At 38.1% G+C, this 72,089-nt stretch overlaps 2 non-coding genes across 2 annotated transcripts; both read right to left on the minus strand.

Moving 5' to 3' along the window:
• Positions 1-33,908: 33,908 nt before the first annotated feature.
• On the minus strand, positions 33,909-34,014 carry LOC120577228 (small nucleolar RNA R71). Its single transcript, XR_005643303.1, has one exon. It is a non-coding gene; the product is annotated as a small nucleolar RNA R71 (small nucleolar RNA).
• Positions 34,015-39,749: 5,735 nt separating this feature from the next.
• On the minus strand, positions 39,750-39,856 carry LOC120577208 (small nucleolar RNA R71). Its single transcript, XR_005643283.1, has one exon. It is a non-coding gene; the product is annotated as a small nucleolar RNA R71 (small nucleolar RNA).
• Positions 39,857-72,089: the final 32,233 nt, after the last annotated feature.

Genomic DNA, 72,089 nt, shown 5'->3' on the forward strand with positions numbered 1-72,089 from the left:
CATCAAATCAAACATGTTCCAAAGTGGCAGGTCTCACCAGTAATCAGTCTATACATACATACATTCCCCTTTAGCCTCATACAAATTCTTTTTCCCCTAAGCTTTACCCTTATCAAGTTACTCCTCACTTATACCAAGCTCTACATTGTCTTTACTTTCACCGGAGGCTTTGCTTTTAGCAAATGCTAATGGTCCGTCTTGCCTTTATCTTTTACCGTGTGTTTGCTATCCCACAATGTTAGCAAACCCTGTCGGTCCGTCTTGTCTTTACTTTCACCGGAGGCTTTGCTTTTAGCAAATGCTAATGGTCCGTCTTGCCTTTATCTTTTACCGTGTGTTTGCTATCCCACAATGTTAGCAAACCCTGTCGGTCCGTCATTGTCTTTACTTTCACCGGAGGCTTTGCTTTTAGCAAATGCTAATGGTCCGTCTTGCCTTTATCTTTTACCGTGTGTTTGCTATCCCACAATGTTAGCAAACCCTGTCGGTCCGTCTTGTCTTTACTTTCACCGGAGGCTTTGCTTTTAGCAAATGCTAATGGTCCGTCTTGCCTTTATCTTTTACCGTGTGTTTGCTATCCCACAATGTTAGCAAACCCTGTCGGTCCGTCTTGTCTTTACTTTCACCGGAGGCTTTGCTTTTAGCAAATGCTAATGGTCCGTCTTGCCTTTATCTTTTACCGTGTGTTTGCTATCCCACAATGTTAGCAAACCCTGTCGGTCCGTCTTGTCTTTACTTTCACCGGAGGCTTTGCTTTTAGCAAATGCTAATGGTCCGTCTTGCCTTTATCTTTTACCGTGTGTTTGCTATCCCACAATGTTAGCAAACCCTGTCGGTCCGTCTTGTCTTTACTTTCACCGGAGGCTTTGCTTTTAGCAAATGCTAATGGTCCGTCTTGCCTTTATCTTTTACAGTGTGTTTGCTATCCCACAATGTTAGCAAACCCTATCGGTCCATCATGTCTTTACTTTCGCCACTCGTCGGCTAAATCATGCCCTTACTTTCGCCACTCGTCGGCCAATCATGTCTTTACTTTCGCCACTCGTCGGCTAATCATGTCTTTACTTTCGCCACTTGTCGGCTAAATCATGTCTTTACTTTCGCCACTTGTCGGCCAATCATGTCTTTACTTTCGCCACTCGTCGGCTAATCATGTCTTTACTTTCGCCACTCGTCGGCGAATCATGTAACGCCCACTTTCGTTTAATCGTTTATTTAATCGAGTTTAGGCGATTATATGATAATTATATAGTATATGCATGATTTTGGTATGTTTTGATGATTTGATCGATGACGTGTTAAGTTATGAGTATTGAAGGATTTGATTATGATATGAGATTTATTTTATTGTTAAATAAAATAAAGATTTGAAAATAATATAAAATATTTAGTTGAGGGCTGTTTTGATATTTTAGATAGTTTTGGGGGAGGAAGTGAGATAAGATAAGTTATTAGAAAGAGGTATAAATAGGAGAAGACCTAATATTTTAGAAACTCATTGTACGTGAAAACTTTTGGAAAAGGGAGAAAAAGCTTAGAAGGGAGAAGAGCATAGAGAGAGCTGCGATTTCTTCATAACCAGGTAAGGGTGAGACTAGTAATTCAATAGCATTGATTGTTGTAATTCTGATGATTAATTGACAAAGTTAGGATTGATTTAGAAAAGTTTTGGAATTAGGTTAAAACCCTAAAAAATTGATGATCAAACGGTAAAACTTGTTTAGATTGATGTAGAAACCGTCCTTTAACCTTAGAATATGTTTAGGATGAATTCTGGAATCAAAATTAGGCTTTGAACCATGTTGTGTGTTGGATTTTTGAGAAAACCCCTAGTCTGCCCGTGCTTCTGTTCATCGCTCGCCACGGCGAGTGATGATCCTCGCCTCGCGAGTGATGAACTTCATCGCTCGCCACGCGAGCCCCTTTCCTTCGCCTCGCGAGTTGTTTGGTTCAACTCGCCATGGCGAGAAACCTTCCTCGCCTCGCGAGCTTAGGCAGAGTGCATGTCATATTTCGTGTTTCGACCTTTTTAGTTGAATCTTGTATGCCTTTGAGTACCTGAACTTACCTAGTATTGATTAGGAATGAATGTAGGATCAGAGGGAACCCAGAACAAGCTTAGTTTGTGAGTTGAGTGGTGCTCGCCATGGCGAGTAAGTACTCTCGCCTCGCGAGTACAACCAGGATGAACTTGATTATGTGTTTGTGCGATCTGTGTCGCACTTTTTGGTCCAGAGTGAACCCCTAATTGGTAATGAAACCTTATGATAACGTTTAATGCAGTCTGTAAAGCTATTGAGTTAAGTTGATATTATTTGAGCATGATTAAGGTATTATGCAATATGTAAGATATAATTGAAATGATTATGATTCTAGTAAATTGTTGTTGATATATTGATATCTCCTTGCTGTTATGCGACTTGACTATGCTGCTGCTGTTATTTAACTGAGTATGCAATGTGTATATATGAATATAATGAAAATGATGACGTTTTGCATCAAGTTATTGAATGCACATGATTACGATGATTATGATGTTCTGTTCATATGTGTCCATGCATAGCATATCATTGAGCTTAGTCCTCACCACGAAAATTAGGAGCTTTGTCCTCCGCACGTTTTATAGGAGCTTTGTCCTCCGCACGATTAAAGTATATTAATACTTATGATGACGATTGGTACCACATGCATATAAGGAGTCTAGGAGCATTGTCACATTGTCATGATTAAGATGCCTTGTTGATAATGAATGAATATGTGATTATGTGATAAGTGTTATTTGATTATGTTTCGTTGTTCATAATGAATTGGATATATGATTACGTGATAACTGTTTAGCATTTATGCAAAGTTAATAATGGAATGTTTATGATGTTAATTATGATTCGCAATTACATTGATTAATGTTATTTTATTATGAAATCTCACCCCTTCTGCTTGAAAATGTTGCCCTTCGTATGGGTAACTTGCAGGTGATCGTGCTTAGTGTGCAGTTGCTTCGTGAGTTGGCCTTGCCTTCACTGTGTCGTCTAGGTCGCTCTGATACGTAACGGGATGGGGTTATATGCCATAACATGCTTCATTCTTTTACGTGAACTGCTTATGTTTTGATAAACTCTTTTGAGATACTTATTGGGCCTGCGTGCCAAAATCGTTTTACGAATTATGATTATGATTTTCTGCTGCTGTGTTAAAGATAATTTGTGAAGGTTAAATCATTATTTAACTGTTTTGGATTACGTTTCTATGTGATATCCCGTTTATGGTTTTTACTCTGATAATTGTTTAAGAAATTTGCATATTGGGAAAACGGGGTGTTACAATTGGTATCAGAGCAGGTCGATCCGTCCGGTCAATTAGAGAGTCGTGTCGAGTCTTAGTAATATTTATATTACTATCTTATGTTGCTGTTGCTACTTTTGTAGAATATCCGAAATGGCTGGAAGGAATGATGCTGCGTTAGCTGCTGCTCTTCAAGCTGTTGCCCAAGCTGTGGGACAACAACCTAACGTGAATGCTGGTGCGAATGCTGAAGCTAGGATGTTGGAGACGTTCATGAAGAAGAACCCTCCGACTTTCAAAGGACGTTATGACCCTGATGGAGCCCAGACGTGGCTTAAGGAGATTGAGAGGATTTTCCGAGTTATGCAGTGCACTGAAGATCAGAAGGTGCGGTTTGGTACTCATCAGCTGGCCGATGAAGCTGATGACTGGTGGGTTGCTATTCTGCCTACCCTCGAGCAGGAAGGAGCTGTGGTGACTTGGGCTGTTTTCAGGAGAGAGTTCCTGAGAAGATACTTTCCGGAAGATGTTCGCGGGAAGAAAGAGATCGAATTCCTTGAGCTGAAGCAAGGAAATATGTCCGTGACAGAGTATGCTGCCAAGTTCGTGGAGCTGTCTAAGTTCTATCCGCACTATACTGCAGAGAATGCTGAGTTCTCGAGATGCATCAAGTTCGAGAACGGTTTGAGGCCCGACATCAAGAGGGCGATTGGATACCAGCAGCTGAGAGTTTTTCAGGATTTGGTTAACAGCTGCAGGATCTATGAGGAGGATACCAAGGCTCACTACAAGGTAGTGAATGAAAGGAAGGGCAAGGGACAGCAGAGTCGTCCTAAGCCGTACAGTGCCCCCGCTGACAAAGGGAAACAGAAGATGGTCGATGTTAGGCGGCCTAAGAAGAAGAATGCTGCAGAGATTGTGTGTTTCAATTGTGGTGAGAAAGGCCACAAGAGCAACGTCTGCCCTGAGGAAATCAAGAAGTGTGTCCGGTGTGGTAAGAAGGGTCATGTTGTAGCTGATTGCAACCGTACAGACATTGTTTGCTTTAATTGCAATGGAGAGGGTCACATTAGTTCACAGTGTACTCAGCCTAAGAGGGCGCCGACTACTGGTAGGGTCTTTGCTTTGACTGGGACTCAGACAGAGAATGAGGATCGTTTGATCAGAGGTACTTGCTATATTAATAATACTCCTTTAGTTGCTATTATTGATACTGGTGCTACGCATTGTTTTATTGCTTTCGATTGTGTTTCTGCTTTGGGTCTTGTTTTGTCTGATATGAATGGAGAGATGGTTGTCGAAACTCCAGCTAAGGGTTCGGTGACTACTTCTCTCGTATGTTTGAAATGTCCTTTGTCTATGTTTGGTCGTGATTTTGAAATGGATTTAGTTTGTCTACCTTTGAGTGGTATGGATGTGATTTTGGGTATGAACTGGTTAGAGTACAACCACGTTCTTATTAATTGTTTTAGCAAGTCAGTACATTTCTCTTCCGTCGAAGAGGAAAGTGGTGCAGAGTTTTTATCTACTAAGCAGCTGAAGCAACTGGAACGCGACGGTATCTTGATGTTTTCGTTGATGGCTACTTTATCTATTGAGAATCAAGCAGTGATTGACAGGTTACCGGTGGTGTGTGAATTTCCTGAAGTTTTTCCGGATGAGATTCCTGATGTGCCTCCAGAGAGAGAAGTTGAATTTTCTATTGATCTTGTTCCTGGAACGAAGCCGGTCTCGATGGCACCTTATCGTATGTCTGCTTCTGAGTTATCTGAGTTGAAGAAACAGTTAGAAGACTTGCTTGAGAAGAAGTTTGTTAGACTAAGTGTTTCACCTTGGGGAGCGCCGGTTTTGCTAGTAAAGAAGAAAGATGGTAGTATGCGGTTGTGTATTGATTATCGACAGTTGAACAAGGTAACTATCAAGAATAGGTATCCACTTCCGAGAATTGATGATTTGATGGATCAGCTAGTGGGTGCACGAATTTTCAGCAAGATTGATTTGAGGTCAAGTTATCACCAGATTAAAGTAAAAGACGAAGATATGCAGAAGACGGCTTTCAGAACGCGTTATGGTCACTATGAATATAAAGTTATGCCTTTCGGTGTGACCAATGCACCTGGAGTGTTTATGGAGTATATGAATCGCATCTTCCATGCATTTTTGGATCGGTTTGTGGTTGTGTTTATCGACGATATTTTGATCTACTCCAAGACTGAAGAAGAACATGCCGAGCATCTGAAGATTGTTTTGCAAGTGTTGAAAGAGAAGAAGCTTTATGCTAAATTGTCTAAGTGTGAATTCTGGTTGAAAGAAGTGAGTTTTCTAGGCCATGTTATTTCTGGTGATGGTATTGCAGTGGATCCGTCTAAAGTTGAAGCGGTATCACAGTGGGAGACTCCTAAGTCAGTTACTGAGATTAGAAGTTTCTTGGGTTTAGCTGGTTACTATAGAAGGTTTATTGAAGGGTTTTCTAAGTTAGCTCTTCCGCTAACGCAATTGACTTGTAAAGGTAAAACTTTTGTGTGGGACGTTCATTGTGAGAAAAGTTTCGGTGAATTGAAGAAGCGTTTGACGACTGCTCCAGTGTTAATTTTGCCGAAGTCAGATGAACCTTTTGTGGTATATTGTGATGCGTCCAAGTTGGGTTTAGGAGGTGTACTTATGCAAGAAGGTAAAGTGGTAGCTTATGCTTCAAGACAGTTGAGAGTTCATGAGAAGAATTATCCTACGCATGATCTCGAGTTGGCGGCCGTAGTCTTTGTATTGAAGATATGGAGACATTACTTGTATGGTTCGAGGTTTGAGGTGTTTAGTGATCACAAGAGTTTGAAGTATTTGTTCGATCAGAAGGAATTGAATATGAGACAGCGAAGATGGCTCGAATTGTTGAAGGATTATGACTTTGGTTTGAATTATCATCCAGGTAAAGCTAATGTTGTTGCAGATGCCTTGAGTAGGAAGACATTGCATATGTCCGCCATGATGGTCAGAGAGTTCGAATTGCTTGAACAGTTTAGAGATATGAGTTTGGTTTGCGAATGGTCACCTCAGAGTGTGAAACTGGGTATGCTGAAGATTGATAGTGAATTTCTGAAAGGTATCAAGGAAGCACAGAAAGTTGATGTAAAGTTTGTGGACTTGTTGATTGCTAGAGATCAGACTGAAGACAGTGATTTTAAAATCGATGATCAAGGTGTGTTGAGATTCCGAGGAAGAATTTGTATCCCAGACAATGAAGAGATTAAGAAGATGATTCTTGAAGAGAGTCATAGAAGTAGCTTGAGTATTCATCCGGGAGCTACGAAGATGTATCATGATCTAAAGAAGATTTTCTGGTGGTCTGGTTTGAAACGAGATGTGGCACAGTTTGTGTATTCCTGTTTAGTTTGTCAGAAGTCGAAAGTCGAGCATCAGAAACCCGCTGGGATGATGGTACCTTTAGACGTGCCAGAATGGAAATGGGATAGTATATCCATGGATTTTGTGACGAGTTTGCCAAATACTCCTAGAGGGAACGACGCAATTTGGGTTATTGTTGATAGGCTGACGAAGTCAGCTCATTTTCTACCTATTAATATTAGTTTCCCTGTTGCCTAGTTGGCAGAGGTTTACATCAAGGAGATTGTGAAGTTGCATGGTGTTCCTTCGAGCATTGTATCAGATAGAGATCCAAGATTTACTTCTAGATTTTGGAAAAGTTTGCAAGAGGCCTTGGGTTCGAAGTTGAGATTGAGTTCGGCATATCATCCACAGACAGATGGTCAGTCGGAGAGAACAATTCAGTCGCTAGAGGATTTGTTGAGAATTTGTGTTCTTGAGCAAGGAGGAACTTGGGATAGTCATCTTCCGTTGATCGAGTTCACTTATAATAATAGTTATCATTCTAGTATTGGAATGGCACCGTTCGAGGCTTTGTATGGTCGGAGATGCAGAACTCCGTTGTGTTGGTTTGAATCAGGAGAAAGAGTGGTCTTAGGACCAGAGATTGTTCAGCAAACTACTGAGAAAGTTCAGATGATCCAAGAGAAAATGAAGGCGTCGCAGAGTCGACAAAAGAGTTATCATGATAAGCGTAGAAAAGATCTTGAATTCCAAGAAGGAGACCACGTGTTTTTGAGAGTCACTCCTATGACTGGTGTAGGACGTGCTTTGAAGTCAAAGAAGTTGACCCCGAAGTTCATTGGTCCGTATCAGATATTGGAAAGAGTTGGAACGGTGGCTTACCGAGTGGGTTTACCGCCGCATCTTTCGAATTTGCACAACGTTTTCCATGTGTCGCAACTTCGAAAGTATGTTCCGGATCCATCTCATGTAATCCAAAGCGACGATGTGCAAATTAGAGACAACCTTACGGTAGAGACTTTACCGTTGAGGATTGATGATCGTAAAGTGAAGACGTTGAGAGGCAAGGAGATACCTCTCGTGAGAGTCGTTTGGTCGGGAGCGACTGGTGGAAACTTGACGTGGGAGCTTGAGAGTAAGATGCTGGAGTCTTATCCAGAGTTGTTTGCTTGAGGTAAATTTTCGAGGACGAAAATCCTTTAAGTGGGGGAGAGTTGTAACGCCCACTTTCGTTTAATCGTTTATTTAATCGAGTTTAGGCGATTATATGATAATTATATAGTATATGCATGATTTTGGTATGTTTTGATGATTTGATCGATGACGTGTTAAGTTATGAGTATTGAAGGATTTGATTATGATATGAGATTTATTTTATTGTTAAATAAAATAAAGATTTGAAAATAATATAAAATATTTAGTTGAGGGCTGTTTTGATATTTTAGATAGTTTTGGGGGAGGAAGTGAGATAAGATAAGTTATTAGAAAGAGGTATAAATAGGAGAAGACCTAATATTTTAGAAACTCATTGTACGTGAAAACTTTTGGAAAAGGGAGAAAAAGCTTAGAAGGGAGAAGAGCATAGAGAGAGCTGCGATTTCTTCATAACCAGGTAAGGGTGAGACTAGTAATTCAATAGCATTGATTGTTGTAATTCTGATGATTAATTGACAAAGTTAGGATTGATTTAGAAAAGTTTTGGAATTAGGTTAAAACCCTAAAAAATTGATGATCAAACGGTAAAACTTGTTTAGATTGATGTAGAAACCGTCCTTTAACCTTAGAATATGTTTAGGATGAATTCTGGAATCAAAATTAGGCTTTGAACCATGTTGTGTGTTGGATTTTTGAGAAAAACCCTAGTCTGCCCGTGCTTCTGTTCATCGCTCGCCACGGCGAGTGATGATCCTCGCCTCGCGAGTGATGAACTTCATCGCTCGCCACGCGAGCCCCTTTCCTTCGCCTCGCGAGTTGTTTGGTTCAACTCGCCATGGCGAGAAACCTTCCTCGCCTCGCGAGCTTAGGCAGAGTGCATGTCATATTTCGTGTTTCGACCTTTTTAGTTGAATCTTGTATGCCTTTGAGTACCTGAACTTACCTAGTATTGATTAGGAATGAATGTAGGATCAGAGGGAACCCAGAACAAGCTTAGTTTGTGAGTTGAGTGGTGCTCGCCATGGCGAGTAAGTACTCTCGCCTCGCGAGTACAACCAGGATGAACTTGATTATGTGTTTGTGCGATCTGTGTCGCACTTTTTGGTCCAGAGTGAACCCCTAATTGGTAATGAAACCTTATGATAACGTTTAATGCAGTCTGTAAAGCTATTGAGTTAAGTTGATATTATTTGAGCATGATTAAGGTATTATGCAATATGTAAGATATAATTGAAATGATTATGATTCTAGTAAATTGTTGTTGATATATTGATATCTCCTTGCTGTTATGCGACTTGACTATGCTGCTGCTGTTATTTAACTGAGTATGCAATGTGTATATATGAATATAATGAAAATGATGACGTTTTGCATCAAGTTATTGAATGCACATGATTACGATGATTATGATGTTCTGTTCATATGTGTCCATGCATAGCATATCATTGAGCTTAGTCCTCACCACGAAAATTAGGAGCTTTGTCCTCCGCACGTTTTATAGGAGCTTTGTCCTCCGCACGATTAAAGTATATTAATACTTATGATGACGATTGGTACCACATGCATATAAGGAGTCTAGGAGCATTGTCACATTGTCATGATTAAGATGCCTTGTTGATAATGAATGAATATGTGATTATGTGATAAGTGTTATTTGATTATGTTTCGTTGTTCATAATGAATTGGATATATGATTACGTGATAACTGTTTAGCATTTATGCAAAGTTAATAATGGAATGTTTATGATGTTAATTATGATTCGCAATTACATTGATTAATGTTATTTTATTATGAAATCTCACCCCTTCTGCTTGAAAATGTTGCCCTTCGTATGGGTAACTTGCAGGTGATCGTGCTTAGTGTGCAGTTGCTTCGTGAGTTGGCCTTGCCTTCACTGTGTCGTCTAGGTCGCTCTGATACGTAACGGGATGGGGTTATATGCCATAACATGCTTCATTCTTTTACGTGAACTGCTTATGTTTTGATAAACTCTTTTGAGATACTTATTGGGCCTGCGTGCCAAAATCGTTTTACGAATTATGATTATGATTTTCTGCTGCTGTGTTAAAGATAATTTGTGAAGGTTAAATCATTATTTAACTGTTTTGGATTACGTTTCTATGTGATATCCCGTTTATGGTTTTTACTCTGATAATTGTTTAAGAAATTTGCATATTGGGAAAACGGGGTGTTACAATTGGTATCAGAGCAGGTCGATCCGTCCGGTCAATTAGAGAGTCGTGTCGAGTCTTAGTAATATTTATATTACTATCTTATGTTGCTGTTGCTACTTTTGTAGAATATCCGAAATGGCTGGAAGGAATGATGCTGCGTTAGCTGCTGCTCTTCAAGCTGTTGCCCAAGCTGTGGGACAACAACCTAACGTGAATGCTGGTGCGAATGCTGAAGCTAGGATGTTGGAGACGTTCATGAAGAAGAACCCTCCGACTTTCAAAGGACGTTATGACCCTGATGGAGCCCAGACGTGGCTTAAGGAGATTGAGAGGATTTTCCGAGTTATGCAGTGCACTGAAGATCAGAAGGTGCGGTTTGGTACTCATCAGCTGGCCGATGAAGCTGATGACTGGTGGGTTGCTATTCTGCCTACCCTCGAGCAGGAAGGAGCTGTGGTGACTTGGGCTGTTTTCAGGAGAGAGTTCCTGAGAAGATACTTTCCGGAAGATGTTCGCGGGAAGAAAGAGATCGAATTCCTTGAGCTGAAGCAAGGAAATATGTCCGTGACAGAGTATGCTGCCAAGTTCGTGGAGCTGTCTAAGTTCTATCCGCACTATACTGCAGAGAATGCTGAGTTCTCGAGATGCATCAAGTTCGAGAACGGTTTGAGGCCCGACATCAAGAGGGCGATTGGATACCAGCAGCTGAGAGTTTTTCAGGATTTGGTTAACAGCTGCAGGATCTATGAGGAGGATACCAAGGCTCACTACAAGGTAGTGAATGAAAGGAAGGGCAAGGGACAGCAGAGTCGTCCTAAGCCGTACAGTGCCCCCGCTGACAAAGGGAAACAGAAGATGGTCGATGTTAGGCGGCCTAAGAAGAAGAATGCTGCAGAGATTGTGTGTTTCAATTGTGGTGAGAAAGGCCACAAGAGCAACGTCTGCCCTGAGGAAATCAAGAAGTGTGTCCGGTGTGGTAAGAAGGGTCATGTTGTAGCTGATTGCAACCGTACAGACATTGTTTGCTTTAATTGCAATGGAGAGGGTCACATTAGTTCACAGTGTACTCAGCCTAAGAGGGCGCCGACTACTGGTAGGGTCTTTGCTTTGACTGGGACTCAGACAGAGAATGAGGATCGTTTGATCAGAGGTACTTGCTATATTAATAATACTCCTTTAGTTGCTATTATTGATACTGGTGCTACGCATTGTTTTATTGCTTTCGATTGTGTTTCTGCTTTGGGTCTTGTTTTGTCTGATATGAATGGAGAGATGGTTGTCGAAACTCCAGCTAAGGGTTCGGTGACTACTTCTCTCGTATGTTTGAAATGTCCTTTGTCTATGTTTGGTCGTGATTTTGAAATGGATTTAGTTTGTCTACCTTTGAGTGGTATGGATGTGATTTTGGGTATGAACTGGTTAGAGTACAACCACGTTCTTATTAATTGTTTTAGCAAGTCAGTACATTTCTCTTCCGTCGAAGAGGAAAGTGGTGCAGAGTTTTTATCTACTAAGCAGCTGAAGCAACTGGAACGCGACGGTATCTTGATGTTTTCGTTGATGGCTACTTTATCTATTGAGAATCAAGCAGTGATTGACAGGTTACCGGTGGTGTGTGAATTTCCTGAAGTTTTTCCGGATGAGATTCCTGATGTGCCTCCAGAGAGAGAAGTTGAATTTTCTATTGATCTTGTTCCTGGAACGAAGCCGGTCTCGATGGCACCTTATCGTATGTCTGCTTCTGAGTTATCTGAGTTGAAGAAACAGTTAGAAGACTTGCTTGAGAAGAAGTTTGTTAGACCAAGTGTTTCACCTTGGGGAGCGCCGGTTTTGCTAGTAAAGAAGAAAGATGGTAGTATGCGGTTGTGTATTGATTATCGACAGTTGAACAAGGTAACTATCAAGAATAGGTATCCACTTCCGAGAATTGATGATTTGATGGATCAGCTAGTGGGTGCACGAATTTTCAGCAAGATTGATTTGAGGTCAGGTTATCACCAGATTAAAGTAAAAGACGAAGATATGCAGAAGACGGCTTTCAGAACGCGTTATGGTCACTATGAATATAAAGTTATGCCTTTCGGTGTGACCAATGCACCTGGAGTGTTTATGGAGTATATGAATCGCATCTTCCATGCATTTTTGGATCGGTTTGTGGTTGTGTTTATCGACGATATTTTGATCTACTCCAAGACTGAAGAAGAACATGCCGAGCATCTGAAGATTGTTTTGCAAGTGTTGAAAGAGAAGAAGCTTTATGCTAAATTGTCTAAGTGTGAATTCTGGTTGAAAGAAGTGAGTTTTCTAGGCCATGTTATTTCTGGTGATGGTATTGCAGTGGATCCGTCTAAAGTTGAAGCGGTATCACAGTGGGAGACTCCTAAGTCAGTTACTGAGATTAGAAGTTTCTTGGGTTTAGCTGGTTACTATAGAAGGTTTATTGAAGGGTTTTCTAAGTTAGCTCTTCCGCTAACGCAATTGACTTGTAAAGGTAAAACTTTTGTGTGGGACGTTCATTGTGAGAAAAGTTTCGGTGAATTGAAGAAGCGTTTGACGACTGCTCCAGTGTTAATTTTGCCGAATCAGATGAACCTTTTGTGGTATATTGTGATGCGTCCAAGTTGGGTTTAGGAGGTGTACTTATGCAAGAAGGTAAAGTGGTAGCTTATGCTTCAAGACAGTTGAGAGTTCATGAGAAGAATTATCCTACGCATGATCTCGAGTTGGCGGCCGTAGTCTTTGTATTGAAGATATGGAGACATTACTTGTATGGTTCGAGGTTTGAGGTGTTTAGTGATCACAAGAGTTTGAAGTATTTGTTCGATCAGAAGGAATTGAATATGAGACAGCGAAGATGGCTCGAATTGTTGAAGGATTATGACTTTGGTTTGAATTATCATCCAGGTAAAGCTAATGTTGTTGCAGATGCCTTGAGTAGGAAGACATTGCATATGTCCGCCATGATGGTCAGAGAGTTCGAATTGCTTGAACAGTTTAGAGATATGAGTTTGGTTTGCGAATGGTCACCTCAGAGTGTGAAACTGGGTATGCTGAAGATTGATAGTGAATTTCTGAAAGGTATCAAGGAAGCACAGAAAGTTGATGTAAAGTTTGTGGACTTGTTGATTGCTAGAGATCAGACTGAAGACAGTGATTTTAAAATCGATGATCAAGGTGTGTTGAGATTCCGAGGAAGAATTTGTATCCCAGACAATGAAGAGATTAAGAAGATGATTCTTGAAGAGAGTCATAGAAGTAGCTTGAGTATTCATCCGGGAGCTACGAAGATGTATCATGATCTAAAGAAGATTTTCTGGTGGTCTGGTTTGAAACGAGATGTGGCACAGTTTGTGTATTCCTGTTTAGTTTGTCAGAAGTCGAAAGTCGAGCATCAGAAACCCGCTGGGATGATGGTACCTTTAGACGTGCCAGAATGGAAATGGGATAGTATATCCATGGATTTTGTGACGAGTTTGCCAAATACTCCTAGAGGGAACGACGCAATTTGGGTTATTGTTGATAGGCTGACGAAGTCAGCTCATTTTCTACCTATTAATATTAGTTTCCCTGTTGCCCAGTTGGCAGAGGTTTACATCAAGGAGATTGTGAAGTTGCATGGTGTTCCTTCGAGCATTGTATCAGATAGAGATCCAAGATTTACTTCTAGATTTTGGAAAAGTTTGCAAGAGGCCTTGGGTTCGAAGTTGAGATTGAGTTCGGCATATCATCCACAGACAGATGGTCAGTCGGAGAGAACAATTCAGTCGCTAGAGGATTTGTTGAGAATTTGTGTTCTTGAGCAAGGAGGAACTTGGGATAGTCATCTTCCGTTGATCGAGTTCACTTATAATAATAGTTATCATTCTAGTATTGGAATGGCACCGTTCGAGGCTTTGTATGGTCGGAGATGCAGAACTCCGTTGTGTTGGTTTGAATCAGGAGAAAGAGTGGTCTTAGGACCAGAGATTGTTCAGCAAACTACTGAGAAAGTTCAGATGATCCAAGAGAAAATGAAGGCGTCGCAGAGTCGACAAAAGAGTTATCATGATAAGCGTAGAAAAGATCTTGAATTCCAAGAAGGAGACCACGTGTTTTTGAGAGTCACTCCTATGACTGGTGTAGGACGTGCTTTGAAGTCAAAGAAGTTGACCCCGAAGTTCATTGGTCCGTATCAGATATTGGAAAGAGTTGGAACGGTGGCTTACCGAGTGGGTTTACCGCCGCATCTTTCGAATTTGCACAACGTTTTCCATGTGTCGCAACTTCGAAAGTATGTTCCGGATCCATCTCATGTAATCCAAAGCGACGATGTGCAAATTAGAGACAACCTTACGGTAGAGACTTTACCGTTGAGGATTGATGATCGTAAAGTGAAGACGTTGAGAGGCAAGGAGATACCTCTCGTGAGAGTCGTTTGGTCGGGAGCGACTGGTGGAAGCTTGACGTGGGAGCTTGAGAGTAAGATGCTGGAGTCTTATCCAGAGTTGTTTGCTTGAGGTAAATTTTCGAGGACGAAAATCCTTTAAGTGGGGGAGAGTTGTAACGCCCACTTTCGTTTAATCGTTTATTTAATCGAGTTTAGGCGATTATATGATAATTATATAGTATATGCATGATTTTGGTATGTTTTGATGATTTGATCGATGACGTGTTAAGTTATGAGTATTGAAGGATTTGATTATGATATGAGATTTATTTTATTGTTAAATAAAATAAAGATTTGAAAATAATATAAAATATTTAGTTGAGGGCTGTTTTGATATTTTAGATAGTTTTGGGGGAGGAAGTGAGATAAGATAAGTTATTAGAAAGAGGTATAAATAGGAGAAGACCTAATATTTTAGAAACTCATTGTACGTGAAAACTTTTGGAAAAGGGAGAAAAAGCTTAGAAGGGAGAAGAGCATAGAGAGAGCTGCGATTTCTTCATAACCAGGTAAGGGTGAGACTAGTAATTCAATAGCATTGATTGTTGTAATTCTGATGATTAATTGACAAAGTTAGGATTGATTTAGAAAAGTTTTGGAATTAGGTTAAAACCCTAAAAAATTGATGATCAAACGGTAAAACTTGTTTAGATTGATGTAGAAACCGTCCTTTAACCTTAGAATATGTTTAGGATGAATTCTGGAATCAAAATTAGGCTTTGAACCATGTTGTGTGTTGGATTTTTGAGAAAAACCCTAGTCTGCCCGTGCTTCTGTTCATCGCTCGCCACGGCGAGTGATGATCCTCGCCTCGCGAGTGATGAACTTCATCGCTCGCCACGCGAGCCCCTTTCCTTCGCCTCGCGAGTTGTTTGGTTCAACTCGCCATGGCGAGAAACCTTCCTCGCCTCGCGAGCTTAGGCAGAGTGCATGTCATATTTCGTGTTTCGACCTTTTTAGTTGAATCTTGTATGCCTTTGAGTACCTGAACTTACCTAGTATTGATTAGGAATGAATGTAGGATCAGAGGGAACCCAGAACAAGCTTAGTTTGTGAGTTGAGTGGTGCTCGCCATGGCGAGTAAGTACTCTCGCCTCGCGAGTACAACCAGGATGAACTTGATTATGTGTTTGTGCGATCTGTGTCGCACTTTTTGGTCCAGAGTGAACCCCTAATTGGTAATGAAACCTTATGATAACGTTTAATGCAGTCTGTAAAGCTATTGAGTTAAGTTGATATTATTTGAGCATGATTAAGGTATTATGCAATATGTAAGATATAATTGAAATGATTATGATTCTAGTAAATTGTTGTTGATATATTGATATCTCCTTGCTGTTATGCGACTTGACTATGCTGCTGCTGTTATTTAACTGAGTATGCAATGTGTATATATGAATATAATGAAAATGATGACGTTTTGCATCAAGTTATTGAATGCACATGATTACGATGATTATGATGTTCTGTTCATATGTGTCCATGCATAGCATATCATTGAGCTTAGTCCTCACCACGAAAATTAGGAGCTTTGTCCTCCGCACGTTTTATAGGAGCTTTGTCCTCCGCACGATTAAAGTATATTAATACTTATGATGACGATTGGTACCACATGCATATAAGGAGTCTAGGAGCATTGTCACATTGTCATGATTAAGATGCCTTGTTGATAATGAATGAATATGTGATTATGTGATAAGTGTTATTTGATTATGTTTCGTTGTTCATAATGAATTGGATATATGATTACGTGATAACTGTTTAGCATTTATGCAAAGTTAATAATGGAATGTTTATGATGTTAATTATGATTCGCAATTACATTGATTAATGTTATTTTATTATGAAATCTCACCCCTTCTGCTTGAAAATGTTGCCCTTCGTATGGGTAACTTGCAGGTGATCGTGCTTAGTGTGCAGTTGCTTCGTGAGTTGGCCTTGCCTTCACTGTGTCGTCTAGGTCGCTCTGATACGTAACGGGATGGGGTTATATGCCATAACATGCTTCATTCTTTTACGTGAACTGCTTATGTTTTGATAAACTCTTTTGAGATACTTATTGGGCCTGCGTGCCAAAATCGTTTTACGAATTATGATTATGATTTTCCGCTGCTATGTTAAAGATAATTTGTGAAGGTTAAATCATTATTTAACTGTTTTGGATTACGTTTCTATGTGATATCCCGTTTATGGTTTTTACTCTGATAATTGTTTAAGAAATTTGCATATTGGGAAAACGGGGTGTTACAAATCATGTCTTTACTTTCGCCACTCGTCGGCCAATCATGTCTTTACTTTCGCCACTAGTCGGCCAATCATGTCTTTACTTTCGCCACTCGTCGGCCAATCATGTCTTTACTTTCGCCACTTGTCGGCTAAATCATGTCTTTACTTTCGCCACTGGTCGGCCAATCATGTCTTTACTTTCGCCACTCGTCGGCCAATCATGTCTTTACTTTCGCCACTCGTCGGCCAATCATGTCTTTACTTCCGCCACTCGTCGGCTCAATCATGTCTTTACTTTCGCCACTCGTCGGCAAATCATGTCTTTACTTCCGCCACTCGTCGGCTAATCATGTCTTTACTGTTGCCACTCGTCGGCTAATCATATCCTTATCTTATCTTGAAGCAACGTTAATAAACATCATCGTTCATACTCTAGTTGTTTCAAGCTATCTCACGGCGACTTTAAGCATTATTTAACAGTTCTTTCCCCAGTGATACCTATCCAATTGAACCCCAGTCAGTCTTTATGCATTATCTTTACATTCATACTTGCATCATGTTCAGTCATATCATCACATTCATCAGCATCACATCCCTGGCATTTCAAACGGTCCAAAATTGGCGTTTTTTATATATTTAAGTCTCCTCGACCCTTTGGTTTAAAAGTTTCCCTTTTAAAACCTTCGTGACGAAGAAACTTAAATAGGGGCATCTGTCATACCCCAAATTTGGACCATTTGAAATTTGGCCCATTTCAAACTTAAAGAAGGTCACGTCTTCCTCTTTTCTTTTCTTTTTCTTTTCTTTTTCTTTTCCTTTAATTTATTTTATTTATTTATTTATTTATTTGTTAAAGTCTTTTTCTCCAAGTCTCAGCTGCAGGGGCATTTTGGTCATTAATATGTACCAGAGCCAACCCTAGTTTGTCACTATAAATACACTGTCCAATCATTGGGAAATGGGCCAGAAGTCACTGTTCACGTCAGAAAAATCAGCAGCAATTCACAAACCCTAATTTTCTACTTTTCCAACCCTTTTTCAGATCAAATCACCAAAACTCATAAAAAGATCATGAATATGATGAACACAAAAATTTTCAGAGTCATCTTCCACACATAAACACCATAATTTCGAATACCTTACTCAAGTGAGTTTCAAAAAAATCAAAAACATCACAGCTTTAACATCCATTTCCGTGGTTTCCATCACAACAACTTTCCTTTAACTCGAATTCCTCCAAACAGTAACAACAACAACAATTTTTGTCGAACCGGAGCAAAAGAAAGCAACATCGGACCGGATTCAAGCAAGGAAGCAAAACCAAACCAGACCGGAGCAAGCAATAACGAACCGGATTCAAGCAAGGAAAGAGAACTGTAACGGACTCAATTTGAGGTAAAAATCTAAGCTCAGATCTACTCTGTTTGGGACTTGTTTTCAAAAATCTAAGTTCAGATTCACACAAAGCAAGAAAAAGGATATTCAAAAACGTAAAAAAATTTGCAAACGGAGGAGTTTTGTTCCTCCGGCGCAGCGGCGCCGCCTGTTGGCCGGCGGCCACCACGCCGGAAATCGCATGGCTCACCGGAGAAGAAGGCTGCACTTGCAGACCTTCTCTCACTAGAAGTGTTTTAGAGAGAGGGAGGAAGGAGGAAATAAGAAAAAAACCGGTCCCAGCTCCTTTTATAAGCATGTGTGAACCGGTCTGGTTTATCTGAACCGGACCGGTCCATATGATTCCTCTTTCCCTTCTTTCTAAACCTTTAGATCCTTCCGTTTTTTAATCTAACGGTCATGCATGTGCAATCTATGGTGGTACTTGGTACATCTTCAGATCTAGACTGTTTGATTTTTAATCTAACGGTCAGGGATGATTCTGTTTAGATCACACGCGTGTTCCTTGCTTGCAGTATTCCATGTTCTGTTTGGTTTAACTGTTGGATCTTAGATCCTATGGCTGTGATGAATCCAGTGAATGAATCTGGACTATTGATTTAATCCAATGGTCCAGAATTAATCCTGCTGAGCCAATGTTTTATTATTTCTTATTTTTAATTGTCTTTATTTTTAAATACTGTTTATACATTTTTTTGACATTTTTTGTGTTTAGAAAAATTCCAAAAAATATTTTTCTCACTATTTTAATTTTCTCTAATTTTAAAAATCCATTCTATTTGTTTTCTTTTATTTTATTTTTTTGTTTATTTCTTATATGATGACCTTAATTATTATTTGTCTTAATTCTTGCTTATTATTTCTCATGTCTCATTCATCATAATATTTCTTGTGATTACTAACTATTTAATTTTTGTCTTGAATCATAGCATGCACTTTTAATTTTATCATTATTTTATTTTGTCATTGACTTAGTATGTATAAATAGGGAATTGATGTAATTTTATTTTTTACATTTTATTTTGGCATAAAGGCCTTAGGGTTGTATTTAGGAATTGATGTAATAATGTAGGTAACACAAGCACCGACACATGCACCGACACTACCACATTTTATTTACCGCTTTCCGTTAGTTTTTACGACGTTACGTTAGTTTTCACCGTTAGTTTAAAAAAATCATTTTCTCAAAAAGTCAAATATGCAAAACTTCAAAAATCATTTTCTTAATAACTTTTTTCCTTTATTTTCTTAATCAAATTCTCAATCAATTTTAATTCAATTTCAATCATTTTCAAAATTTAAAATCAATCAACCTCACTTGTTTTCTTTATCTCATGCCTTGAGGCCTCTTTCTCTTCTTAAAACCCATTTTCGAAAAAATCTTAAAATCAACCTAACCCACCAAAGAAATTCTTGAGTGGAACTACGTCGGTTTTGATCCCTTTCCCAAAAAGGGTACGTAGGCAGAGGACTCGTCCTTCCAAATCAAATAAAAATAACCAAAAACATACTTCTTCTCCCTCCATTCTTTCACTTAGATTTTAGGTAATAATTTTTCAAGTAAGCCAAATGAATTTAGCACAAGATAATTTAGGTAAGCGGTTCCTTCGGAGTACCGAAGTCGTTTAGGGTGCTTAACACCTTCCCTATTCGAAACCAACCCCCGAATCCAAAGTCTCGAAAAGGGTTTTTACTCATTTTTTCCCTTCCCAAGAATAAAAATCGAGAGTTCAAAGATCGACGATTCAAATCAATTAATGGTTTGACATCCGAAAATCGCGAGCACAACAACAACTTAGCAAAATTCACCAATTGAACACAATTTTCATAACTTATCATTTTTTACATATTTGAACATGTAATTTCACCAACAATCATACAATTATCATCAATTCATGCATACAAACATATCATCACAGTTGGAGCACAAATATAGCAACAATTATCCATAATCACAATTCATACAACAATTGAGAATTTGCAAAGTGAAGATGATTATGATAGAGACTAACCGCCTTACCTTAGAAGAAGATTAACCCAAACTCTTGCTTCAATTCAGCTCCTAAGCTTACCCCAATTGATTCCTCAAGCTATTCCCTTCAAAAGCCTTGTTCTTTTCTTCACCTCTTTCTCTCTCTACCTCTCTCTCTAGGAAAATTTTATGAAGTGAATGAAAGATATTTTTTTCTATGACAACCCTAATGTTATCTCCCTTAATGGGCTCAATCTTAGACCCTAATGGGCTTAACCCATTCTAACATAATTCTAAAAAGTTTCTATACACTCAACGGTAATTACTAACGACGGTAAAACATAATCAACGGTCACTAAACGGTAAAAACTAATCACTACACTAGTAACTTAGTAAAATAAGGGTTCTCACTAAATACTAAAATAATTCTCACCAAAATTACCATTTTACCCTTACCCGCCAAATGACCAAAATACCCTTCTAATACGGTAATCCATGTAAATGCACCCAATGACAATTAAATACACACAATCACAAATAATCACACACAACACATAATAAAAGTAACTAAAATAAATCTAGCTAAAAATCAGGCTGTTACAACTCTCCCCCCTAAAAGAATTTTCGCCCTCGAAAATTACCTGAAGGAAACACCTCCGGATACGAAACCCTCATCCTACTCTCCTGTTCCCAAGTGGCAGTCTCACCAGTTGGTCCAACCCAAATCACTTTGACCAAAACAATCTCTTTGCCACGCACACGCTTCAACTCACGATCCTCAATCCTAACCGGCCAAGTCTCAACTGTCAAATTATCTCTTATTTCCAATTCATCCACTTGAATCACATGAGACACATCATGCACATACTTCCTCAACTGAGACACAAGAAACACATTATGAAGATTCGACAAAGACGGTGGTAACGCAATCCGATACGCTACAACCCCAACCTTCTCAATGACATCAAACGGTCCAACAAAACGAGGAGTCAACTTCCTACACTTCAAAGCACGACCAACTTCGGTCACAGGATTCACCCTCAAAAACACATGATCACCAACTTGAAACTCAATATCCTTTCTCCACTTATCATGATAACTCTTCTGTCTACTCTGAGATGCCTTCATCTTTTCTTGAATCATCTTAACCTTTTCCGTTGTTTCTTGCGCAACTTCCAGTCCTAACAAAGCACTCTCTCCAGACTCAAACCAACATAACGGTGTCCTACACCTCCGACCATACAAAGCCTCAAACGGTTCCATTCCGATACTAGCATGAAAACTGTTGTTGTAAGTAAACTCAATCAATGGTAAACATTCATCCCAACTAACACCTTGCTCCAAAACAAAACCCTCAACAAATCCTCCAAACTCTGAATAGTCCTCTCTGCCTGCCCATCGTTCTGAGGATGCTAAACAGAACTCAATCTCAACTTAGTTCCCAAAGCAGCTTGCAAACTCTCCCAAAACTTAGAAGTAAACCTCGGATCCCGATCCGACACAATACTAGAAGCTATACCATGCAACTTCACTATCTGCTCAATGTAGATCTCAGCCAACTTCGCTACAGTCATACCGGTCTTAATAGGAACAAAATGTGTTGACTTCGTCAACCGATCAACAATCACCCAAATCGAATCAAGACTCTTACTAGTCTTAGGCAACGCTCCAACAAAATCCATAGAAATGCTATCCCACTTCCACTTTGGCACAAACAACGGTTGCATCAAACCCGACGGTCTCTGATGTTCAATCTTCGATTTCTGACAAACCAAACAAGCATAAACAAACTCAGTGATCTCCTTCTTCATTCCAGGCCACCAAAACAACCTTTTCAAATCTTGATACATCTTAGTTGCTCCTGGATGAATACTCAAACTACTTCTATGACCTTCGTCCAAAATTTGCCTCTTAAGCTCAAACACATCCGGCACACAAACTCGATCACGAAACATCAAAACACCATTCTCATCCAATCTAAAGTCTCCAACTTTACCTTGATTAACCAACGTCACTCGGTCCACGAGTTCCAAATCTTCCTTCTGACCATTCTTGATCTCTTCCAAAATATTGCTTGTCAACTTCAACATACCCAACCTCACACCATCCGGTGTCAACTCACTAACCAAACTCAAGTCTCGAAACTGCTCAATCAATTCCAACTCTTTAACCATCAAAGCAGACATATGCAAATCCTTTCTACTCAAAGCATCCACAACAACATTAGCCTTCCCGGGATGATAACTCAACTGAAAATCAAAATCCTTAAGATATTCCAACCATGTTCTCTGCCTCATATTCAACTCTTTCTGATCAAACAGATACTTCAAACTCTTGTGATCACTGAACACCTCAAACTTAGAACCATACAGATAGTGCCTCCAAATCTTCAACGCATACATAACTGCCGCCAATTCCAAATCATGAGTCGAATAATTCTTCTCATGCACTTTCAACTGCCTCGAAGCAGAAGCCACAACCTGAGGATTTTGCATAAGCACACCACCAAGACCCATCTTAGAAGCATCACAATACACCACAAACACTTCCTTCGGATTCGGCAAAATCAACACTGGAGCTGAAGTCAACCTCTTCTTCAACTCTTGGAAGCTCTTCTCACACTTGGCATCCCAAACATAAGCTAGTCCTTTCCAAGTCAACTGCGTCAATGGCAACGCCAACTTAGAGAATCCCTCAATGAACCTCCGATAATAACCGGCCAAACCAAGAAAGCTTCTACTCTCAAAAACAGACTTAGGAGACTCCCGCTGCAACACTGCATAAACCTTGGAAGGATCCATAGAATACCACCCTTAGAAATCACATGACCAAGGAAATTCACTTCCTTCAAACAAAATCACACTTAGACAACTTGGCACACAACTGGTTCTCTTTCAAGACTTGCAACACAATCCTCAGATGCTCAGCATGCTCTTCCTCAGACTTTGAATACACCAAAATATCATCTATGAACACCACCACAAAACGGTCCAGATAAGGATGAAATATTATATTCATGTATTCCATAAAGACACCTGGCGCATTAGATACTTCAAAAGGCATCACAGAATACTCATAGTGTCCATACCTCGTTTGGAACGCGGTTTTGGATATATCTTCCGCCTTTACTCTAATCTGATGATATCCTGATCTGAAATCAATCTTACTAAACACCTCTGCACCAACTAGCTGATCCATCAAATCATCAATTCTTGGAAGTGGATACCGATTCTTAATCGTCACCATGCTCAACTACCGATAATCCACACACAACCTCATGCTTCCATCTTTCTTCTTAACTAACAACACTGGTATGAGAAGGTATGAGAATTTCACCTATGAATTTACGAAAGATAGGTTGAATTTTGATAACCCTAACCATAGAGTTTCTTTCTGGCTTATGAATATTGATTATGAGATGTCTCTTCAACACTTCTATGATGAGATGGGCTTCGCAAATGCGGGGTTCATCCACGACTCTTGGAATCAAAATCTAAAGCTGGTTGACTATCAACCCGCCGCCTTTTGGGAACGAATTACCGGTCTTGACCAGTTTAACACACGTGCCAACAAAGCTAGCATCATTCACAACCCTGTACTTAGGTACCTTCAAAAGGTTATGGCTTGCACTATTTGGGAAAGGAGTGAATTAGGGAACACTAGGAGCGATGAACTCGTCATGTTATGGGCTATGCTGCACAACCACCCCGTTAACACTTGCTTTTACTTGCTTGACTACCTTTCCCATATAGGAAATAGGTCCGATGGTAAGGGAGAAATAGTAGTTGGTGGTATCATCACATACATAGCTGCGCAACTAGGAGTGAGTGAGGACCAAGGGATAAACAAGATTGAGGGAAACAATAGGCTAAACATAGACACCCTTATCTCTATGAACTTCATAAAACCTCGTCGCCCCTTTGGTTTTACACTCAAACTCAACGTGTCCATTTTGATCTTATTGCCTAACCTATCTCGGACTAACACCGAGGTGGAAGAAAATTTGTTGTATGTCAATGATGATCCACAGGTACATGTAGAACACAATAATGCAGAAAAGGAAGGTGCACAATTGCACCATGATGATGAGCACCATGACCATGATGACGAGAAACAAATGAAAATGCAAGATGGTCATGGATGCATACCGAGGTCGAGAGGATAAGCACCGAGCAACAAAGGCAAGATGTTGAATTGACGGGACTAACGAATGATGTCCTAAGGGGCAACCGCATATCCGAACAAAATAACCAAATGCTTCGGAACATGATGCACCACTTTCACCTCCAAGGTCCTCCCTATGGACCTCAATGAAAAAAACGTGAGCTTTCCTCTTCCTCTCTTCCCTTATTCCTCCTCCTTCTTCTCCTTCTTCCCCTTCTTCTTCTTCTTCTTCTTCTTCTTCTTCTTCTTCTTCTTCTCTTTTATTTTTCTTATCTTGAATCATTGAGGACAATGCTTCTCCTAAGTGTGGGGGGCGCCTAATAAAGTGTCTTTAGTCGTAGTGTTTCCAAACTCCCTTGAACTTTATTCTTTTTGCTTTGTTTTATTGTGAAAGGCATGATTAAGTAGCTTGTTTTTATTGAAAAATCATGACATAAATTTTAATTGTCTCCTCTTATTGGTCGTTTCTTGTACATGAAAGTAAACTCTTGTGTTTTAAGTTCTCCTGATATACCCACATCTTGTTTTTAAAGTGAATAAAACCTCCAATGAGATATGCATAAGTTTCTTCCCTTGAGTAAATGTATGAATAGGTATTTTAAGGAAATGGGTTCTAATTTTAGTGGTACGTTAACCTTTAAAAATTCTCAAAGTAAAAATAGTATAAGTTAGTATAAAGGAGTTTATAAAAAGCCAAGCTAAAATTTATTTCAAGGTTGCATTATTGAAGCTAGATTGGGGAAGGAGGTAGGCCCTCCGACTTCCTACGTGAAGGTAATGTTATCTTGAAGAAGAAACTTTAAAAGACATCATTGAATCTAGATTGGGGAAGAGGGTAGGCCCTCCGACTTCCTACGTGAAAATGATGTTTTAAGGGGCACCGTTGAATCTAGATTGGGGAAGGGGGTAGGCCCTCCAACCTCCAACGTGAAGGTGTTGTTCCTTAAATAAAGTACCCAAAATATGTAATTGGCAAAAGATCAAAAGGTCACTGATGAGTCATTTATATGCTATTTTAATATGCTTTTTAGTTTAGTTTTATTTAGATTTTATATTATTTTATATTAGTATTATTTCCTTTTTAGGATAGTTTACTTTAAATTGCAATTTATTATATTTCAGGGAAGAATATTGGATGGATTGAGTCTTGGAGCAAAAGAAAGGGATTTGGAGAAGATTGGACACGAAAATACGAAGATTGGGAAACAAAATATATCTCCCACAAGTCAGAAGCCTGGCACGGCCCGTGCTAGCCTTGGCACGGCCGTGCCACCCTCCAGAGACCTTTTGCTGCTTTTGCTTGAACTCCAAGCTATTCTATTTTGGCGCACAATCTACTGAGGAATATTCTTGGAATATACTTGCTTAGATTTTAAGTCAATTGTGTACTATAAATAGAGTAGCTAGCCATCACAAATATTCATCTTTACTTGGAATACAATAAGTGACAATTGCTTTTCTAAATAAAGTTCTTTTCCTTTCCTTTATTTTCCTGTCTTTTACTTTCATGCTTTCTCTCTTCTCCCCCATGTCTACGATGAACATGAGTGAGTAGACTTCTTCTTGTCTTGGGATTGTTGGATAAGTCTAAATGACATAATCCTAATCAAACCAAGCCCTAAGCCTTAATCTTATGTAACCCTAATTTCTTATCTGAATTCACCGTCTTAACATGGATTAACCATTATCAAACTGTGGAAACGAAAGTGGAGGGTTTGATAATTGTTCGTCCATTATTCCAAATATCAATTCATAAAACGAAAGTGGAGCTTTGATATTCTAACAAGTGAATTCGGACAAGGATTGCAAAGTCAGCGAAATAGGCTTTGCAATCTTTGAGACATATAGTTTCGATCTTCAAGGGAACTAATAACAATCAAGTCAGCGAAATAGGCTTGGTTGTTAGAGGAACCAAAATCCAATAGTAATCAAGTCAGCGAAATAGGCTTGGTTGCTAGAGGAACTTAAGAGGAACTGTCTTGAGAAATTAGGTCTAACATAACATTATAAGCTTATGGTTTTGGTTTGAGAAGGACTTGTTATTTAGATGAAACCAACGATCCAAGGCTCTTTTATTATATTTCTTTTAACCGTTTAAAAACCTCCAACTTACATTCTCTTCTCTCTTCTAATCATCTCTAAAGGTTAATTAAATTGAACTACTCCCTGTCGGAACGATACTCTTTTATACTACTTCGGTAAGACCGTGCACTTGCGGTTTTATCTCATCAAGTTTTTGGCGCCGCTGCCGGGGAGTAAACTAATTTGATTAACTCTTTCCTTGTGATTAGAACTCTCTTCTCTTCCTCCTTTCTTCTACTTCTTTCTTTTGTTTTACCACTAACTTCTTGGGTTCTCGGTTTCTTATGCGAAGAAGTAAAAGTCTCGGAGAATTCATTCCTGAGATCGAAAGATTTTTGCATAAGAAAAAGAGAGAGGCACAAATAATACTGCTATGGCTGAACGCACTCTCAAAGAGTATGCTACTCCTTCAACGGAAGAGCCACAAGCTATTATCGTGTACCCAACGGTTGCGGGTAATAACTTCGAGATCAAGCCTGCACTACTCAATTTAGTGCAGCAAAACCAGTTTTCTGGATCACCCACTGAGGATCCAAATCTCCATATTTCTTCCTGATGAGTCATTTATATGCTATTTTAATATGCTTTTTAGTTTAGTTTTATTTAGATTTTATATAATTTTATATTAGTATTATTTCCTTTTAGGATAGTTTACTTTAAATTGCAATTTATTATATTTCAGGGAAGAATATTGGATGGATTGAGTCTTGGAGCAAAAGAAAGGGATTTGGAGCAAATTGGACACGAAAATATGAAGATTGGGAAACAAAATATGTCCCCACAAGTCAGAAGCCTGGCACGGCCCGTGCTAGCCTTGGCACGGCCGTGCCACCCTCCAGAAGACCTTTTGCTGCTTTTGCTTGGGCTCTAAGCTATCCTATTTTGGCGCACAATCTACTGAGGAATATTCTTGGAATATACTTGCTTAGATTTTAAGTCAATTGTGTACTATAAATAGAGTAGCTAGCCATCACAAATATTGATCTTTTCTTGGAATACAATATGTGACAATTGTCTTTCTAATAAAAGTTCATTTTACTTTCTTGTTATTTATCTTTATGCTTTCTCTCTTCTTCCCTTGTCTACGATGAATGTCAGTGAGTAGACTTCTGTCTTGGGATTGTTGGATAAGTCTAATGACATAATCCTAATCAAACCAAGCTTTAAACCTTAATCTTATGTAACCCTAATTCCTTATCTAAATTCACCGCTTTAACATGGATCACATTAAAGGAAAGAAAGTGGAGGGTTGATAATTGTTATCCATATCTCAAATATCAATCAAAACGAAAGGGACTTTGATATTCTACAGTGAATTTAACAAGGATGCAAGTAGCGAATGGCTTTGCAATTTGAGACAATAGTTTCTATCTTCAGGAACTAATAAATCAAGTCAGCGAAATACTTGGTTGTTAAGGAACCAAACAACAGTAACAATCAGTGAATTCTTTTCTAGGAACAAAAAAACCTTTTCAAATCTTAGTAATATTTAGTTGTCCTGGATGAATACTCAAACTATCTTTGATTTAAAATTTGCTTTAAGTCAAACCATCCGCACCAAAACTCGATCACGAACATCAAAACACCTTTCATCAATCTAAGTCTCAACTTTACCTTGATTAAACCACGTCACTCGGTCCACGAGTTCAAATCTTCCTTCTGACCATATCTTGATCTCTTCCAAATATGTGCTTGTCAACTTCAACATACCCACCTCACACCATCCGGTGTCAACTCACTAACCAAACTCAAGTCTCGAAACTGCTCAATCATTCCAACTCTTTAACCATCAGAAGCAGACATATGGTCAAATCCTTTCTAACTCAAAGCATCCACAACAACATTAGGCCTTCCCGGGGATGATAACTCAAACTGAAAATCAAAAAATCCTTAAGAATTCCAACCATGTTCTCTGCCTCATATTCAACTCTTTCTGATCAAACAGTACTTCAAACTCTTGTGATCACTGAACACCTCAAACTTATAGACCATACAGATAGTGCCTCCAAAATCTTCAACGCATACATAACTGCCGCCAATTCCAAAATCATGAGTCGAATAATTCTTCCATGCACTTTCAACTGCCTCGAAGCAGAAGCCAATCAACCTGAGGATTTGCATAACACACCACCGCCATCTTAGAGCATCACAATACACCAAAACACTTCTTCGGATTCGCAAAATCAACTGGAGCTGAAGTCAACCTTCTTCAACTCTTGGAAGCTCTTCTACACTTGTCCAAACTAGTGTTTTCCAAGTCACTGCGTCAATGGCAACGCAATTAGAGAACCCTCAATGACCTCCAAATACGGCCAAACCAAGAAGCTTCTACTCTAAAAACAGACTTGGAGATCCCGCTGCAACACTGCATAAACTTGGAAGGATCCATAGAATACCACCTTAGAAATCACATGACAGGAATTCACTTCTTCAACAAATCAACTTAGACATTGGCACACCATGGTTCTCTTCAAGACTTGCAACACAATCCTCAGATGCTCAGCAGCTCTTCCTGACTTGAATAACCAAAATATCATCTATGAAACACCACAAAGGTCCAGATAAGGATGAAAATTATATTCATGTATTCCATAAAGACCCTGGCGCATTAGATACTTCAAAAGGCATCACAGAATACTCATAGTGTCCATACCTCGTTGGAACGCGGTTTTGATATATCTTCCGCCTTTACTCTAATCTGATGATATCTGATCTGAAATCAATCTTACTAAACACCTCTGCACCAACTAGCTGATCCATCAAATCATCAATTCTTGGAAGTGGATACCGATTCTTATCTCACCATGCTCAACTACCGATAATCCACACACAACCTCATCTTCCATCTTTCTTCTTAACTAACAACACTGGTATGAGAAGTATAGAGAATTTCACCTATGAATTTACGAAAGATAGGTTGAATTTTGATAACCCTAACCATAGAGTTTCTTTCTGGCTTATGAATATTGATTATGAGATGTCTCTTCAACACTTCTATGATGAGATGGGCTTCGCAAATGCGGGGTTCATCCACGACTCTTGGGATCAAAATTTAAAAGCTGGTTGACTATCAACCCGCCGCCTTTTGGGACGAATTACCGGTCTTGACCATTTAACACACGTGCCAACAAAGCTAGCATCATTCACAACCCTGTACTTAGGTACCTTCAAAAGGTTATGGCTTGCACATTTGGGAAGGATGAATTAGGGAACACTAGGAGCGATGAACTCGTCATGTTTGGGCTATGCTGCACAACCAACCCGTTAACACTTGCTTTTACTTGCTTGACTACCTTTCCCATATAGGAAATAGGTCCGATGGTAGGGAGAAATAGTAGTTGGTGGTATCATCACATACATAGCTGCGCAACTAGGTGTGAGTGAGACCAGGGATAAACAAGATGAGGAACAATAGGCTAAACATAGAACCTAATCTCTATGAATTCATAAAAACTCGTCCCCTTTGTTTACACTCAACTCAAGTGCCATTTGATTTATTGCCTAACCATCTCGACTAACACCGAGGTGGAAGAAATTGTTGTATGTGATGATGACCACAGGTACATAGAACACATAATGAAGAAAAGGAGGTGCACACTTGCACCAGAAGAGGAGGTCAACATACCATGATGAGGAAACATGAAAAATGACAAGATGGTCATGGATGCATACCGAGGTCGGAAGAATAAGCACCGAGCAACAAAGGCAAGTGTTGAATATGAGCATAAGAACGATGTCCAAGGGGCAACCGCATATCCGAAAAAATAACCAAATGCTTCGGAACATGATGCACCACTTTCACCTCCAAGGTCCTCCCTATGGACCTCAATGAAAAAATGTGAGCTTTCCTCTTCCCTCTTCCTTCTTCTCTTCTCCTTTCTTCTTCTTCTTCTTCTTCTTCTACCTCTCTTCTCTTTTATTTTTCTTTTATCTTGATCATTGAGGACAATGCTTCCTAAGTGTGGGGGAGCCTAATAAGTGTCTTTAGTCGTAGTGTTTCCAAACTCCCTTGAACTTTATTCTTTTTTTTGTTTTATTGTGAAAGGCATGTTAAGTAGCTTTTTTTATTGAAAATCATGACATAAATTTTAATGTCTCCTCTTATTGCTGTTCTTGTACATGAAAGAAACTCTTGTGTTTTAAGTTCTCCTGATATACCACATCTTGTTTTAAAGTGAATAAAACTCCAATGAGAAAAACAAAGTTCTTCCCTTGAGTAAATGTATGAATTAAGGAAACGGGTTCTAATTTTAGTGGTGCATTAACCTTTAAAGATCTCAAAGCAATAGTATAAGTGAGTATAAGGAGTTTAAAAAGCCAAGCCAAATATTCAAGTTCATATGAACTAGATTGGGGAAGGAGGTAGGCCCTCCGACTTCCTACGTGAAGGTAATGTTATCTTGAAGAAAAAACTTTAAAAGCATCATTGAATCTAGATTGGGGAAGGTGTTTAGTGGAATGTAAGGCCCTCCGACTCCTACGTGAAAATGTGTTTTAAGGCATGGCACCAGTTCTGAATCTAGAATTGGGAATGGGAGTGTAGTTGCCCTTCTCATAATCCTATCTAACGAGAAGAAGGGTTGTTCCTTAAAATAAGTAAGCAAAATATGTAATTGGGAAAGAGATCTAAAAGTTTGATTTCGGACACTAGAGTGGAGTCATATTATGATGCTATTTTAATATGCTTTTGTTAGTTTAGTTTTATTGTAGATTTGTATATTATTTATATATATTAGATTTTATTATTTCCTTTTTAGGATAGTTTACTTTAAATTGCCAATTTATTTATATTTCAGGGAAGAATATTGGGATGTGGATTTGAGTCTTGGAGGCAAAAGAAAGGGATGTTGGAGACAGATTGGACAACGAAAAAATACGAAAGATTGGGTGAAACAAAAAATATATCTCCCACAAGTCAGAAAAGATGGATTCTTACGGGTTAGCGGCCGCGGTGCTTAGCCTTGGCACGGCCGTGCCCACCCTCCAGAGACCTTTTGCTGCTTTTGCTTGAACTCCAAGCTATTCTATTTTGGCGCACAATTACTGAGGAATATTCTTGGAATATACTTGCTTAGATTTTAAGTCAATTGTGTACTATAAATAGAGTAGCTAGCCATCACAAATATTCATCTTTACTTGGAATACAATAAGTGACAATTGCTTTTCTAAATAAAGTTCTTTTCCTTTCCTTTATTTTCCTGTCTTTTACTTTCATGCTTTCTCTCTTCTCCCCCATGTCTACGATGAACATGAGTGAGTAGACTTCTTCTTGTCTTGGGATTGTTGGATAAGTCTAAATGACATAATCCTAATCAAACCAAGCCCTAAGCCTTAATCTTATGTAACCCTAATTTCTTATCTGAATTCACCGTCTTAACATGGATTAACCATTATCAAACTGTGGAAACGAAAGTGGAGGGTTTGATAATTGTTCGTCCATTATTCCAAATATCAATTCATAAAACGAAAGTGGAGCTTTGATATTCTAACAAGTGAATTCGGACAAGGATTGCAAAGTCAGCGAAATAGGCTTTGCAATCTTTGAGACATATAGTTTCGATCTTCAAGGGAACTAATAACAATCAAGTCAGCGAATAGGCTTGGTTGTTAGAGGAACCAAAATCCAATAGTAATCAAGTCAGCGAAATAGGCTTGGTTGCTAGAGGAACTTAAGAGGAACTGTCTTGAGAAATTAGGTCTAACATAACATTATAAGCTTATGGTTTTGGTTTGAGAAGGACTTGTTATTTAGATGAAACCAACGATCCCAAGGCTCTTTTATTATATTTCTTTTTAACCGTTTAAAAACCTCCACTTACAATTCTCTTCTCTCTTCTAATCATCTCTAAAGGTTAATTAAATTGAACTACTCCCTGTCGGAACGATACTCTTTTATACTACTTCGGTAAGACCGTGCACTTGCGGTTTTATCTCATCAAGTTTTTGGCGCCGCTGCCGGAGTAAACTAATTGATAACTCTTTCTTGTGATAGAACTCTCTTCTCTTCCTCTTTCTTCTACTTCTTCTTTGTTTTACCACTAACTTCTGGTTCCGTTTCATGCGAAGAAGTAAAAGTTCGGAGAATTCATTCCTGAGATCGAAAGTTTTTGCTAAGAAAAGGAGAGCACAAAATAATCTGCATGCTGAACGACTCTCAAAGAGTATGTACTCCTTCAACGGAAAGCACAAGCTATTATGTGTACCAACGGTTGCGGGTATAACTTCGAGATCAAGCCTGCACTACTCATTTAGTGAGCAAAACCAGTTTCGGATCACCCACTGAGGACCAAATCTCCAATTTCTTCCTGATGAGTCATTTAATATGCTATTTTAATATGCTTTTAGTTTAGTTTTATTAGATTTTATATATTTATATTAGTATTATTTCCTTTTAGGATAGTTTACTTTAAATTGCAATTTATTATATTTCAGGGAAGAATATTGGATGGATTGAGTCTTGGAGCAAAAGAAAGGGATTTGGAGCAATTGGACACGAAATAGAAGATGGGAAACAAAATATGTCCCCCACAAGTCAGAAGCCTGCACGGCCCGTGCTAGCCTTGGCACGGCCGTGCCACCCTCCAGAAGACTTTGTGCTTTGTTGGCTCTAAGCTATCCTATTTTGGCGCACAATTACTGAGGAATATTCTTGGAATATACTTGCTTAGATTTTAAGTCAATGTGTACTATAAATGAGTAGTAGCCATCACAAATATTCATCTTTACTTGGAATACAATAAGTGACAATTGCTTTCTAATAAAGTTCATTTTACTTTCTTGTTATTTACTTTATGCTTTCTCTCTTCTTCCCCTTGTCTACGATGAATGTCAGTGAGTAGACTTCTCTTGTCTTGGGATTGTTGGATAAGTCTAATGACATAATCCTAATCAAACCAAGCTTTAAACCTTAATCTTATGTAACCTAATTCCTTATCTAAATTCACCGCTTTAACATGGATCAACCATTATCAAACTGTGGAAACGAAAGTGGAGGGTTGATAATTGTTTATCCATCATCTCAAATATCAATTCATAAAACGAAAGTGGAGCTTTGATATTCGAACAGTGAATTTAGACAAGGATTGCAAAGTCAGCGAAATAGGCTTTGCAATCTTTGAGACATATAGTTTCGATCTTCAAGGGAACTAATAACAATCAAGTCACGAAATAGGCTTGGTTGTTAGAGGAACCAAAATCTAATAGTAATAAGTCAGCGAATAGGCTTGGTTGCTAGAGGAACAAAAGAGAAACTGTCTTGAGAAATTAGGTCTAACATAAAGTTATAAGTTATAGTTTGGTTTGAGAAGGACTTGTCGTTAGGATGAACCAATAACCCAAGACTTTTATCTTTTATTTTTTATTTGCTTTTAATCAAAAACCAAACCTTTCTACTTAAAACCTTTAGTCCAATCATTATCTAAAGTTAATTGAATTCATAACTCCCTGTCGGAACGATACTCATATTTTACTACTTCGGTAAGACCGTGCACTGCGGTTTTATCTCATCACTTCCTTCCTTAGACTCAGTGGCACCATAAAAGAGAACCAAGAAGCGTAAGACTTCATCTCTTTCCTTTCCTTAAGGATAAGCTAGCGCTTGGTTCCATTCCCTAGAAGTCCGGTTCCATTACTTCATGGACGATATGAGGCGAGCATCCTCCCCCGATTTTTCCCCCATCTAAAACAGCTAAGCTTAGAGACCAAATTACGCGTTTCAATCAAAAAGATGGGGAGTCTCTCTATGAGGCGTGGGAGCGTTTCAAGGAAATGCTTAGACTTGTCCCCACCATGGCTAGAGAAGTGGCTTATAGTCCACACGTTTATATGGCTTGTCATATACCACTAAGATGTCTGTTGACTGCAGCTGCAGGTGGAGCTCTAATGACAAAAAACTACACCGAGGCTTATGCTTTGATTGAGGACATGGCTCAAAATCACTATCAATGGACCAACGAAAGAGCCGTCACCACTCCTACTCCCTCTAAGAAAGAGGCAGGGATAACACGAAGTCTCTGAATATACACCATTGCTGCTAAGTTGAGGCATTAACACAAAAATTGAAACTTAATGTTATGCTGCCAAACCTTCCCCTGCATCCCTACTTGTGAAGTCTGTGTATAACTAGTCATACAGGTGTTGATTGTCAGTTAGGTAGTGCTGCCAATATTGAGCAACTGAATTACGCTCAATACAACAAGGGATGAGGCCAAATCAAAATTTTACAAATCCTCAAGGTTCCTATGGGCAAACAGACAACCTGGCTATACAAACAACCAGAGAGTAGCTCAGAAATCTAATTTGGAAATACTGTTGGAAAATTGCATGCTGAATCAAAATAAACAACTTCAGGAGTTAAAAACCAACAGGATCTCTGAACGACTCTCTCTCCAAGCTCAATACAAGGTTGATTCCATCGCCACACACACCAAAATGCTTGAGACCCAAATCTCCCAATGGCCATCTCATTCTCAAACACCAGGAGTCTTTCCTGGTCAAACTGAAAGAAACCCCAAAGCCCATGTCAATTGCCATTTCTCTTGGGGGCAATAATTAGAAGAGACCATACCAAAGCCAAAGTGTCAAGGGAGAGAGTGTTAGCTTCTAGTGAGAAGGATGCGATAAAGACACCGCTTGATAAGAACAAGGCCCTTAACCCATTAAGGCTCACTAAGCTCAACTTGGAGGCCAATTTGCTAAATTCTAAACATACTTAAAGATTTGCATTAAGATTCCCTTTGCTAAGCCTTGTCTCGTATGCCTCTATACACCAAGTTTTTAAAAGAAATTTTTTTCAAAATCTAAAGCTGTTGACTATCAACCCGCCGCCTTTTGGGAACGAATTACCGGTCTTGACCAGTTTAACACACGTGCCAACAAAGCTAGCATCATTCACAACCCTGTACTTAGGTACCTTCAAAAGGTTATGGCTTGCACTATTTGGAAAGGAGTGAATTAGGGAACACTAGGAGCGATGAACTCGTCATGTTATGGGCTATGCTGCACAACCACCCCGTTAACACTTGCTTTACTTGCTTGACTACCTTTCCCATATAGGAAATAGGTCCGATGGTAAGGGAGAAATAGTAGTTGGTGGTATCATCACATACATAGCTGCGCAACTAGGAGTGAGTGAGGACCAAGGGATAAACAAGATTGAGGGAAACAATAGGCTAAACATAGACACCCTTATCTCTATGAACTTCATAAAACCTCGTCGCCCCTTTGGTTTTACACTCAAACTCAACGTGTCCATTTTGATCTTATTGCCTAACCTATCTCGGACTAACACCGAGGTGGAAGAAAATTTGTTGTATGTCAATGATGATCCACAGGTACATGTAGAACACAATAATGCAGAAAAGGAAGGTGCACAATTGCACCATGATGATGAGCACCATGACCATGATGACCGAGAAACAAATGAAAATGCAAGATGGTCATGGATGCATACCGAGGTCGAGAGGATAAGCACCGAGCAACAAAGGCAAGATGTTGAATTGACGGGACTAACGAATGATGTCCTAAGGGGCAACCGCATATCCGAACAAAATAACCAAATGCTTCGGAACATGATGCACCACTTTCACCTCCAAGGTCCTCCCTATGGACCTCAATGAAAAAAACGTGAGCTTTCCTCTTCCTCTCTTCCCTTATTCCTCCTCCTTCTTCTCCTTCTTCCCCTTCTTCTTCTTCTTCTTCTTCTTCTTCTTCTTCTTCTTCTTCTCTTTTATTTTTCTTATCTTGAATCATTGAGGACAATGCTTCTCCTAAGTGTGGGGGGCGCCTAATAAAGTGTCTTTAGTCGTAGTGTTTCCAAACTCCCTTGAACTTTATTCTTTTTGCTTTGTTTTATTGTGAAAGGCATGATTAAGTAGCTTGTTTTTATTGAAAAATCATGACATAAATTTTTAATTGTCTCCTCTTATTGGTCGTTTCTTGTACATGAAAGTAAACTCTTGTGTTTAAGTTCTCCTGATATACCCACATCTTGTTTTTAAAGTGAATAAAACCTCCAATGAGATATGCATAAGTTTCTTCCCTTGAGTAAATGTATGAATAGGTATTTTAAGGAAATGGGTTCTAATTTTAGTGGTACGTTAACCTTTAAAAATTCTCAAAGTAAAAATAGTATAAGTTAGTATAAAGGAGTTTATAAAAGCCAAGCTAAAATTTATTTCAAGGTTGCATTATTGAAGCTAGATTGGGGAAGGAGGTAGGCCCTCCGACTTCCTACGTGAAGGTAATGTTATCTTGAAGAAGAAACTTTAAAAGACATCATTGAATCTAGATTGGGGAAGAGGGTAGGCCCTCCGACTTCCTACGTGAAAATGATGTTTTAAGGGGCACCGTTGAATCTAGATTGGGGAAGGGGGTAGGCCCTCCAACCTCCAACGTGAAGGTGTTGTTCCTTAAATAAAGTACCCAAAATATGTAATTGGCAAAAGATCAAAAGGTCACTGATGAGTCATTTATATGCTATTTTAATATGCTTTTTAGTTTAGTTTTATTTAGATTTTATATTATTTTATATTAGTATTATTTCCTTTTTAGGATAGTTTACTTTAAATTGCAATTTATTATATTTCAGGGAAGAATATTGGATGGATTGAGTCTTGGAGCAAAAGAAAGGGATTTGGAGAAGATTGGACACGAAAATACGAAGATTGGGAAACAAAATATATCTCCCACAAGTCAGAAGCCTGGCACGGCCCGTGCTAGCCTTGGCACGGCCGTGCCACCCTCCAGAGACCTTTTGCTGCTTTTGCTTGAACTCCAAGCTATTCTATTTGGCGCACAATCTACTGAGGAATATTCTTGGAATATACTTGCTTAGATTTTAAGTCAATTGTGTACTATAAATAGAGTAGCTAGCCATCACAAATATTCATCTTTACTTGGAATACAATAAGTGACAATTGCTTTTCTAAATAAAGTTCTTTTCCTTTCCTTTATTTTCCTGTCTTTTACTTTCATGCTTTCTCTCTTCTCCCCCATGTCTACGATGAACATGAGTGAGTAGACTTCTTCTTGTCTTGGGATTGTTGGATAAGTCTAAATGACATAATCCTAATCAAACCAAGCCCTAAGCCTTAATCTTATGTAACCCTAATTTCTTATCTGAATTCACCGTCTTAACATGGATTAACCATTATCAAACTGTGGAAACGAAAGTGGAGGGTTTGATAATTGTTCGTCCATTATTCCAAATATCAATTCATAAAACGAAAGTGGAGCTTTGATATTCTAACAAGTGAATTCGGACAAGGATTGCAAAGTCAGCGAAATAGGCTTTGCAATCTTTGAGACATATAGTTTCGATCTTCAAGGGAACTAATAACAATCAAGTCAGCGAAATAGGCTTGGTTGTTAGAGGAACCAAAATCCAATAGTAATCAAGTCAGCGAAATAGGCTTGGTTGCTAGAGGAACTTAAGAGGAACTGTCTTGAGAAATTAGGTCTAACATAACATTATAAGCTTATGGTTTTGGTTTGAGAAGGACTTGTTATTTAGATGAAACCAACGATCCCAAGGCTCTTTTATTATATTTCTTTTTAACCGTTTAAAAACCTCCAACTTACAATTCTCTTCTCTCTTCTAATCATCTCTAAAGGTTAATTAAATTGAACTACTCCCTGTCGGAACGATACTCTTTTATACTACTTCGGTAAGACCGTGCACTTGCGGTTTTATCTCATCAAGTTTTTGGCGCCGCTGCCGGGGAGTAAACTAATTTGATTAACTCTTTCCTTGTGATTAGAACTCTCTTCTCTTCCTCCTTTCTTCTACTTCTTTCTTTTGTTTTACCACTAACTTCTTGGGTTCTCGGTTTCTTATGCGAAGAAGTAAAAGTCTCGGAGAATTCATTCCTGAGATCGAAAGATTTTTGCATAAGAAAAAGAGAGAGGCACAAAATAATACTGCTATGGCTGAACGCACTCTCAAAGAGTATGCTACTCCTTCAACGGAAGAGCCACAAGCTATTATCGTGTACCCAACGGTTGCGGGTAATAACTTCGAGATCAAGCCTGCACTACTCAATTTAGTGCAGCAAAACCAGTTTTCTGGATCACCCACTGAGGATCCAAATCTCCATATTTCTTCCTGATGAGTCATTTATATGCTATTTTAATATGCTTTTTAGTTTAGTTTTATTTAGATTTTATATAATTTTATATTAGTATTATTTCCTTTTTAGGATAGTTTACTTTAAATTGCAATTTATTATATTTCAGGGAAGAATATTGGATGGATTGAGTCTTGGAGCAAAAGAAAGGGATTTGGAGCAAATTGGACACGAAAATATGAAGATTGGGAAACAAAATATGTCCCCCACAAGTCAGAAGCCTGGCACGGCCCGTGCTAGCCTTGGCACGGCCGTGCCACCCTCCAGAAGACCTTTTGCTGCTTTTGCTTGGGCTCTAAGCTATCCTATTTTGGCGCACAATCTACTGAGGAATATTCTTGGAATATACTTGCTTAGATTTTAAGTCAATTGTGTACTATAAATGGAGTAGCTAGCCATCACAAATATTGATCTTTTCTTGGAATACAATATGTGACAATTGTCTTTCTAATAAAAGTTCATTTTACTTTCTTGTTATTTATCTTTATGCTTTCTCTCTTCTTCCCCTTGTCTACGATGAATGTCAGTGAGTAGACTTCTCTTGTCTTGGGATTGTTGGATAAGTCTAATGACATAATCCTAATCAAACCAAGCTTTAAACCTTAATCTTATGTAACCCTAATTCCTTATCTAAATTCACCGCTTTAACATGGATCAACCATTATCAAACTGTGGAAACGAAAGTGGAGGGTTTGATAATTGTTTATCCATCATCTCAAATATCAATTCATAAAACGAAAGTGGAGCTTTGATATTCGAACAAGTGAATTTAGACAAGGATTGCAAAGTCAGCGAAATAGGCTTTGCAATCTTTGAGACATATAGTTTCTATCTTCAAGGGAACTAATAACAATCAAGTCAGCGAAATAGGCTTGGTTGTTAGAGGAACCGAAATCTAATAGTAATCAAGTCAGCGAAATAGGCTTGGTTGCTAGAGGAACAAAAGAGAAACTGTCTTAAGAAATTAGGTCTAACATAAAGTTATAAGTTTAATAGTTTGGTTTGAGAAGGACTTGTCGTTAGGATGAACCAATAACCCCAAGACTTTTATCTTTTATTTTATTATTTGCTTTTAATCAAAAACCCAAACCTTTCTACCTTATAAACCTTTAGTCCAATCATTATCTAAAGTTAATTGAATTCATAACTCCCTGTCGGAACGATACTCATATTTTACTACTTCGGTAAGACCGTGCACTTGCGGTTTTATCTCATCACTTCCTTCCTTAGACTCAGTGGCACCATAAAAGAGAACCAAGAAGCCGTAAGACTTCATCTCTTTCCCTTTTCCTTAAGGGATAGAGCTAGCGCTTGGTTCCATTCCCTAGAAGTCGGTTCCATTACTTCATGGGACGATATGAGGCGAGCATTCCTCGCCCGATTTTTCCCCCCATCTAAAACAGCTAAGCTTAGAGACCAAATTACGCGTTTCAATCAAAAAGATGGGGAGTCTCTCTATGAGGCGTGGGAGCGTTTCAAGGAAATGCTTAGACTTTGTCCCCACCATGGCCTAGAGAAGTGGCTTATAGTCCACACGTTTTATAATGGCTTGTCATATACCACTAAGATGTCTGTTGATGCAGCTGCAGGTGGAGCTCTAATGAACAAAAACTACACGGAGGCTTATGCTTTGATTGAGGACATGGCTCAAAATCACTATCAATGGACCAACGAAAGAGCCGTCACCACTCCTACTCCCTCTAAGAAAGAGGCAGGTATACACGAAGTCTCTGAATATAACCACCTTGCTGCTAAGGTTGAGGCATTAACACAAAAAATTGAAAAACTTAATGTTAATGCTGCCCAACCTTCCCCTGCATCCCCTACTTGTGAAGTCTGTGGTATAACTAGTCATACAGGTGTTGATTGTCAGTTAGGTAGTGCTGCCAATATTGAGCAACTGAATTACGCTCAATACAACCAAGGGATGAGGCCAAATCAAAATTTTTACAAAAATCCTCAAGGTTCCTATGGGCAAACAGCACCACCTGGCTATACAAACAACCAGAGAGTAGCTCAGAAATCTAGTTTGGAAATACTGTTGGAAAATTGCATGCTGAATCAAAATAAACAACTTCAGGAGTTAAAAAACCAAACAGGATCTCTGAACGACTCTCTCTCCAAGCTCAATACCAAGGTTGATTCCATCGCCACACACACCAAAATGCTTGAGACCCAAATCTCCCAAGTGGCCATCTCTTCTCAAACACCAGGAGTCTTTCCTGGTCAAACTGAAAGAAACCCCAAAGCCCATGTCAATGCCATTTCTCTTGGGGGCAATAAGTTAGAAGAGACCATTACCAAAGCCAAAAGTGTCAAGGGAGAGAGTGTTAAGCTTCTAGGTGAGAAGGATGCGATAAAGACACCGCTTGATAAGAACAAGGCCCTTAACCCATTAAGGCTCACTAAGCTCAACTTGGAGGCCCAATTTGCTAAATTCTTAAACATACTTAAAAGGATTTGCATTAAGATTCCCTTTGCTGAAGCCTTGTCTCGTATGCCTCTATACACCAAGTTTTTAAAAGAAATTTTTTTCAAAGAAAAAGGCTATGGATCACAAAGAGACAATAGCTTTAACTAGGGAAAGTAGTGCAATCGTCAAGAAGCAACCCCCAAAGCTTAGAGATCCAGGTAGTTTTGCCATCCCTTGTGTGATAGGGAAAGAAACCGTTGACAAGGCCTTGTGTGACTTAGGGGCTAGTGTAAGTTTGTTGCCCTTATCCCTCTTCAAAAGGATGGGAATAGGAGAGCTTAAACCTACCGAGATGATCTTGAAGTTAGCGGATCGTTCTACTATCCCTCTCGTTGGCTACATCGAGGATATACCCGTCAAAATAGAAGGGATATATATCCCGACTGATTTCGTGGTGGTTGACATAGAGGAGGACCATGATGTCCCTATAATCTTAGGACGACCCTTCCTAGCTACTGCAGGTGCTATAGTAGATGTTCAGAGTGGTAGGATAGTTTTTCAAGCGAGTGATGCGATGATTGGATTCGAGTTGGAAAATGTTATGAAAGGTCCCGCTCTTTATTCTTGTAACATGATTGAAGTACATAATGTGAAAGAACGTTTCCTAGCGTCAACTACACAATATGATCTCTTTGATCCTTTCTAAGGACACTTTCTTAACGTCAAGCTAATGACAATAAAAGAGCGCTTCGTGGGAGGCAACCCACGCATTTAACTGCTTTCGTTTTGTTTGTTTTTGTTGTTTTTAAGTTATTTTGTAGGTAATTGTCCGAAGGTGATTCAAGAAAACGAGAAAAATTTTGAGGCCCCATGTCCAGAACCTTGGCACGGCCCGTGCTCACACTGGCACGGGCGTGCCAGACCTTGCCTATCCAAAACCAGCAAAAATTCCAGAATGTTGGCACGGCCCGTGCTAAGGTTGGCACGGCCGTGCCCGACCCAGGTAGGCTATTTGCTCGTTTTTCCCTCATCTTCTTCCTTCACTCTCAAACACAAACATCTCTCTACCTTCACCTTCTCTCTAAAACCTCCATAACCATACAACCTCAAACCTCCACACCCACCCCAAATCTCACCAATTCCCAAAATTTCTCCACCCAATCAATCACAAACAACATTCCAATCATAACCCACCATTCAAAAACCAATTTCATCCATCCAAACAACATCACCCAAATTCGTAACCCTCATAAACCTAACCCAAAAACCTAAAATTCTTCACCAATCTCATAACCCAACCCCCAAAACTCACTTAAACCTTCACCACAACACTAATCCAACCTTTTCCACCAAAACAACCCTTACCCAAACCACCACACCAAAAGCAAGGTCAAGGCAATGACTTCAAAGAGAAGTGGAAAGGAAGTTGCAAGCTCATCCAGAGGACCTCCCCCAAAGAAGAAAGCACAAGCCAAAAATCATGGCATCATCTTCCGGGACAACAAGCAAAGGGATAGGTATAAACTTCTAATCTCTAAACCTCTACAACCTTGCAGGTACCCTGATAACCATGACATGAATAAGCTAGGTATTAAAGATAATGTGTTTAATCTGCTAGAAAGGTTAGGATGGGTTGATATGTTGAGACCTATGCGAGGGTATGAGAATTTCACCTATGAATTTTTAAGTTCTATTGTTTTTACGAAAGATAGGTTGAACTTTGATAACCCTAACCATAGAGTTTCATTCCGGCTTTTGAATATTGATTACGAGATGTCTCTTCAGCACTTCTGTGATGAGATGGGCTTCGCAAATGCGGGGTTCATCCACGACTCTTGGGATCAAAATTTAAAAACCGGTTGACTATCAACCCGCCGCCTTTTGGGAGCAAATCACCGGTCTTGACCAATTTAACACACGTGCCAACAAAGCTAGCAACATTCACAACCCCGTACTTAGGTACCTTCAAAGGGTTATGGCTTGCACCATTAGGGGACGGAAAGAACTAGGGAACACTAGGAATGATGAACTCTTCATGCTTTGGGCTATGCTGCACAACCAACCCATTAACACTTGTTTTTTCTTGCTTGACTACCTTTCCCTTATAGGAAATAGGTCCGATAGTAGGGGAGAAATAGTAGTTGGTGGTATCATAACATATATAGCTGGGCGATTCGGTGTGAGTGAAGACCTAGGGATAAACAAGATCGAGGGTAACAATAGACTAAACATAGAAACTCTAATCTCTATGAATTTCATAAAAACTCGAGTCCCCTTTGTCTATACACTCCAACTCAATGTGCCCATCTTGATTTTATTGCCTAACCCATCTCGAACTAACACCGAGGTGGAAGCAAATTTGTTGTATGTTGATGATGACCCACAGGTGCACATAGAACAGCATAATGAAGAAACAGAGGGTGCACACTTGCATCAAGAAGAGGAAGGTGCTCAACTACACCATGATGAGGAACACCATGACCCTAATGAAGGTGAAACAAATGAAGATGCAGGATGGGCATGGATGACTACCGAGGTCGGAAGAATAAGCACCGAGCAACAAAGGCAAGGTGTTGAACTCATGAGCATAAGACACGATGTCCAAAGGGGCAACCGCATATCCGAAGAAAATAACCAAATGCTTCGGAACATGATGCACCACTTTCACCTCCAAGGTCCTCCATATGGACCTCAATGATAAAAATGTGAGCTTTCCTCTTCCACTCTTCCCTTCTTTCTCTTTCTTCTTCTTCTTCTTCTTCTTCTACCTCTCCTTCTCTTTTATTTTTCTTTTATCTTGAATCATTGAGGACAATGCTTCTCCTAAGTTTGGGGGGAGCCTAATAAAGTGTCTTTAGTCGTAGTATCTCCAAACTCCCTTGAACTTTATTCTTTTGTTTTGTTTTATTGTAAAAGGCATGGTTAAGTAGCTAATTTTTATTGAAAACATCATGACACAAAAATTTTCAATGTCTCCTCTTATTTTGCTGATTCTTGTACATGAAAGCAAACTCTTGTGTTTTAAGTCTTCTTGATATAACCACATCTTGTTTTAAAGTGAATAAAATTCTCCAATGAGAAAAACACAAAGTTGCTTCCCTTGAGTAAATGTATGAATTAAGGAAACGCGTTCTAATCTTAGTGGTGCATTAACCTTTAAAGACTCTCAAAGCGCCAGTAGTATAAGTGAGTATAAGGGAGATCATAAAAAGCCAAAAAGCCAAATAAATTCCAAGATCTCATCACTGAATCTAGATTGGGGAAGGAGGTAGGCCCTCCGACTTCCTACGTGAAGGTGATTGTTATCTTGAGAAAAAAACTTTAAAAAGCATCGTTGAAACTAGATTGGGGAAGGAGGTAGGCCCTCCGACTTCCTACGTGAAGACGATGTTTTAAGGGATACCATTGAATCTAGATTGGGGAAGGGGGTAGGCCCTCCGACCTCCTACGTGAAAATGTTGTTCCTTAAATAATGAACTTAAAATGTGCATATGGCAAAGAACAAAGATTCTCAAATACTCCCATCTCTCTTATATGAATTGTAGAAGGAATCTTTCTTGGTTAGTTTAGTGCTAGGATTAGACCATGTTTCCTCATAATGCCTATCTTATACAGGAGCAAGAAAAGGGTTGGACTTCACACACACACTCACTTAAAACTTGATCTTTGGGTAGAATAAAGATTTCAAAAAATACTTGAGTTTGTGATTAGTGTACATTTGGGATTTAAGCCCTTGAGGAGACATGTGCTTTAATTAAATTGTCATTTGATTTAACTGTTGATGCTACTATGTTTATGCCTTTTGCTTGAGGACAAGCAAAGATTCAAGTAGCTTGTTTTTATTGAAAAATCATGACATAAATTTTTAATTGTCTCCTCTTATTGGTCGTTTCTTGTACATGAAAGTAAACTCTTGTGTTTTAAGTTCTCCTGATATACCCACATCTTGTTTTTAAAGTGAATAAAACCTCCAATGAGATATGCACAAGTTTCTTCCCTTGAGTAAATGTATGAATAGGTATTTTAAGGAAATGGGTTCTAATTTTAGTGGTACGTTAACCTTTAAAAATTCTCAAAGTAAAAATAGTATAAGTTAGTATAAAGGAGTTTATAAAAAGCCAAGCTAAAATTTATTTCAAGGTTGCATTATTGAAGCTAGATTGGGGAAGGAGGTAGGCCCTCCGACTTCCTACGTGAAGGTAATGTTATCTTGAAGAAGAAACTTTAAAAGACATCATTGAATCTAGATTGGGGAAGAGGGTACGCCCTCCGACTTCCTACGTGAAAATGATGTTTTAAGGGGCACCGTTGAATCTAGATTGGGGAAGGGGGTAGGCCCTCCAACCTCCAACGTGAAGGTGTTGTTCCTTAAATAAAGTACCCAAAATATGTAATTGGCAAAAGATCAAAAGGTCACTGATGAGTCATTTATATGCTATTTTAATATGCTTTTTAGTTTAGTTTTATTTAGATTATATATTATTTTATATTAGTATTATTTCCTTTTTAGGATAGTTTACTTTAAATTGCAATTTATTATATTTCAGGGAAGAATATTGGATGGATTAAGTCTTGGAGCAAAAGAAAGGGATTTGGAGCAGATTGGACACGAAAATACGAAGATTGGGAAACAAAATATATCTCCCACAAGTCAGAAGCCTGGCACGGCCCGTGCTAGCCTTGGCACGGCCGTGCCACCCTCCAGAGACCTTTTGCTGCTTTTGCTTGAACTCCAAGCTATTCTATTTTGGCGCACAATCTACTGAGGAATATTCTTGGAATATACTTGCTTAGATTTTAAGTCAATTGTGTACTATAAATAGAGTAGCTAGCCATCACAAATATTCATCTTTACTTGGAATACAATAAGTGACAATTGCTTTTCTAAATAAAGTTCTTTTCCTTTCCTTTATTTTCCTGTCTTTTACTTTCATGCTTTCTCTCTTCTCCCCCATGTCTACGATGAACATGAGTGAGTAGACTTCTTCTTGTCTTGGGATTGTTGGATAAGTCTAAATGACATAATCCTAATCAAACCAAGCCCTAAGCCTTAATCTTATGTAACCCTAATTTCTTATCTGAATTCACCGTCTTAACATGGATTAACCATTATCAAACTGTGGAAACGAAAGTGGAGGGTTTGATAATTGTTCGTCCATTATTCCAAATATCAATTCATAAAACGAAAGTGGAGCTTTGATATTCTAACAAGTGAATTCGGACAAGGATTGCAAAGTCAGCGAAATAGGCTTTGCAATCTTTGAGACATATAGTTTCGATCTTCAAGGGAACTAATAACAATCAAGTCAGCGAAATAGGCTTGGTTGTTAGAGGAACCAAAATCCAATAGTAATCAAGTCAGCGAAATAGGCTTGGTTGCTAGAGGAACTTAAGAGGAACTGTCTTGAGAAATTAGGTCTAACATAACATTATAAGCTTATGGTTTTGGTTTGAGAAGGACTTGTTATTTAGATGAAACCAACGATCCCAAGGCTCTTTTATTATATTGCTTTTTAACCGTTTAAAAACCTCCAACTTACAATTCTCTTCTCTCTTCTAATCATCTCTAAAGGTTAATTAAATTGAACTACTCCCTGTCGGAACGATACTCTTTTATACTACTTCGGTAAGACCGTGCACTTGCGGTTTTATCTCATCAGTCACAAAAACTCCCATCTTTCTTATATGAAATGAAGAAAGAATTTTTCTTGGTTGATTTAGTACTAGGATTGGAACATGTTCCTCATTATATCTATCTTATACAGGAGCAAGAAAAGGGTTGGACTACATACACACACTCACTTAAGTCTTGTTTGTTGGGTTGAAAAAGGATTCCAATGCTTGAGTTTGTGATTAGTGTACTCATTGAAATAAAAGCCTTTGAGGAGACATGTGCTTTGATTTAATTGTCATATGATAATGTTGTTTTATACTACCATGTTTATTCCTTTTGCTTGAGGACAAGCAAAGATTCAAGTGTGGTGGAGTTTGATGAGTCATTTAATATCTATTTTTATATGTTATTTAGTTTAGTTTTAAATAGATTCTATTTTATTTTATATTAGTATTATTTCCTTCTTGAGTTAGTTTACTACATATTTCATTTTATTATATTTCAGAAACGAATATTGGATGGATTGAATCTTGGAGCAAAAGAAATGGACTTGGAGCTGATTTAGTACGAAAATACGAAGATTCAGAGACAAAAATACGTCTCCCCAAAGTCAGAAGCTTGGCACGGCCCGTGCTAGCATTGGCACGGCCGTGCCACCCTCTAGAGTGACTTTTGCTTAGATTTTAAGCTACTATATTTTAGCCCGCAGTTTCTTGTGGAACATTCCAGCAATGCAATTGCTTAGATTTTAAGTCGAATGTATGCTATAAATAGAGTAGTTATCCATCACAAATATTCATCTTTTCTTGGAATTCAATAAGTGACAATTGCTTTTCTAATAAAAGTTCTTTTCTTTTCCTTTATTTTCTTGTCATTTACTTTTATGCTTTCTCTCTTCTTCCCCATGTCTACGATGAACATGAGCGAGTAGACTTCTTCTTGTCTTGCGATTGTTGGATAAGTCTAAATGACATATTCCTAATCAAGCCAAGCTTTAAGCCTTAATCTTATGTAACCCTAATTTCTTATCTAAATTCACCGCTTTAACATGGATCAACCATTATCAAACTGTGGAAATGAAAGTGGAGGGTTTGATAATTGTTTGTCCATCATCTCATATATCAATTCATAAAACGAAAGCGGAGATTTGATATTCGAACAAGTGAATTTAGACAAGGATTGCAAAGGCATCGAAATAGTCTTTGCAATCTTTGAGACATATAGTTTCGATCCTCAAGGGAACTAATAATGATCAAGTCAATGAAATAGGCTTGGTTGTTAGAGGAACCAAAATCTAATAGTAATACAGTCAGCGAAATAGGCTTGGTTGTTAGAGGAACAAAAGAGAAACTGTCTTGAGAAATTAGGTCTAACATAAAGTTATAAGCTTATAGTTTGGTTTGTGAAGGACTTGTCATTTAGATGAATCAATGATCCCAAGGCTCCTTTTATTATTATTATCTTTCAATCGCTTGAAAACCCCAACTTACAACTCTTTTCTCCTCTAATCATTATCAAAGGTTAATTGAATCAAACTACTCCCTGTTGGAACGATACTCTTTTCATACTACTTCGGTAAGACCGTGCACTTGCGGTTTTATCTCATCAGTGAGAATAGTTTCAATGAATTGAAGCGAAGGTTGACTACTGCTCCGATTTTGATTTTACCAAAGGCAGATGAACCTTTTGTTGTTTATTGTGATGCGTCCAAATTGGGCTTAGGTGGTGTTTTGATGCAAGATGGCAAAGTGGTAGCTTATGCTTCTATGCAGTTGAGGATTCATGAAAAGAATTATCCTACACATGATTTGGAGTTGGTTGCGGTGCTTTTTGTTTTGAAAATTTGGAGACCTTATTTGTACGGTTCTATATTTGAAGTGTTTAGTGATCATAAAAGTTTGAAATATCTGTTTGATAAAAAATAATTGAATATGAGGCAGAGAAGATGGCTTGAGTTGTTGAAGGATTATGATTTTGGGTTGAATTACCATCCGGGTAAAGCTAATGTGGTTGCAGATGCTTTGAGCAGGAAGACGTTGCACATGTCTGCTATGATGGTAAAGGAGTTTGAGTTACTTGAACAGTTTAGAGACTTGAGTCTTGTTTGTGAGTTGTCACCTCAGAGTGTCCAATTGGGTATGCTGAAGATTAATAGTTATTTCGTGAATAGTATCAGAGAAGCACAACAAGTTGATGTCAAGTTTGTTGATTTAATGGTTGCTAGTAATCAAACTGAAGAGGGTGATTTCAAAGTCGATAAGCAAGGTGTGTTGAGATTCAGAGGAAGAATTTGTATTCCTGATAATGATGAGTTGAAAAAGTTGATTTTAGAAGAAAGTCACAGAAGTAGCTTAAGTATTCCGAGAGCTACAAAGATGTATAATGACTTGAAGAAATTGTTTTGGTGGTCTGGGTTGAAACGTGATGTTGCTCAGTTTGTTTATGCATGTTTGACTTGTTAAAAGTCTAAGGTTGAGCATCAGAAGCCTGCATGGTTGTTGACACTGTTAGATGTGCTAGAGTGGAAGTGGGACAACATTTCCATGGATTTTGTGACGAGTTTACCGAATACTCCGAGAGGACACGATGACATTTGGGTTGTTGTCGATAGGTTGACGAAGTCAGCACACTTTATTCCGATCAATATTATTTTTCTGGTAGCTCAGTTGGAGGAGATTTATATTCATAATATTGTGAAGTTGCATGGTGTTCCATCGAGTATTGTGTCGGATTGAGATCCGAGGTTTACTTCAAGGTTTTGGAAGAGTTTGCAAGATGCATTGGGTTCTAAGTTGAGGTTGAGTTCGGCTTATCATCCCTAAACAGATGGTTAGTCGGAGAGAACGATTCAATCGTTAGAGGATTTGCTGAGAGTGTGTGTACTTGAGCAAGGTGGAGCTTGGGATAGTCACCTACCGTTGATAGAGTTCACGTACATCAACAGTTACCATTCGAGTATTGGTATGGCACCGTTCGAAGCTTTGTATGGTCGGAGGTGCAGGACTCCTTGGTGTTGGTTTGAGTCGAGAGAAAGTGTAGATGATAAGGGAAAAGTTGAAAGCGTCGCAGAGTCGACAGAAGAGTTACCATGACAAGCGTAGGAAGGCCCCTGAGTTTCAAGAGGGAGATCATGTGTTTCTGAGAGTCACTCTTATGACAGGTGTAGGTCGTGCGTTGATGTCTAAGAAGTTGACTCCTAAGTTTATTGGTCCGTATCAGATATCTGAGAGAGTTGGAACAGTGCATACAGAGTGGGTTTGCCACCACATCTTTCGAATTTGCATGATGTATTTCACATGTCGCAACTTCGGAAGTATGTAGCGGATCCTTCGCACGTTATTCCGAGAGATGATGTGCATGTTAGAGACAACCTTACAGTTGAGACCTTACCGTTGAGAATCGAAGACCGTGAGGTGAAGAAGTTAAGAGGCAAGGATATACCTCTCGTGAAGGTAGTTTGGGGAGGAGTAACCGGTGAAAGTTTGACATGGGACCTGGAGAGTAAGATGCAGGAGTCTTATCCTAAGTTGTTTGCTTGAGGTAATATTTCGAGGACGAAATTCTCTAAGTTGGGGAGAGTTGTAACGCCCTAGTCGTTATTTATTTATTTCTGATTTATTTAGAGTCATTTATATGATTTTAAATGATTTATGTGCTGTTTTGATGTGTTACATTTTATTAATGATTTATTTTTGATATCAATTAGAATAAGTGAAAATTATTATTATTTTGGAGTTTGGGGATTAAATTAGAATTTAATGGAATTAAGAGGGAGTTAAATAAAATAAAGGGGAGTTAAGTTAGGAGTTAGGAAAGGGAGAGGTCAGAAGCAGTTTTACGTACAAACAAGTTTTGGGAGAAAAACCAAGAACAAGGGAGAAGAGCCAAGAGAAACAGAATTCTGTAGAGTTTGTTCATCTGATTTAAGGTAAGGGTGAGGTTTACTTTCAATAGTATAGATTATAATTCTGATTTTGGTTTAACATGTTTCTGGTAGAAATTGGGAATTTGGGTCTAGGTTTTGATTCTTTGAATTTTGGATGGAAAGAGTGTAGAAACCATTTTTTAGTGTTAGAATGTATTCAGGTCGCATACAACATTTTGTTACACTTCTGTAAACTGTTTTGGGGAGTGAAATTGAGAAAATTAGGATTTTTGGGAAAAAACCTGCATTCTGCCCGTATAGACATTTGTAACGCCCTCTTTGAATTATTTGATTTATTTGACTATTTTAATGAGTTTAGAATATACTTATATGATTTGTGTGATTTATATGATTTATTTTGATGAGTGATATTTTGTTATGTTATATGTTGGTATTTATTAGTATAATATATATGTTATTTGGTTTAGAAATATATATGTTATTTGGTGAAGAAATATATATATTATAGAAATATATTTGTTATAGAGATATATTTGTTATTTGTTATAGAAATATATATGTTATAGAAATATATTTGTTATAGAGATATATTTGTTATTTGTTATAGAAATATATTTGTTATAGAGATAAATTTGTTATTTGTTATAGAAATATTTTATATTATATATATTAGAATAGAATATTGAGACTGGTAGGACAGATTTGGAAATAAGAGAAAATAAGTAGGTTAAAGATTTATATAAAAAGGGAGAGTTGGAATTAGAAAATAAGGATTACGTGAAACCTGTTTTTGGAGAAAAAGGGAGAAAGTGAGAAGTAAGAGAAGAGAAGAGAAGAACCAAGAGAGGCTTCCTGATCGATTTATTAAGGTAAGGGTGAGACTAATATTCAATAATCTTAAGTCTATGATTCTAAAAATTGGATTTAACATGTTGTAGGTTTTAGTTTTTGAGAATTTGGGAATGAGGGTTAAAAGTGATTAATTGATGATTTTCTAAAATAATATTTTGGGTCAAGTTTTATATGGTTTTGAGTCTCTTTTGATGTATATAAATGTTTAGACGAACTTTGGGATCAAATTTGGGCATAGGGAAATTAAAATTGGGATTTTGGGGGTGAAAAATGGGTTTTTTCCCGAGTTGCTATCTGACATCATGTCTTGTTTCATGTTCTTGCGTCTTTTTCACACGTTTCTGTTTTGAATTAGCCTTTGTATAAACATGAAAGTTGTAGATAATTGTGTTAGCTTTCCAGTGGCATCGGTTTGACTTGAAAAAGTATTTTGGTTTAGGAGTTATGTTGAAAATACTCCAAGGAGGTCTTAGTGAAATTTTATGAAAATTCAGCATAACCGTTTCTAAGTTAATCCAAAACTTAGGGAATAATTCCAAACCTCAAAACTCGAAGTACTAGGAGTTTAATTAAGGTGTTTAAGAGTATCTAACCTATGTTGTGATGAATCTAATTTGGTTTGACGTGAATAGCTTTGTTGGATAATTTGAAATACATATATTATGTGAATGTTGTTGTTGAATAATTTGAGATACATATATTATGTGAATATTGTATGACATAGAAATAATGTTGTTATACCATCGAAGTGGTTATTATTAATGTTGCTATGATTCAAGTTGTTGTATGTTGCTTTCTCTGTTGTTATTGATTATTAAATCATTAAGTTGCATATGTTGGTCAAAGTTGTCAAGTCGTAAGATGTTGAGTCCATTGCATACTCATTTAAGTTGAGGGTTTAATGCCCTGTAATGTATATTTATACATATTATGTTGAGGGCTTGATGCCCTGTAAGTTGAGGGTTTGATGCCCTGTGAGCCTATTTACGCTTATAGATTGAGGGCTTGATGCATGGTTGGTACCACATGCATGATTAAGAAGTCGAAGTTGCATTGCCGAGTCAATGTCGTTGTTGATGAATTATCATCCATGAGTTGTTAAGTTGTTGATGAATTACCATCCATGAGTTGTTAAGTTGTTGTTGAGTTGTGTTCTATCCATGTGTTGTTAATGAAGTACTTATGAATAATTATGATTATGACATTGTTATGTTGTTTGTGATATTGATTATGATGATGTTTACGATGTGATGATTATGTTTGTAACACCCCGTTTCCCAAAATCAATTTAATAATAAATAAACATGCATCAGAGTAATTCCCAAACGGGCATGTCACACTACATTTTCAAAAAATCTAAAATAGAATATAAAATCTATTTAATAAACATCCTTCAAGATCATCATTAATTTTGCAGCGGAATATTTGCATCAAACAACAACAACTATTTAAACCTCCATAACTAAATCTTGGAATAAAAGCCTTATCAACATAAGTTCAACAACAATAGGGTTACAACAACAATATTCAAAATTTGATACATAGGAAAGAAATTAAACGATAAAATCTCATCCCACGTATCAGAGCCCTAGACACTTTGAGCCACCACCAACTACTCAGGATCACCTGCAAGTTACCCATAGGAAGGGCAACATTTTCAAGCAGAAGGGGTGAGATTCACAAACAAAAATAATAGATATATATATAATCATCAACTTAATTAAATAATATAATTAACAACATATGTTCAACATTAATATTCATACTTCTTCAACTTTAATAAAACTTACTACATCAACCAACGACGACAACAACAACTCAATCGACAACTACGTCAACGACACAATCAACTACAACGACAATAACTCAAGCAACGACCACTACAACGGCATAACAAACAACAATAACAATAACTCCATCAACGATCAATACAACGACATAATCAACAACAACGACAACAACAACGACAACATCTAAAGGCTTGTGGTACCATTTTCAACGGGTTGAATGACTAAGCATTCTGGGGCATAAGCCCCCAACAATTTGAATGATGATCATTCCAGGGCATGAGCCCTCAACAGATTGAATGACAAGGCATTCTAGGGCATAATCCCTCAACGGTTGAATGATTAATATTCCAGGGCATGAGCCCTCAACAGATTGAATGATAAAGCATTCCAGGGCATAAGCCCTCAACGGTTGAATGATTAACATTCCAGGGCATGAGCCCTCAACAGATTGAATGACAAAGCATTCCAGGGCATAAGCCCTCACCAATTTGAACGACAAGGCATTCCAGGGCATGAGCCCTCACCGCTTTATGTTTATGTAATGAACTCGACTTTGTGTATATCAGCATAAAACTCAACTACGACAACGACAACAACTGTGCATAATAACTATGACTTACTCCCCAACTTGGTCAACATCAACAACCTATGACTCCGTTACTTAGAACGACAACTTGCAACTTTTACAACTCGAACCTACACCTTGTGTATTCTAATGGAATGTAGTTAAACATAAACCAGCAATCAGCAACAATCATACTCAATCAACAGCAACGCAAACAGTATACAGACAGCGTGATATAACAATATCTTTGCAATTCAGCACTATCTAACATTCCGACATAATCCAAGTAATGCGTATGCAATTATATCATATTAAAAATAACCTCAATTCATCACAATCATCTTCACAGATCATCCTTAATATCCTATAAAACTTTCATTGCTATCCCAAAGTTCAACTCACAACATGGATTAAATACTCTTAAACACCTTAATTGAACTCGTAGTATTTCTAGTTTTGAGCTTTGGAATTATCCCATAAGCTTGGATTAACTTAGAAACGGTTATGCTGAATTTTCATAAGATTTCACTAAGACCTCCTTGGAGTATTTTCATCATATCTTAAAAACTAAAAATCATTTTCAAGTCAAACCAAATCCATTGGAAAGCTAACAAAATTATCTACAACTTTCATGTTTACACCAAAGGTCAATTCAAAACAGAAACGTGTGAAAAAGACGCAAGAACATGAAACAGGGTATGCATCAGACATACTGAAATTTACAGATTTTCTGTCAAAATCGCCTCACGATCACTGGGATCGCCTCACAATTTCGACAGCATCATACATGCTGATATTACAGATTTTTCTGCGATTTTCTACCATGGGAGCCTCCTTGGCTCGATTTCTTAACCCTAAACTCTCCAAAATCATCCATAATCATCACCATATGATTACCCTATCATTAAAACGTTAATCCATCACTAACCTACCTGATCAACCACTCTTTTCACCGTTCAATTCTATGTTTTCTACACTTTTTCATTCAAAAATCAATAATCAAAACCTAATTCCAAATTTCCCAATTTCTACTAGAAACATGTTAAATCAAAATCAGAATTACAATCTATACTATTGAAAGTAAACAGCACCCTTACCTTAGATTGATGAACAACGCTTTACAAAATCTGAATTCTCCCCACTTGGCTCTTCTCTTGGCCTTGTCTTGGTTTTTCTCCCAAAACTCTGTTTGTACGTGAAACAATTTTCTGACTTCTCTCTTTTCTTTTCTAAACCTAATTCAACTTCTTCTATTTCCGCTTAATCCCACACAACTCTCCTTATTTCTAAATCAGCCCCTTGAACTCCAAATATTCTAAATCCCCACTTATTCTATTAAATAGTAAAATAACTCATTTAATGAAATATAACACACCACATAATCAATAATAATTATTTAAAATCATATAAAAGACTCTAAATCAACCAATAATAATTAAACAAAATTGGGGCATTACAATGTTGTTCTGATGCTTATGAAAATTGATTATGATATTGTTTATGATATTGATATGATGTTGATTATGATGTTGTTATGATATTGTTATATGTGATGAATATGATATTTATGTTGTTATAAGATGATGTTTATGATGTGATGATTATGTTGTTATATATGATGAATATGATGTTAATGATGATTAGAAGTTGATTGATGAGTTACTGAAGTATTACATGAAGTATTATTATTTCTAAGTGATGAAGTTTAAGTTGTTAAATGTAATTGATGAATTATATGCTTAATATTATTATTTGTGAAATCGCACCCCTTTTACTTGGAAATGTTGCCCACCATGGGTAACTTGCAGGTAACCAAGAATAGTTGATGTCATGTGAGGTTTCTCTCTCGTGTGTCTTAGGTGCTCTGATACGTAAAAGGATGGGAGTTTTGTTGTTGCTTTCTATTCCTTACGTATTATTTTATGAATTATCATGAACATGTTGTTGGAAGAATTTTAAGAGATTTTATGTTGAAGCCCTTATGCCAAAGTTGTTTTAAAAGTTGAATAATTTCCGCAGCGAAGTAATAAATATTATGTTGTTGAATTTTGAAGGATAAATAGTTATTTTATTCCGTTTATGATTTTATGAAAAGAAGTGTGACATTCCGTTTAAGGTGTTTTTACTCTGATTTTTTATGTGAAATTTTTATGTTGGGAAACCGGGGTGTTACAATTGATATCAGAGCAGGTCGGTCGGTCCGACGGTCCGACCAAGTAGTTGAGTAACAGTTGCAATACTGTGATTGTCGTTGTATTTTCTGATTAATGGTTATGTTTATTATGTGATCATGTTTGACTCACTAACTTTAATGTGGTTTAAATGTTTTGTTTGAAGTTTCTATTTGGCAATATATAGTTTAAGATATTTAAGCAATAATTGAATTCATTTTCATGAGTGCTTTGAATTTCGAGGACGAAATTCTTTTAAGCGAGGTAGAGTTGTAACGCCCTTTTTGAATTATTTAATTTATTTGATTATTTTAATGAGTTTAAAATATACTTATATGATTTGTGTGATTTATATGATTTATTTTGATGAGTGATATTTTGTTATGTTATATGTTGGTATTTATTAGTATAATATATATGCTATTTGATTTAGAAATATATATGTTATTTGGTGTAGAAATATATATATTATAGAAATATATTTGTTATTAGAGATATATTTGTTATTTTTATAGAAATATATATGTTAGAGAAATATATTTGTTATAGAGATATATTTGTTATTTGTTATAGAAATATGTTATATTATATATATTAGAATAGAATATTGAGACTAGTAGGACATATTTGGAAATAAGAAAAAATAAGTAGGTTAAACATTTATATAAAAAGGGAGAGTTAGAATTAGAAAATAAGGATTACGTGAAACCTGTTTTTGGAGAAAAAGGGAGAAAGTGAGAAGTAAGAGAAGAGAAGAGAAGAACCAAGAGAGACTGCCTGATCGATTTATTAAAGTAAGGGTGGGACTAACATTCAATAATCTTAAGTCTATGATTCTAAAAATTGGATTTAACATGTTGTAGGTTTTAGTTTTTGAGAATTTGGGAATTAAGGTTAAAAGTGATTAATTGATGATTTTCTAAAATAATGTTTTGGGTCAAGTTTTATATGATTTTGAGTCTCTTTTGATGTATATAAATGTTTAGACAAACTTTGGGATCAAATTTGGGCATAGGGAAGTTAAAGTTGGGATTTTGGGATGAAAAATGGGTTTTTTCCCGAGTTGCTGTCTGACAGCATGTCTTGTTTCATGTTCTTGCGTCTTTTTCATACGTTTCTGTTTTGAATTAGCCTTTCGTGTAAACATCAAAGATGTAGATAATTGTGTTAGATTTTCAGTGGCATCGGTTTGACTTGAAAATGATTTTTGGTTTAGGAGTTATGTTGAAAATACTCCAAAGAGGTCTTAGTGAAATTTTATGAAAATTCAGCATAACCGTTTCTAAGTTAATCCAAAACTTAGGGAATAATTCCAAACCTCAAAACTAGAAGTACTAGGAGTTTAATTAAGGTGTTTAAGAGTATCAAACCTATGCTGTGATGAATCTAATTTGGTCTGACGTGAATATCTTTGTTGGATAATTTGAAATACATATATTATGTGAATGTTGTTGTTGAATAATTTGAGATACATAAATTATGTGAATATTGTATGATATGGAAATAATGTTGTTATACCATCCAAGTGGTTATTATTAATGTTGCTATGATTCAAGTTGTTGTATGTTGCTGTCTCTGTTGTTATTGATTATTAAATCATTAAGTTGCATATGTTGGTCAAAGTTGTCAAGTCGTAAGATGTTGAGTCCATTGCATACTTGTAACACCCCGTTTTCCCAATATAAAAATTTCTTAAACATTTATCAGAGTAAACAACATAAACAAACAGGATATCACATTTAACATAATCCAAATCAGTTAAATAACAATTTAATCAAATAACTTAAACATTGCAGCGGAAAATTGTTTCGAAATCCATAAAACATTTTGGCACGTAGGCCCCGTCAAAGTATTTCATAAGTTAATCAACATTATCAAAATAACATAAATGTTTCACGTAATAGAATGAAGCATGCATATTCAAAACCCCATCCCGTTACGTATCAGAGCGACCTAGATGGCTCAGTGAGGCAAGGCCACTCACGACAGCAAACTGCACACTTAAGCACGATCACCTGCAAGTTACTCACACGAAGAGCAACATTTTCAAGCAGAAGGGGTGAGATTTCATAACACAATAATGTTAATCAATATAATTCGAAATCATAATTAACATCATAATCAGTCTTAATCAACATTACATCTTTGATAAACAATTATCGCATAATCACAACTTCAATCATCATCAATAACATAAACATCTTTAAACTCGACAATGCGACAATGCAACTTGGACACTTATATGCATGTGGTACCAATCGTCATCATAAGTATTAATATACTTTAATCGTGCGGAGGACAAAGCTCTGAAACGTGTGGAGGACAAAGCTCCTATCATGGTGAGGACAAAGCTCAATGAATGCTAATGGATGGACTCTATCAACAAATCACCTTATACATCCAATAATTTGGAGTTCATCATCAACTTATTCATGCTCATGCAACATAGTTTAATAACAATTGCAGCATAATCAAATCACATCAAGTTTAATAACAAATCATTCACAGCAACTTCTTGATCATTCAACAATAATTCAAGTAAATACAATCAATCCATAATTCACTTCATAATCACATAACAATTCATAAAAGCTTCAGAGTTCTCAGTCAATATCTTTAATAGGTCACATTAGCACCTAAAGTTCTTTTCCTAACCATTCCAAACAACTCAGGTCTCACAATCCTCAAAAGCACTCAGTTCTGGAAGTGCTCGCGAGGCGAGAGCATCAGCTCGCCAAAGCGAGTACAAGCCAAAATTCCAACTACGGTTGTTCCAGGTTCAATCTTGTTCTAAATCATTCTCTAATCCATAGTAGGCACCTAAAGGAGTGTGGCGGCATACGACGGAGGTATCTCGGGGTGCCAACCTAGTTGGGATGTCGACGACGCCTCTTGATGCATGTTTTCACTCCTAGCTTATCAAAAAAAATAAAGGTACTCAAAGGCATCCAAGGTTCAACTCAAAAGTCAAAAACTTAGAAAATGACATGCTCTCTAGTCAAGCTCGCTATGGCGAGTAGGGTTGCTCGGCGTGGTGAGCTACAACAAGTAACTCGCGAGGCGTAAGACTTTGGCTCGCGTGGCGAGCGATGAAGTTCATCCCTCGCCGTGGCGAGGATCATTGCTCGGGAGGCGAGCGATGAATGTCGCTACGGGCAGTAGTGCAGTTTTCACCTAAAATGATCCAATCTCTCGGCTCTAAGCCTAATTTCAATTCCAGAATTCATCCTAAACATATTCTAAGGTTATAGGACAGTTTTTACATCAATCTAAACAACTTTTACCGTTTGATCATCAATATTAGGGATTTGACCTAATTTCAAAACTTTTCTAAATCAATCCTAACTTTGTCAATTAATCATCAGAATTATAACAATTAACATTACTGAATTATTAGTCTCACTCTTACCTTGTATTGAAGAAATCGCAGCCCTTCTAGTGATTCTCTCTTCTCTTGGCTTTTTCTCCCTTTTCTCCAAAACAGTCGTACGTACAATGTTTTTCTAAAATTAGGTCTATCTCTTTTATACCTCTTCCTAATATCTTATCTTATCTCACTTTCTCCCCCAAAACTCTCTAAAATCTCAAAAACTTCCTAAATATTTTTATTTTCTTATCAAATCTTATTTTATTTCACAATAAAATAAGTCTCATAATCTTATCAAATCATCAAAACACATCAAATCATCCAAATCAACTTAAATCATCTTAAATCAACAAAACTCACACATATATTATAAAAATATAATATAATCGCCTAAGCTCGATTAAATAAATAATTGAACGAAAGTGGGCGTTACAACTCTCCCCTACTAAAAAGATTTTCGTCCTCGAAAATTTACCTCAAGCAAACAACTCTGGATAAGACTCCAGCATCTTACTCTCAAGCTCCCACGTCAAGCTTTCACCAGTCGCTCCAGCCCAAACAACTCTAACAAGGGGTATTTCCTTGCCTCTCAACGTCTTCACTTTACGATCATCAATCCTCACCGGTAAAGTCTCTACCGTAAGGTTGTCTCTGACTTGCACATCATCACTTTGGATCACATGAGATGGATCCAGAACATACTTCCAAAGTTGCGACACATGGAAAACTTCGTGCAAATTCGAAAGATGCGGTGGTAATCCCACTCGATACGCCACTGTTCCAACTCTTTTCGATATCTGATACGGACCAATAAATCTCGGAGTTAACTTCTTTGACTTCAAGGCACGTCCAACACCAGTCACAAGAGTGACTTTCAATAACACGTGGTCTCCTTCTTGAAACTCAAGATCTTTCCTACGCTTATCATGATAACTCTTTTGTCGACTCTGCGACGCCTTCATTTTCTCTTGAATCATCTTAACTTTCTCGGTAGTCTGTTGAACAATCTCTGGTCCTAAGACCACTCTTTCACCTGACTCAAACCAGCACAATGGAGTTCTGCATCTCCGACCATACAAAGCTTCAAAAGGTGCCATTCCAATACTAGAATGATAACTATTATTGTATGTGAACTCGATCAATGGAAGATGACTATCCCAAGTTCCTCCTTGCTCAAGAACACAAATTCTCAACAAATCTTCTAGCGACTGAATTTTCGTTTCCGACTGACCATCTGTCTGCGGATGATATGCCGAACTCAATCTCAACTTCGAACCCAAAGCCTCTTGCAAACTTTTCCAAAATCTAGAAGTAAATCTTGGATCTCTATCTGATACAATTCTCGAAGGAACACCATGCAATCTCACAATCTCCTTGATATAAATCTCTGCCAACTGGGCAACAGGAAAACTAATATTAATCGGTAGAAAATGAGCCGACTTCGTCAATCTATCAACGATTACCCAAATTGCATCATTCCCTGTAGGAGTATTCGGCAAACTCGTCACAAAATCCATGGATATACTATCCCATTTCCGTTCTGGCACATCTAAAGATACCATCTTACCAGCGGGTTTCTGATGCTCAATCTTTGACTTCTGACAAACCAAACAGGAATACACAAACTGTGCCACATCTCGTTTCAAACCAGACCACCAGAAAATCTTCTTTAAATCGTGATACATCTTCGTAGCACCCAGATGAATACTCAAGCTACTTCTATGACTCTCTTCAAGAATCATTTTCTTCATCTCTACATCGTCAGGAATGCAAATCCGACCTCGGAATCTCAACACACCGTGATCGTCGACTTTAAATTCACCGTCTTCATTCTGATTACTAGCAACCAACAAGTCTACAAACTTGACATCAACTTTCTGTGCCTCTTTAATACTCTTCAGAAATTCACTATCAATCTTCAGCATTCCCAGTTTCACTTTCTAAGGTGATCATTCACAAACGAAACTCAATTCTCTGAACTGTTCAGGTAACTCGAACTCTCTGACCATCAAAGCGGACATATGCAATGTCTTCCTGCTCAAAGCATCGGCAACCACATTAGCTTTACCTGGATGATAATTCAAACCGAAGTCATAATCTTTCAGCAACTCTAGCCATCTAAGCTGTCTCATATTCAATTCCTTCTGATCAAATAAATACTTCAAGCTCTTGTGATCGCTAAACACCTCAATCCTCGAACCATACAAGTAATGTCTCCATATCTTCAATACAAAGACCATAGCCGCTGTAACGCCCACTTTCGTTTAATTAATTCTTTAATCGAGTTTATGCCATTATATTATATTTTTATAATATATATGCGAGTTTTGTTGAATTAAGAAGATTTAAGTTGATTTGAAAGATTTGACGTGTTTTGACGATTTGATAAGATTATGAGACTTATTTTATTAATGAATAAAATAAGATTTGAAAAGAAAATAAAAATATTTAGTTGAGGGCTGTTTTGATATTTTAGATAGTTTAGGGGAGAATAATGAGATAAGATAAGAAATAAGAAGAGTTATAAAAGATAAAGACCTAGTTTTAGAAAAGTTAGTACGTACGACTGTTTTTGGAGAAAAGGGAGAAAAAGCCAAGAGAAGAAAGAACCAAGAGGGGAGCTGCGATTTTCTTCATACAAGGTAAGGGTGAGACTAATAATTCAGTAATGTTAGTTGTTGCAATTCTGATGATTAATTGACAAAGTTAGGATTGATTTAGAAAAGTTTTGGAATTAGGTCAAAACCCTAAAATTGATGATCAAACGGTAAAACTGTGTTAGATTGATGTAGAAACCGTCCTATAACCTTAGAATATGTTTAGGACGAATTCTGAGATTGAAATTAGGCATAGAACCTTGTTAGATGATGATTTTCGTGTAGAAAGTGCATCATGTCCGAGTCCAAATTCATCGCTCGCCATGGCAAGCTATGAATCTCGCCTCGGGAGTGATGAACTTCATCGCTCGCCACGCGAGTCCTTTTGGTACAGCTCGCCACGGCGAACAGCCTTACTCGCCATAGCGAGTGTGACCAGAGAGCATGTTGATTTTCGAGTTTTTGACTTTTGAGTTGAACCTTAGATGCCTTTGAGTACCTTTAGGTGCCTACTAATGATTAGGGAACGAATGGGAATGAGATTGAACCTGGAACAACCTTAGTTGGAAAGTTGGCTTGTACTCACCATGGCGAGCAGATGCTCTCGCCTCGCGAGCACTTCCAAAATTGAGTGTTTTAGTGCATTGTGAGAACTGAGTTGTTTGGTTGGGTTAGATAGGAGCTTTAGGTATTTAATGTGACCTATTAAAGATAATGATCAAGAACTGTGGAGCTTTATGAATTGATAAATGATTATGAAGTGAACTATGGATTGAATTATACTTACTTGAATTGTTGTTAAATGATCAAGAAACTATTGAGAGTGATTTGTTATTTAACTTGATGTGATTTGATAATGCTGCAAATGTTATTTAACTGAGTTGCATGATTATGAATAAGTTGATGATGAACTCCAAATTATTGGAAGTATAAGTGATAAGTCGATTAAGGTGCTTTGTTGTTAAGTCCATGCATTAGCATTCATTGAGCTTTGTCCTCACCATGATTAGGAGCTTTGTCCTCCACACGTTTTAGGAGTTTTATCCTCCGCAGGATTAAAGTATATTAATACTTATGATGATGATTGGTACCACATGCATATAAGTGTCTAAGTTGCATTGTCGCATTGTCGAGTTTAAAGTTGTTTATGCGATTGATGAAGATTGAAGTTATGATTATGTGATAAATGTTTATCAACTATGTTATGCTGTTAAAGACTGATTAAGATGTTGATTATGAATTGAAATTACATTGATTAATGTTATTGTATTATGAAATCTCACCCCTTTTGCTTGAAAATGTTGCTCTTCGTATGGGTAACTTGCAGGTGATCGTGCTTAAGTGTGCAGTTTGCTGTTGTGAGTGGCCTTGCCTCACTGTCTCGTCTGGGTTGCTCTGATACGTAACGGGATGGGGTTTTATGTTATGCATGCTTCACTCTCTTACATGACTATTATGTTATTTTTATAATATTAAGGATTATGATTTGAAATATTTTGATGGGGCCTGCGTGCCAAAACGTTTTATGGATTATGACATAATTTTCCGCTGCAATGTTAAGTTATTTGGTTAAATTTTTATTTAACTGGTTTTGATTAAGTTTAATGTGATATCCCGTTTGTTTATGTTATTTACTCTGATAACTGTTTAAGGAATTTTTATATTGGGAAAACGGGGTGTTAAAATTGGTATCAGAGCAGGTCGGTCTGTCCGGTCAATTAGAAGAGTCTTGTTGAGTCTTAGTAATATTTATATTACTATGTTATGTTGTTGTTGCTGCTTGTTGTAGAATATCAGAAATGGCTGGAAGAAACGACGCTGCGATTGCTGCTGCACTAGAGACTGTAGCACAAGCTATTGGACATAAGCCTAATGCTGGTGTGACTGCAGAGACTAGGATGTTGGAGACCTTCATGAGGAATCACCCTAGTTTTCAAAGGAAGATATGACCCTGATGGATCCCAGACGTGGCATAAGGAGATAGAGAGGATTTTCCATGTGATGCAGTGCACTAAGGTCCAGAAGGTACGATTTGGTACTCATCAGCTAGCTGAGGAAGCTGATGATTGGTGGGTTAGTCTTCTACCTACCCTTGAGCAAGAAGGAGCTGTTTTGACTTGGGCTGTGTTCAGGAGAGAGTTCCTGAGAAGATACTTTCCGGAAGATGTTCGCGGGAAGAAGGAGATCGAGTTCCTTGAGCTGAACCAAGGGAACATGTCTGTAACAGAGTATGCTGCCAAGTTCGTGGAGTTGGCAAAGTTCTACCCCAACTATGCTGCTGAGACTGCTGAGTTCTCGACATGCATCAAGTTCGAGAATGGTTTGAGGCCCGACATTAAGAGGGCAATCGGATACCAACAGATCCGAGTTTTCGTTGATTTAGTGAATAGCTGCAGGATCTATGAAGAGGATATCAAAGCTCATTACAAGATTGTTAATGAGAAGAAGACCAAGAGCCAGCAGAGTCGCCCTAAACCTTATAGTGCCCCTGCAGATAAGGGCAAGCAGAGAATGGTCGATGATAGGAAGCCAAAGAAGAAGGATGCTCCTGCGGATATTGTTTGTTTCAACTGTGGCGGGAAAGGCCACAAGAGTAATGTTTGTCCTGAAGAGATCAAGAAATGTGTCTGGTGTGGTAAGAAGGGTCATATTGTAGCTGATTGCAAGCGTAATGATATTGTGTGCTTCAACTGTAATGAAGAGGGTCACATTGGTTCGCAATGCACGCAGCCTAAGAGGGCGCCTACTATGGGTCGAGTTTTTGCTCTGGCTGGTACTCAGACAGAGAATGAGGATCGTTTGATCAGAGGTACTTGCTATATTAATAATACTCCTTTAGTTGCTATTATTGATACTGGTGCTACGCATTGCTTTATTGCTTTCGATTGTGTTTCTGGTTTGGGTCTTGATTTGTCTGATATGAATGAAGAGATGGTTGTCGAAACTCCAGCTAAGGGTTCGGTGACTACTTCTCTCGTATGTTTGCGATGTCCTTTATCAATGGTTGGTCGTGATTTTGAAATGGATTTAGTTTGTCTACCTTTGAGCGTTATGGATGTGATTTTGGGTATGAATTGGTTAGAGTACAACCATGTTCATATAAATTGTTTTAGCAAGTCAGTGTATTTCTCTTCCGCTGAAGAGGAAAGTGGTGCAGAATTCTTATCTACTAAGCAGCTGAAGCAAATGGAACGCGATGGTATTTTGATGTTTTCTTTGATGGCTTCGTTATCTATTGAGAATCAAGCAGTGATTGATAAGCTACAAGTGGTATGCGACTTTCCTGAAGTTTTTCCAAATGAAATTCCTTATGTGCCTCCAGAGAGGGAAGTCGAGTTTTCTATTGATCTTGTTCCTGGGACGAAGCCGGTGTCGATGGCACCTTATCGTATGTCTGCTTCCGAGTTAGCTGAGTTGAAGAAACAATTAGAAGATTTGCTTGAAAAGAAATTTGTTAGACCAAGTGTTTCACCTTGGGGAGCGCCAGTTTTGCTAGTGAAGAAGAAAGATGGTAGCATGAGATTGTGTATTGACTATCATCAGTTGAACAAGGTAACTATCAAGAATAGGTATCCACTTCCGAGAATTGATGATTTGATGGATCAGTTAGTGGGTGCAAAAGTTTTCAGCAAGATTGATTTGAGATCGGGGTATCACTAGATTAAAGTGAAAGATGATGATATGCAGAAGATAGCTTTCAGAACGCGTTATGGTCACTATGAATATAAAGTTATGCCTTTCGGTGTGACCAATGCACCTGGAATGTTTATGGAGTATATGAATCGCATCTTCCATGCCTTTTTGGATCGGTTCGTGGTGGTGTTTATCGATGATATTTTTTATTTACTCCATGACTGAAGAAGAATATGCTGAGCATCTGAAGATTGTCTTGCAAGTGTTGAAAGAGAAGAAACTTTATGCTAAATTTTCTAAGTGTGAATTCTGTTTGAAGGAAGTAAGTTTTCTTGGCCATGTTATTTCTGGTGATGGTATTGTAGTGGATCCGTCTAAATTCGAAGTGGTATCGCAATGGCAGACTCCTAAGTCTGTTACAGAGTGTTATACCCTGATTTTGGACCTAAAATACTCGTTCAAATTTCTTTTCTACCACTGATAATTGTCAATTTACTGTTGTTTTACTTTGAATCTTCACTTTATTTTCATCTGCATATTTTACTGTCTCTGTCTCAAGGTATTTTCAAATCATGATTTTGCCTGTGTTTTTCTTGCATAAGATCATCCAAAGTGTCTTTCTTGCATTACAAGTCATTTGAAAACTCTCTGAACCATTGAATTGCTTTTCTTGCATTTTATTTCAAAAAATCATACAAAAAGGGTATTTTGGTCATTTCCTGCAGCGGAACCTATTTTAGTCCATGTGTTTGTCTCTGAGTCTTTTCGACTTGTTTTACAAATCATTGTTGAGTCTTTGTTTAAAAACCATTTCAAAATTGCGTCTGAGTCTGTCTGAGTCAGTTTGAGTCAGTTTAGTCCCTAGGGGCATTTTAGTCTTTTCCTGTCAAAATTTCGACAGAAAGGTATTTTAAAATACCTCATTGTTGTAATTGGTCCGTTTTAGTCCTTTTGCTGGTTTTATTTTAGGTTTCACTTTACTTTTTTTCCAACTTACAAATTTTAATTCAATTTTATTTTTAATTGCATTCTGGTCCCTCAAACAAGTTTCCAGAATTGCACTTTAGTCCAAAATTTTTAAAATTGCATTTTGGTCCATTATTATTAATTGCGGTTTAGTCCTCAATTTTACTTTTTTGCATAAAGGTCCCTAGGTCACAACAAGTCCAAGGCCGAGCCATACAAGTCCAGGTGTCACCATTTCATTGGATCTCAAGTACAAGTGGCAGCCTATAAATACTGCACAGTGTCAGAAATCCACACAGACCCATTCAATCAGTGCGAACTCACAAACACGTGAAAGATTCACTCTCTTGGAAGTTAGGATCAAAACAGAAAAATCACCAAGAACAATTCACAAACCCTAACTTCCAGAACCAAACTTCATCAACAAATTCAATGAAATTGCATCAATTCTCAGAGATCCATGGATGAATCTTCATCACTGAATTGAAATCTCTGCAATTCGAGGCGCGAATTCCTCACCGGAGGTGAGAAACTCCAGCACCGACCACAGAGAAGAAAAGGAAGAGAGTTTCAAACCGGCACAGAAGATGAAGAAAGTGAACCGGTGAAGACACCGATTTATTTTCGGTTTCCAAGCAAAATCAACAAAACAGAGCCAAGAATCAAGTTTTTCCGAAGAATCTCGTAAAATCTCCGATTAAAAACTCAGGTAAAACTCAAACTTCATCTTTCTTTCTCAAGAACAGTAACAAAGACGAAACAATGTAGATCTGTAGGAGTTTGAACGGTTTCATTCAAAAGGTTGAAAAACCTAAAAATAATTTTCAAAACCGTATGAAAATTCTTAGATCTACGTTGTTTCAAGCCTTGTTTGTGAAAATCAGTGTTAGATTCGTGTTTAGGGTTTAAAGACAAGTAGAATGATGTAAAAATTTTGAAGTTCTGGTGAGGTTAGAGGTTGCCGGAAACTGAAGATCTCACCGGAGAAGATGAAGATTCCGGCGGACCTATGAACGTTCCGGCCAGATCATCATCTTCTCCGGCCGTTCATTCATGAGTCCGGCGGAAGGTTAGAGAGAGAAGTGAGAGCTTCTCTCACTAGAATTAGTGAAGTTTGAGAGAGGGAAGTGAAAAATGAAACTGGACCGGTCCCTCCACATTTTATAAGCAACCGAATCGGACCGGTCTAGCTTTGGTTCACCATCCTTTGATCTTGACCGTTAGATCTAGGGTTTGATCCTCTAGATCAATCATGTGGTTCCTGTGCGTCCGAACCTCTTAGGCTTGGGCTTGGGCTTTTTCCTTTTGGTTTTGCTGCGTTTTTGCTGTTTTCTTGCTATTCACACCATGTTTTCTTGCTGTTTGAACCACTGTTCGTTCTAATTTTCTCGTAAAAATTCCTAAAAAAATTTCTATGTGTTTCTTGATACATTTTTTGACTTTTTTGTGATGTTTTACATGTTATAAAATTGATAAAAATATATGTGTTGCTTTCTTGATTATTTTTTCCCTTTAGTTGAATTGCATGCAATTTCTCGTTTTTTTCGTTCGTGATATCTTGGTCTATGGTATGAATGTTCGATGTGCAATTTCATGATGAGAATGCCACTGTTTGTGTGTGTGTTTCGTTGTTTTCAACATGATTTGTTAATTCCTTGCCTTGCAAGTATTGCATTCCTCTTTGTATTGTGGTTATTATCGTCATTTTTACCGTTTACCATATATTCCTTTGTTTGCTCTCTTTGCCATATTTTCATGCCTTATTTTACTAACCATTTTTTGTTCTATGTCTCATCCATCTTATAGCATTTCATCATTTCATTCCTATCTATTTCTATGTTAAGTGGACATGTAATAGTTCTAGGTAGTTTAATTCCCTTTTAATTTCTTGCAAGACCATAGCATGTAAACTAGGGCAAAGTGTAAAGGACAATGGACTCTCTATAATGATGTACACCGACACAAGCACCGACACGCACACACGTTGTATGTTTACCGCTTAGATGTATGTTTAGGAAACGCAATACTTAGAAAAATATCTTTTTTTTCCAAAAATAATTCCATAACTCAAATTTCTTTTCTCTAATAAACCTTGGAGTCAACACTCCATTGTATTTTCCTTTATTTTCTTAATCAAAACTCCAATGAATCTTAATTCCTACTTAGACGCTCTTTCTTTAATAATTGAACCAACCATTCACTATTGTTTTGTCTCATGCCTTTACGGCCTCCTTCTCTTCTTTAAAACCATTTTTCAAAACTTAAAATCAATCAAACACACAAAAACAATTTTTTGAGAGAGAACTACATGGAATTTTGATCCCTTAAAAGGGTATGTAGGCAAGAGGTCAAAACCTCTTCAAGTCCAATAAAATAAAATCTCAAACATTTTCTCCCTCCATTCTTAAACTAAATAAACTTTCTTTTCAATAAATAAGCATAAAAATAAAGTGTAGTCATAAACTTAGGAAAACGGTTCCTATAGAATACTATAGTCGTTCCGGGTGCTTAACACCTTCCCGTAACGAAAACGACCCCCGAACTTAGAGTTTCAAAGGGTTTTCTCAATTTTCCCCTTCCCAAGAAAAAATAAAGAATACCAAAGATTGAAAGGTTCAAGCCTAATTAATGACTTGACACCCCAAAATCCAGATAACAGAAATGGCGACTTCACTGGGGACAATTTGTAGCGGGTCACACCTAGTTTTTCCGTTTTATGTTTACGCTTTACCTTATTGTTTATAAATGTGATTATTTGTTTGTTTTCATTTAACGTGTGGGGTGAGAATATCAAAGTCCTATACCGGGCTGAGTGAACTTATGAATAGGTAGAGATATAATCGACAATTCGATCCGAGGGTTGCCTCGTGTATTGGGTTATGCGATCAATCTCACATAGCTGAGGCATTTTGAAGGTGATATTGTCGGCATGTGTTGTCATGCTTAGGCACTTTGCTTTCAATTGTTCAACGGCGCTATGAACCATAGTTACCAAACCCATCCTTGGCCTTTTTAGGACGTAGTGCGGTGGCTAAATTGAGTGTTGTCTCAAGTTTTAGTCGTCACGCGATACTACACTCAAACTAGACCTTCTTGCGAATAATCATGGAACGGACGTTGTCCTGTGCTACCATGATATACGTAAGAGAGGTTGCAGTTTGGGAACTTTATTAAAACCTTGGTTACTATTATCCAAAGCCTTAGTTTTACCGGACACCGTGTCCACCCGTGGCCCCATGATTTTGAGTCTCAACCCACCTTGTTTTCCCCATAATTGAAAAACAATCATGCATACATGCATTCATGCATAATTTTTTTTTTCATGCATTCATCGAAGGACTAGGCAAATTAAAAACTTTGTAAACATTACAAGTATGAAGAAGACTAAATCCTACAAGTTCAAGGAGGTTGATTTGGTTAGTTTGAGAGAATTGGCTCTCAAGGTTAAGAATCAAACAAGTTTCCGACTCCGATATGGTGGTTTGCTTACTATTCTCCGGACCAATGTTGAAGAGAAGCTAGTGCACACTCTAGTGCAATTCTATGACCCGAGTTTCCGTTGCTTCACTTTCCCGGATTTCCAGTTAGTCCCTACTCTTGAGGCTTATTCCTACTTGTTAGATTCACCTATAGCTGAGAAGACGCCTTTCACCGGTCCCGGGACTTCTCTTACTCCTTTGGTTATTGCTAAAGACCTCTATCTCAAGACTTCCGATGTCTCCAATCATCTTACTACCAAGTCTCACATCCGAGGGTTCACTTCAAAGTATCTACTAGAGAAGGCTAATCTCGACACTACTTGTCAAGACACACTCGAGGCTATTCTTGCATTACTTAGCTATGGGCTCATTCTCTTTCCAAATCTTGACAACTTCGTGGATATGAACGCTATTGAGATCTTCCATTCCAAGAATCCGGTTCCTACTTTGCTAGCTGACACATACCATGCTATCCATGATCGGACTCTCAAAGGTCGTGGATATATCCTTTGCTGCATGCCTCTCCTATATAGGTGGTTTATTTCTCACCTTCCGAGTTCTTTCCTTGACAACTCGAAGAATTGGTCTTACTCACAGCGGATTATGGCCCTCACTCCTAATGAGGTGGTCTGGCTCACTCCCGCCGCTCAGGTTAAGGAAATCATTACCGGTTGTGGGGATTTTCTCAATGTACCTCTTCTTGGTACCCGTGGGGAATCAACTACAATCCTGAACTTGCTATGAGACAATTTGGGTTCCCAATGAAGGCAAAGCCCATTAATCTTGCTACATCTCCAGAATTCTTCTACTATTCGAATGCCCCCACCGGACAAAGGGAGGCTTTCATAGACGCTTGGTCCAAAGTTCGTAGGAAGAATGTGAAACATTTGGGTGTGAGATCCGGTATTGCTCATGAGGCCTATACTCAGTGGGTAATAGATCGAGCTGAACAGATTGGTATGCCCTACCCTGCTATGAGATATGTGTCTGCACCTGCTCCATCTATACCTTTACCTCTACCTCTCACAACTCAGGGGATGTATCAGGAGCATCTAGCCATGGAGAGTCACGAGAAGCGGATGTGGAAAGTTCGACACAATAAAGCTGAGAATCTGATTATGACTTTGGATGGTAAGGATGAGCAGAAGACTCATGAAAACCTGATGTTGAAAAGAGAGTTAGCTAAGGTCCGGAAGGAACTTGAGGAGAAAGATGAGTTGCTCATGCGGGACTCCAAGACAGCTAGAGGACGACGTGATTTCTATGCTAGATACTGCGGTTCGGATTTAGAGTCCGAGTCCGACGACCATCCCACTGCTTCCTATGCTTGAGAGTTTTATTTGCCTGTATTGTTAAAATTTCAAAGTCTGCCCTTGGCTTAGCACTTTAAAGGGATTTACCTTGTAAAACTTCGTATTGCTTTGCTCGTTAAATAATGTTTACAAAGTTTGTAATTTGTCTAAAACCCTTCGATGACAAAAAAGAGTCATTTTTGCATCTGCATTTGTACATATCATGCATCATATGCATCATTCATCGGTCACAAAAAGCTTCCAAGTGCTCATTGCCTCCTGGTTCTTCTGCCACAGTTTGAAAGGTGGCTCGTGCCCGAAAGATTTATCAACCTACCAGAGTTCACCAGACTAGATCATACAGAAGAAGGAATAAGGTAGCCATGGAAGAAGAAAATGCTCAGCTCCGTACCAAGTGAGCTTCTCTGAGGGAAGAATTGGCTAAGGCCAATGACACCATGACTGCTCTGCTAGCCGCCCAAGAACAACCGGCCACATCCATACCGGCATCTACAGGTGTGATCCCAACTGCATCTCCCAACACTCAATTTACTATGCCAAACGGGTTTCCTTATGGACTGTCACCATATTACTCTCCTAATACTGCAGCTGGCGTTTCTGGTACTGTCAATAATGGCCAGATTCCTAGGACGAACCCTGTCTCTATCAATACCACCTTGCCTCAGACAACGGCCACTGTCACTGAGCCCATTGTGCATGCCATATCTCAAGGTGTTAACATCAACGCGCATCGCGGAAGCATCCCCGTGATTAGAACCATGGAAGAAAGGATGGAGGAACTTGCTAAGGAACTCCGTCGGGAAATCAAAGCTAATCGGGGAAGTAGTGATACTGTTAAGACTCATGATCTCTGCTTGGTACCGAAGGTGGATATCCCTAAGAAGTTCAAGGTTCCGGATTTCGACCGATACAATGGGCTAACTTGTCCACAGAATCACATCATCAAATATGTCCGGAAGATGGCTAACTACTCAGACAATGATTCACTCATGATCCACTGCTTTCAGGATAGTCTAATGGAAGATGCTGCAGAATGGTATACCAGCTTGAGCCGAGACGACATTCACACTTTTGATGAATTGGCTGCTGCTTTCAAAAG

This window comes from Medicago truncatula, chromosome 7 (genome assembly GCF_003473485.1).
Source record: "Medicago truncatula cultivar Jemalong A17 chromosome 7, MtrunA17r5.0-ANR, whole genome shotgun sequence".
Classification (NCBI taxonomy): Eukaryota; Viridiplantae; Streptophyta; class Magnoliopsida; order Fabales; family Fabaceae; genus Medicago; species Medicago truncatula.